The sequence below is a fragment of the Peromyscus eremicus genome, chromosome 7 (assembly GCF_949786415.1).
Source record: "Peromyscus eremicus chromosome 7, PerEre_H2_v1, whole genome shotgun sequence".
Classification (NCBI taxonomy): Eukaryota; Metazoa; Chordata; class Mammalia; order Rodentia; family Cricetidae; genus Peromyscus; species Peromyscus eremicus.
In genome coordinates this window covers 31,784,247-31,845,194 of record NC_081422.1, presented here as the reverse complement: position 1 = coordinate 31,845,194, position 60,948 = coordinate 31,784,247, and the positions used below count along the sequence as shown (strand labels likewise).

General features: G+C 45.1%; 1 protein-coding gene and 1 non-coding gene across 2 annotated transcripts; one reads left to right on the top strand and one right to left on the bottom strand.

Moving 5' to 3' along the window:
* Nucleotides 1–1,302: 1,302 nt before the first annotated feature.
* On the bottom strand, nucleotides 1,303–46,813 carry Fez1 (fasciculation and elongation protein zeta 1). Its single transcript, XM_059266754.1, has 9 exons — nucleotides 46,458–46,813; nucleotides 37,327–37,426; nucleotides 23,810–23,896; nucleotides 20,167–20,335; nucleotides 15,725–15,996; nucleotides 13,315–13,395; nucleotides 10,938–11,013; nucleotides 4,182–4,247; nucleotides 1,303–1,618 (listed from the first exon to the last, which is right to left on the bottom strand). Exons 1-9 carry the CDS (start codon nucleotides 46,766–46,768, stop codon nucleotides 1,602–1,604), a joined length of 1,179 nt encoding a protein of 392 aa, XP_059122737.1. The 5' UTR covers nucleotides 46,769–46,813; the 3' UTR covers nucleotides 1,303–1,601.
* LOC131915740 (small nucleolar RNA SNORD58) lies at nucleotides 32,777–32,848 on the top strand. Its single transcript, XR_009380396.1, has one exon. It is a non-coding gene; the product is annotated as a small nucleolar RNA SNORD58 (small nucleolar RNA).
* Nucleotides 46,814–60,948: the final 14,135 nt, after the last annotated feature.

Genomic DNA, 60,948 nt, shown 5'->3' with positions numbered 1-60,948 from the left:
GATGGTCTGGGTGTGTACTTTGTGGTCTCTTCCACCTTAGGTGGCAGCCCGCATGTTCTCTACATGGATCTCTGTATAACTTGGCACTATGAACACACACAAGACATACAGGTACTCTGACAGCTTCCTGGTAGAGTAAGGCCCTCCTCCTTTACTTCCCACCCACCCTCAAAGATGGCCTCTTGTCTGCTTCAAGGAAAGCAGAAGCCTGGGAAATGAGTGGCAGAGAACCCACTCTGTCTTCTCTTGTCACCCTTATCAGGCTTTCTACGGAGTGGCTCATGTGGTTAAGCAAGCACTATGCCCCTAAACATCAGAGAACATCTACTTGGATGAGACCTAAGTGTCCGTCCATCTCTACTATCTCCTTAGTAGCCTTGGGTGAGTTGCTGACCATCTCTGCTTCACGGCTTTCTCCTCTGGTTAATCCAGAATATATGAATACATACCTGTTTATGACTCTGAGTTGCTGGGATGTGAGACAAGGTGTAGAAAGTGATAGGGCCAGTAGCAGGCATGTAGTGACCACTCCGTAAACCTTTTTTTGTTTTTGTTTTTGTTTTTTGTTTTGTTTTGAAAGCCAGGAGTATGGGAACTGGCAGTGTGAGTATCATTCAAACTAGAAGACGAAAGGCAATGGAACTCAGGCTATGCTAGGACAGAGTCAGCATCCGGGATCCAAGGGCAGCATTCACCTGCTGTAATCGAGGCTGACAGATGCCTACTACCAAAGCCAGAGGCTGCGTGGAGGAGTTAGTGCTGCTGGGCCTCAGGGCTGCAGTAAGGACGAGCAAAGTCACAGGAGGCTGTTCCCTTCCCACAGGCCACTGAGGGCAGAGAGGGAATAGTGACAAATCTCAGGGCAGGAAAATGGTGCATCCTCCCGGGTAGCTGAGGTCAGCAGAGCTTCTTCCCTCCAGCTCCTGATCTCCGAGACCCCCCAAATCCAACCTGGCACCCCAATGGGTGGCACTGCAGACATGCCACTTATAGCTAGCTCATCCCTGGGATTCTCCACCTCCGCCTAGCTTCAGACCAGCTAGATTCTACCCCACGTAATATAGCCAAGCAACGAAAACTTAAGAGATGACGGATGGCCTCCTGTGGTGTAGGCAGCCTCATCACATGACCCCACTAGTACCCTCCATGGGGTATCAGCACCCATGGCCACAGGCCAGCAGTTGAGAACAGCCAGACATCATTTCCCTAGAGGGTTTGGAATACAGAGCCAATAGATACCACTCTCCAAACAGCATGAAGAATATTAATTAAATGAAGGTTTATTTCAAAATTAGTCTTAGAGTATAAGCTGGGTTGAGGGCTGGAGCCAGACTACATAATGAGTGGTAAGGGCACCTGCCTTCCCCAACACAGGTGGAGAGGAAGCAGCGTCATCGGCCCTGCGCCCGATCATGCATCCAAGGATTACTAGCACTAGAAGCCAACAGCAAAGGACCCCGCGCGGTGGCTCATGTTTAATCCAGGTTAAGCTATACACGTTTAAATACACGCTGGAGGTTACATGGTGTCATGCAATCCCAGTGACGGGATGACTTTCTTGCTCAGTGACCTCCCGCAGTGAGGCTGCTCCAAAGGTGAGGTTAGGTTGGACAGAGCACTGAAAGAGAGAAGAGGAGAGAGGTCATGCAGGGATCACGCTGAGCAGAGAGCCACCCGCAAGGACCTGAGTCACCTTTCCAGGAACAGGAGAGAATGACAGGTACCTGCTACCATAAACAAGCGCTGTAGTCTCCAGGACCCATGGATTTTGAACTCTGGGACTTTAAGGAAATGCCTTCCCTGGCCATGCTCATTCTTCACCCACACATTAGGATGTACCTGAGCTTCTCACAGGGTTGCTGAGAGACTTGTAAAATACGCTCCATAAATATTAACTATTTTATAAATTCACTGACATTTCAGTGGGTCACGGCCTAGCTTTCAGCTCACCAACCTCATATAACCCATCTCTACACACTTCTTTGAAAAACTTCTATCCTTGCAAAGTCTTTGAGGGTCACGAGCTCTTCCTATTGGAATTTAATATTAATCCCTCTGATCCTCATAGAAAGTGTACAGTTTGGGATTTCACAACCAGGTTCCGTAAGCCTTTTGCAACTCCTCTAGGTTTTGTGTGAATGCGGAGCAAGAACTCAAAGATGATGGGTCCAGACATACACTGTGTGGTCATCAATGGCCAATAACACACAAAAAGAAGACAACCAGACAGTGTAGGGCTCCTCACGGGGATCTGCAACCACCCGTCAGTGGTGTTCAGCAAAGGTCCTGAGCCTGGACCTCATCAAGCCCCTCGTTACACCAGTTACAATAACTAAAGGAGACAGAGAATAGATTAAAGATATTCTATAATTTATTGATTTAAATAATTAAGAAGAAGGAAAGGGTAGGCTATATATGTTTGGTTTTTTTTTTTTTTAATTTTGGTTTGGTTTTTGTCTTTCAAGACAGGGTTTCTCTGTGTAGCTTTGCGCCTTTCCTGGATCTCGCTCTGTAGACCAGGCTGGCCTTGAACTCACAAAGATATGCTTGCCTCTGCTGGGACTAAAGGCGTGCACCACCACCGCCTGGCTGGTTTTGTTTTTTAAAGATACATTATTGGCTGAGTGTGGTGGTGATCCCAGCACTTGAGAGGTGGAGGCAGGAAGATCAGGATTTCAAGGTCCTTCTCAGCTACAGAGAGGGTTAGAGGCCAACCTGGGCTACCTGAGATCCTGGGAGGAGGACAGGAAGAAGGGGTAGGAGTGGCAGAGACACAAAGACAGACAGAGATAGACTTAGGAGATAAATCATCACATTTTATGGACCTTCATCAGGTCCTGATGCAAGCAAATGAACTGAAAACACTTGATGGGGACAAGGTGATCTGAGCAGTGATTAGGTCACCAGTGACACACACAATGCTTAATTTTGTCATCGTGGCCTTCCCTCTCTCCTTTTTGCTGTTTTGGGAGTGGAGCCCAAGGCCTCATACTTGCCAGGCAAGCACGCTCCGACCGATCACCATGCCCAGCCCTAGCTCTTCAGTTGTGATAATGGTATTATGGCTATGTGTCCAATTCTCAGATTTTATAAATGGACACTGAGATATTTATGAATGAAAAAATACTAACAGAAATCTGCTTCAAAACAAAACTGCAGGATAGGAGTATAAATAAGACTGGTGTGGGCTGGAGAGATGGCTCAAGGGTTAAGAGCACTGGCTGTTCTTCCTGAAAACCCAGGTTCAATTCCCAGAGCCCACAAAAGTCAGAACTCAGGACTATCTGTAACTCCTGTCCCAAGGGACCTGATGCCCTCTTCTGGCCTCTTTGGGCACACACAAGGGGATCAAACGCATTCAGGGAAAACACCTATACACATAGAATTAAATAGAAATTAAAAAAAAAAAAAGATAGCTGTGAGTTAATCCTCTTTACTGTTGGTTGCACTGAAAACTTCCATAGTAAAATGTTCAAAAAGAAGTTACATGCCGGGCGGTGGTGGCGCACGCCTTTAATCCCAGCACTTGGGAGGCAGAGGCAGGCAGATCTCTGTGAGTTCGAGGCCAACCTGGGCTACAGAGTGAGTTCCAGGACAGGCGCAAAGCTACACAGAGAAACCCTGTCCCGAAAAACAAAACAAAAGAAGAAGAAGAAGAAGAAGAAGAAGAAGAAGAAGAAGAAGAAGAAGAAGAAGAAGAAGAAGAAGAAGATGATGATGTTACAGGATAGGAGCTGTGGCTCAATGGAAGGATGTTCGCCTAGCACGTGTGAGCCCCTGGGTCTCCAGCTTTACTCCCTTCCATGAAAGCTTATGAAAAGACAAACTTAATCATGACATTATTCATTTTTCAAGATAATACTGAAAGTATTAACTTATTTTCAGGCTTTGTTTTGCCCAACTACATATGATATGGCACAAAAGCCACAGGATTTCCATAGTAAGTCCTTCGTTGGTGTCCTGTTCCTCATGAGGACACACACTGGTGACCTGAAGTAACAGAATCTCCCCAGGCCTGCTAGTGACACCCATCAGCGTGAAGCCCTCATGATGACCACGTGGTTTATGTGACCACGGCCTGGCCGTGGTGGCGCTCTGTGGGGGCTTCAGCGTGAGCTCCGCAGCTAGCACGGGAGCCCAGAGGACCCCTCCTGTGTGGGGAGGGGGGCGGCTGCTCTCACCTTTTAAAATGTAGTCCGTTAGCAAAGTAGGCACCTTCTCATTGTCCTCCTTCATGGCGAAGAGAACTAGAGAAGGAGAGAGAGGGAGATATGGGCCAAGATACTGTCAGGGTATGGAGCTTGCTTCTAAGGCTAGACAACTTCCGCCCTAAGCGAGAAAGAAATGATTTGGTATTCATTGAGTATAAGCAGATGCAGCCCTCTACAAGCTTTCAAGAGAGCATTCTTGGGGTGAGAGAGAATACTCACAGCAAGCCACAGGGTTGTCTCTGCAGAGTGGACCTACCAGTGATTTCTTTCGAATGTCCCTTTTTGGCTCATCTATAATTTCCATACCATCTACCAAATATGTATCTTTAATAAAAATAAATGGCCGGGCGGTGGTGGTGCACACCTTTAATCCCAGCACTTGGGAGGCAGAGGCAGGTGGATCTTTGTGAGTTCAAGGCCAGCCTGGTCTACAGAGCGAGATCCAGGAAAAGGCGCAAAGCTACACAGAGAAACCCTGTCTCAAAAAACCAAAAAAAAAAAAAATAATAATAAATAAATTAAAAAAAATAAAAAATAAATGAAGCAATGGTCCAAAATGATAAAATCAATTTTTGGACATAGTCCATCTAAATGTTATATATTAACTGCTGAAACACTAATAAAACTGTGCTGTTTGTTTTGTTTTTTGACAGGGTTTCACTATGTAGCCCTGGCTGGCCTGGAACTCACCATGTAGCCCAGGATAGCCTTAAACTCACAGAGATCCACCTTTCTCAGCCTCTGGAGAGCTAGAATGAAGGACACTCTCCACCATGCCCAGTTATGAAACTGTCTTTAAAGATATTCTACGCACATAAAAAACTGTTATTGTGGGCTGGAGAGACGGCTCAGCAGTTAAGAGGACTGGCTGCTCTTCCAGAGATCCTGAGTTCAATTCCCACCATCTGTAATGAGACCTGGCGCCCTCTTCTGGCCTGCAGGCACACATGCAGACAGAACACTGTATACATAATAAATAAATAAATCTTTTAAAAAATGTTATTGCAATAATCCTCACCTCCAAGTTATTGACCACAAATGAAGTTTATCCACAAACCTTTACTCTATGTTATGTCCTGTGGGAGGAAATGAAGTCCTGAGTGAATGTGTGTTGTTGACATTTATACAGCCAGGTCAAGAATGCTGATGGCTCGGACCCAGCGAAACAGCAAAGCCTTCCTCTGGTCCAAATATGGATGCTATGAATCACTGACCCTTAGCTAAAAACAGTGTGTGCAGGAACTGTCACCCACACCGTCCCCCTTCCCTCGACTGCAACCTGAAACTGCTCCCTACAGATATCAGCTGACCCGATTCATCCGTGTTCAGCTGTGTGCAATACCCCCCCCTCTTGATTCAGTGAATAAAATTAATGTGCTGAGTTTCCAGGCTTCTGCTGGTATATCTCTGTTAGCGTACATGGCCCACCCAACCCCAGCTTTTCTGTCTCTGTGTCTGTCCTTTCTCCACTCCTCATTACTCAAGTTGACACAGGTCAACTCCAAAGCCATGCAGGTCACAACAATGTCCATTACAGTGTTAGACTATGTAGAGCTGAAGAACTGTGGACTCCAGGGACTTCACAGCTCTTGCTGAAATACCTATTTGACTTATACAAGAAACAAACAATTGGAAAACTTTTAAAGCCTGAAGGCTTTTAAGGAATATTTTCATGAAAACTTTAAAATTGCATTTTCTAGGGGTGAGACTATAACTCAATAGTAGGACACTGGTCTAGCAAATGTAAGGCCCATGTTCCATCCCCGAATAAATAAATTCTTTTCTGTTAACTAAATAACATGTTCTCATGCTCACAACTTACATTGTAGAAGTCAACTTGAGAAAATTCTGTAAGAAAGTATCTGAACCTTATTTACAACTTCAACAAAAGCATCCAACAGTAGACTCTTTCACCAATAAGGTCCTTAAATAGATGGCAGTGTATCCAGTCTGTGTATTCTTATACCACCTTATGAAAATGAGAGACCTACATCTATAAAACAGACTCATCAGCGAAGAAGGCTGAAGAACATGTATTAGCTTTATAACAAATACATCCTAACATAGAAAAACCTAGAACAATGCATGAAACCGTTAAGTAGTTCTGAGTGTGAGACCACAGAGGATGTTTCTTCTGGGACTGTTTCCACGCTGCCTAGTTCTCCTCAATGAACATATTTCACTTTTATAAGCAGAGTGAGCAATGAAGGCCAGCGGGCCCTGAGTCAGGTGGCCACCTATACAAGGGTGGGATCCCAGACCCACTTCCGGGATCCCAGATCCATGTCCATGTTCTCCAGGTTTTGAGGCTGGGTAATGAAACTTGGAACAGGGTCAGAACTAGGTGAAGAACAGGACCCAATATGATGATGATACAAATCAGCAGCTGTGGCCCGGGGAAAAGATTGAACCCATAACCTATTAGGGTTTGTTTTCTTTATGTTTTTGGATATACATCATTTCAACGGAATTAGATGCTGGGGATTCTGGTTTCTTCTGTTTGCTTTCTGCTGTGTCTAAAAATCTTTAACTACATGTACTGTGGTGTGTGGTGAGTGGGTATGCATACCATGTGGAAGTCAGAGGACAACTTGCTGGAAAACTTGGTTCTCTCCTTCTATCATGTGGTCTCAGAGATGGAACTCAGGTCCCAGGCTTGGTGGCAAGGACCTTTACCTGCTGAGCCATCTGCTGGCTCTGTGGTATATTTTTAGATGCAAATTCATGGAGAGGTACTTAGCAGTTAAGAGCACAGACTGCTTTTCCAGAGGACTCGAGTTCAATTCCCGGTACCCACATGTTGGCTCACAACCATCTGCAGCTCTAGTTTCAAGGGATCTGATGCTCTCTTCCATCTAATGCATGCAAGTGCTGCACAGCCATACAGGTAGGCAAAACACCCACACACATCAAATAATAAAATAAAACTTCTGTAGATCATGAAACTGCAACTATCTGGAAAACTTGTAAAATATAGTTAAAATACCACAGTAGTAACCATGATGATGGGGGAAACGAATGTCATGGTTTGATCTGAAATGTCCCCCAAATGTCCACGTATTGAGATTTGGTTCCTAATTCAATGATGTGCAGAGGTGGAGCTTTGGGGACGTGACTGGATCCTGAGGGCTCTGGACTCACCAATGGACTGGTATGCTCACAGTTGGATGGGCTCCTGGCAGGTGATGGAAACTTAGGAGGCGAGACCTAGTCAGAGTGTGAGTCCTTGAGGGCACGCCCATGGGGCTCTCTGGCTTCCCCAGCAGCCATGAGATGAGCAATTCTGTGTCACTGTACCCGTTCCTCCATGACGTTCTGTCTCACCATGGACCCAGAAACAATAAGCCAAGCAGATGGACTGAGACTTCTGAAGCAGTGAGTGAAACGAACCTTCCCTCTTTTAAGTGGTTTCCTCGGGCGTTTCGTCACAGTTATGTAAAACTGACGAGCACCCTGAATTTCTTTGTTCACGTTTCCATATTCCTACAGTATTCTTGTTATTTTGTCTTTTTTTTCAGAGCTGAGGACCGAACCCAGGGCCTTGCACTTGCTAGGCAAGCACTCTACCACTGAACTAAATCCCCAACCCCCGTTCCTACAGTATTTTAATGATGGATACACTCTGGTTATAATTTTAAAATAACTTTTATTGTGTGTTTGTCTCTGTGTGTGTGTGTGTGTGTGTGTGTGTGTGTGTGTGTGTGTGTGTGCATTCAGGCTGTGGGTCCTATGTGGAGGTCAGAGGACAATTCTACACAGTTGGTTCTGTCCTTCTACCTTTATGTAGGTTCTGGGGATTGAACTCAGATCTCAAGGCTTGCACAGCAAGTGCTCTACCCACTGAACAACCTCACTGGCCCTTTGCCTTTTTAATGAATTGAAAAATACACAACTATTTTACAATGGAGAGAATTGCACTAACTTTCTATCTGTGGGTCATGACGAATGAATGGTTCTTCCCTTTTTCAAGAGCATGGTTAAGAAGTTGACATACAGCAACCTTTGAAATTTGTCCAAGCTGTCTTTCAAATGTTTACTGCTGTGAAAACACAAGCATCTGTAAATGTTGGCTCTGTGTGTGTGTGTGTGGGGGGGTGTATGCGCACGTGTGTGATCCCGAACACCGAATGCGAGCCTTGTGAATGCTCGGCAAGTGCTCTACCGCTGAGCTATACCGTGGGGCTAAAAAGAGGTTGAGAGGACTTGATGTTCTTGTAGCAGACCTAGGTTAGGTTCCCAGCACCCACACAGCAACTCACAACTCCTGTAACTCAAATTTCATGGAGTGCTCTTCTGCATTGTACATATGTGGTACAGTCATGTGTGAGCAAAAACACTCATACACATGAAATAATAATTAATCTTTTAAATTACTTAAGTAAGAAAAGCTATGGCTGGGCAGATAGGCAGATCAATCTGCACTTTTTTTTTTTTTTTTTTTTTTTTGGGTTTTTTTGAGACAGGGTTTCTCGGTGTAGCTTTGGAGCCTGACTGGAACTCACTCTGTAGCCCAGGCTGTCTTCGAACTTACAGAGATCTGCCTGCCTCTACCTCTCTAGTGCTGGGATTATGGTCTGCACTTATAATCCCAACATGCAAGAGGCTCTTTTGGTCAATGGAGTTCATAGATAGCCTGGGCTATACAGTGAGCACATATCAAAAAGAAAGAAAGAAAGAAAAAAAGAAAGAAAGAAAGAAAGAAAGAAAGAAAGAAAGAAAGAAAGAAAAGAAAGAAGGGAGGGAGGGAGAGAGGGAGGAAGGGAGGAAGGAAGGAAGGAAGGAAGGAAACAAAGAAAGAAACAAAGAAACAAAGGAAAAAGAAACAGGTCTCAAAAACAAAAAGGCAGGTGAAGCATGGTATGCACACCTTTAATGCCTGCACTCAGGAGGCAGAGGCAGATGGATCTCTGTGAGCTCCAGGACAGCCTGGGCTAAGTAGAGAGACTTGGTCCCAAAACAAAAAAGGCAGTGGGTGGGAGGTAGCTGGTGGGATGGTTCAGTGGTTAAGAGTACTTACAACTTCCCAGCCTGTGGTGACACACACCTTTAATCCCAGCACTTGAGAGGCAGAGGCAGGTGGATCTCTGTGAGCTTGAGGCTGGCCCGGTCTACAGAGTGAGTTGCAGGACAGCCAGGGCTAACTTTAAGGGCTGGAGAGATGGCTCAGGATTTAAGAGCACTGACTGCTTTTTCAGAGGACCTGGGTTCAATTCCCAGCACCCACAAGGCAGCTCACAACTGTCTGTAACTCCAAGATATGACACTTTCACACAGATATACATGCAAGCAAAACACCAATGCACATAAAACTTTTTAAAAATACTGGAAAAAAAAAAAAAAGAGTACTTGCAACTCTTGCTAGGGACCCAGATTCAGTTCCCAGCACCCACATGATGGTTCATCCTATCTGTAACTCCAACTCAAGGGGATCTGATACCCTCTTCTGGCCTTCATGGGCACCAGGCACGCAAGTCCTGTACACATGCACATGTAGGCAAAACATTTGTACACATAAAATTAAAAAAATAAAAAAAATAAAAAAGCTGGGCCTGGAAGAACAAACCTGGAATCCCAGAGGCTGAGGCAGGAGGATAGCAAATTTGGAGCCTGCCTGGGTCATCACATCATGAGTCCAAGGGCAGCCTGAGCAACTTAGTGAGCTCCTATCCCAAAGGTTAAAAAGCAGATGGCATAGCTCTGGGGTAGCACGAACAAGTCCCTAGTTTCAATCCATAGTACTGAAAAATAAATCTCAGCACATATTTATGCAAACGTAGAAGTCTAACCAGAGCAGACACGTACTTTGAAGTTAAAATTCCTGATTCTCAAGGACATGATGTCTACGGATGTTGACAAGATGTGTTTGCTACACACTCCTGCTTTTTGTTCTCTAGATGGATAAAAAGGAAGAAGCATTTCTTCACCCTTAACTTGGGGATGGGGGTGCAGTAGGGAGGTAGTTGTTCCTAGGCTGAGAAAAAGTCCCTCTCCCTTCGTCTAGCATGACCGATATCCCTGCCCTGGCCCATCCCCTCCAGGGCAGCCACAGTGCACTGAGCGGCCCTATGAGCTCTCATTCAGCAAGCTCAGTTGCCTGGGGAAAAATAGGATTTCTATCTGATCCACTGAGCATGTCAACGAGTCTCAGTCTAGGATTTTCTCCTCCTATAGAGTCGAGAGGATACTGCTATCTGATGCCGGCCCTTTGGGAAGGTTGTATACACATACACACACAGGTAGATGGACTGTGCCTACGGAAAGCCTTTATTACATGTTGCTTCTCCCTCACAGCTCAGAATATTTATCAACACAGAACAAAGCAGCTTACATGAAGAAGAAGAAGCCGTCACTTCCTGGAAGGAAAACCAGACTCTATTCTTTCCCAAGCACCCTCGCTCCACCCAGACAGCCTTGCTTCACATTAACAGCACAGGACCCGCAGACAGAGTGCGCTACTCCAAGGGGCCCAGGTGTGGACAGTTGAGGTCAAGAAGACAAAGCCCCATGAGCTGCAGGGAAAACAGAAAACTCTGCCCACCCCTCGAGTTCCTCCCCACCCTTAAAACAAAACCTGGGGGCCACAACAGAGCATTTAATTTTGTCTTTTTCAAGAGGTTATGATATGCAGAGAATTTTGCCCCATGCAAAGCCATCCTAGAGAAACCTGGGAACTGAGAACAAGAGAGGGATGACCTCCTAGGCTGGGGCTCAGGAGGAGGAACTCACTGTTTGTCAACATCTGCAGGTCTTCCACGGAGGGAGGAGAGGATTTCTTCTCGTAAGGGATGACTGTGTTCAGATACTGCCAAGACAAACAGGGCAGGCAGAGCCTGAGTCACACTGGTCCCTCTTGGGTTGAGGCACAGTAGGCAACTTGCACAGAGACCACGCATTGTCACTAGCACACCGCTACTTCAGAACTTTCTTCCACCTCCTCATGTATTATCTCTAAAGTAAGGCTTTCTCCATAATCAGTGGGGAAAATGCCCCTTGCCCCTTCTACATTCTTTTTTTTTTTTTTTTTTTTGGTTTTGGTTTTTCGAGACAGGGTTTCTCTGTGTAGCTTTGCGCCTCTCCTGGAACTCACTTGGTAGCCCAGGCTGGCCTCGAACTCACAGAGATCCGCCTGGCTCTGCCTCCCGAGTGCTGGGATTAAAGGCATGCGCCACTACCACCCGGCTCCCTTCTACATTCTTAATATGCTAAAATCCTTTTGGTTCCCTGGGGAGCTTTTCTCCTCCTGGATAACAGCAGGGGCAGTGGTACAGTTTTTTTCTTCACAGTGCAATTTGAGAAGGAATTATTTCTTTTTTGTCAAATGACATTTCCACCCCACCCAAGATCTTGACTGTCAGAATTGCTCCCTCCTAGGACACAGCAAAGCCTGAGGTGCCTGTGGTCATCAAAGACCAGAAAGCCAGAGAAATCTTGTCAGGCCCAGGGGAGCCCAAGGTGGTAAGTTCAAGGCCAAGAGTCCTGGAATTGTAGTTTGGGCCCTGTCACTGGCCGTGAGGCCCTGGAAAAGCTGCCCTATAACTCTGGGCCTCAGTTCTCCCATAAACAGGAAGGGCTGGTTTTGATGTTCCTAGTCTCCTAGCTATGGTAGTACAATTATAACACTTTGGATTCAGTTTCAACCATTCAAACAGTATACATACTCCATGATCACCTATTTCACATTTTCAAAGTTGTCAGTACACACACTGCCAAGTCCACTAGCTTTCGTACTCCACTGGGTAGGGGGAGGCCCAGGACCTTTACACCTCCAGGACCTAGCAACAGATCACAGCACACAACAGGCAAAGTTGTTGAACTCCAACTTAATAGCCAGAACTGCAAGCTGCATCACAGATGCTGTCATTTGGATGTAATGTGTCTTCAAAAGGTCCATAGGCAAAGCCTTGATCCCTTGGGCCATGGTTCTGGCATGCATCATGGCCCTTTAAGGGGTAGGGCCCAGGGGAAGATCATGATGCAGGTTCTTAAAGGATAGTAAGTATTCTCTCTTGACCTCTTATGTGCCCCACCCCATTCTGTCTCTGTTTCTCTCTTCTATCTGTCAAGTTTAACCTGAGACTGTTGTTCCTACACAGTTAATATTCTGACGGGCCGCCTTGTGTCCTGACATAGAAGCCACTTCTTAAGTAAAAACTCCACCCCCCTCTTTCTCTCTCCTCACTCCCATGAGGTATGCACCCCTTGACCCCCCCTCTCTCCTTCTCTCTTCTCTCCCTCTTTCCTGTCTTCTCTTTGTCTCTCTATTGTAATAAACCATTTCCACGTGGATGTAGCATCTAGGTTGTGAATGTCCACCCGCCGCCCTACTGCCATGCCCGTATGGAGTGGGTTGCCTGCCAGCCCGCCACTGCATCTGCCCTGCATGCCAGCATGGTTCCCTGCACGAGAGGGATACTCTGGCCCGGCCAGCTGGGGGTTTCCCATGCGTACATGATTCATAACACACACCCCACAATGATGCCACTTTGGCAAATGCCAAACCAATGAATCCCCTCAATAAAAATAAATAAGCAAAACTTTGCTCTTTCTAAAGTTAATTGCCTCAGGTATTTCGTTGCAGTACTTCAAAGCTGGCTACAAGTTATCGGCAAACTGGAGGCAAGAAAGAGATGTCACAGGGTGACTTACAATCAGAGCTGGAGGTTGAAGAGGCCAGTGGCACTGTCTCAGCTAACTGTCCAATATGATAGAACTGATTAGGCTCTAAGATGGGATCTGTCACAAAACAGATGCCCCAATACACTTTATTCTTGTACTTTCGGTTGTGAGCCTCGCCTTTAACAGCTGAGCCATCTCTACAGCCTGTGTTTTATTCTTAAAGCAAACTAATTCATAGATCTACATTTGGTGTTGTTTTAACTTTCATTCATGTCCCAGAATAAAAGATCTAAAAACAACAACAACAAAAAATGACTTTTGAAAGACATTTTCTGTGTCTTCCTTAAGACTAGAAGAAAATGTTAGGATACCCCACGCTTGCCCAAATTCTGGGATAACTCTGTTGGGTCTCCATCCCCCTCATTTCTGCTGAGGAAGCTGAGCTGTTAGCTGTCGAGAATAAAAGAGTAAACGGGCTGCACATTACCTGTCTGTCAGCTCCTGAGGAGCCAAAGGTCTGGCGGATGCCACTCTGCAGGATGTTGGAGATGCCTTCCATGCTGAAGCGCTGAGGAAGAAACACACTCAAGATGGGCAAAGGCTTCCTGCCCCAATGTCACCACCACAGGGACTTCTGTGTCCTTGCTCAAATGCTATCAGCTATCACACTGCCCTAGAGCAATGGCCACAGTGATTAAAGATTGAATGTAAGTCATTGGCTTGTGAGGGGAGCCCCAAACAGCTTGACCACACAGCTTCCATGACAGGCTTAGGGGCCCAGACACAGCTTCTGTGACAAGCTTACTGGCAGGTAAGACTCAGATCCAGGAAAAGCCATAAGCTGGCACCACTCAGGGAGGGCCAGCATCTAAGGGGAAACACCTGACATCCCAAACATTCCCAGCACACATCTATACCCCTAGACAAATGTAAGCCAATCAAGGTCCTGAACGCTGGAAATCCCTCACCCTAACCTCTGCTATGATAAAAAACAAAACAAAACAAACAAAAAAACACCACCCTGCCTGGGCTTGGGGCTCTCTGCTCTCACTGCTGTGTTGGACAGACAGAGAGAACGAGCTCCAACCTTGAAATAAAGGCTCTTGTCTTTGCTTTTACATATGAGATTTGGTCTCGGTGATGGTCTTTTGGGGGTCGCTGAGATCTAAGCATAACAGCTTGTACAGTTAGGCCAGAATTTAAGCGAGAATAGTTAGCAGTCTCAAAAATTCATCTTGGTAAGTCCCTAAAGGTTAGATGACTCCTCTGTCACCCTCTAGACTTCCTCATTTCATCCTGTATCATGTAAACAAAAACAAGACAGAACAGTGCCACTCTGGAGAACCATGACACAAAGATCTTAGAGAGGAACAACAGAGAATGCAGCTATCAGGAAGGGTAGACTTCCAGAAGTGGCCCAGTCCAGGAAAATTTCAGGAATCATATGGCCCATGCTTAATTCAATAGGTCTATGATAGAGCTAGGCAAAGATGCGTTGAAAAGCAACTTAGATAATTCTATGGACTTCATCCTGTCACTAACCAATGAACCATCTGGTTATTTTCTGGCGCAGACCGCATGGTGACCATTGCTGCTGCTTGACAAAGTTCCAGCATTTCAATTTTGCGGCTCACAAATCTCCAGTACCCTTTCACTTTGCCTTTTAATGATTCTCGGTATGTGTTATGGGAGTTCCCTTACGCCTTTCCTTTTGGGAAATTTCATGTGGGCTTTGAAGGATGAAAATGTATAAAATAGCAGCCTCTATAAACAAAATAATTCTTTAGAAAAAATTCCCACCACCGTGGAACCACATAGTGTGATAACTCTGCCTACTCACATACAAGTTAACACCAAGCTGCTAGAAAATTTAGATGAATAACATATGCTTGATAAATAAGGTATATTTGATAATCAAAATTTACAAATTCCTAAGGTCTACTCAGGTTCACCATAATATTTGTCTAGCCTTGTCTTTGCTCACTTTAAGCTTTAGCTATTTGGATAAACTAAGTTATAAAAGAAACTGAGCCAAGCCGAGCAGTGGTGGCACACACCTTAAATCCCAGCACTTGAGAGGCAGAGCCAGGAGGATCTCCGTGAGTTCGAGGCCTGCCTGGTCCACAGAGTGAGATCCAGGACAAACACCAAAACTACACAGAAAAACCCTGTCTCGAAAAACCAAAAAAAAAGAAAAGAAAAAAGAAAGAAAATGAGACCTTCCTACTTCTGGCAGAAGAACTTGTGGCCCTTTCATTAACATATGACTGACTGATGTCTATTAACTTGTCAAGATCAATGCTAGCTTCCTCAACCCCTGGTCACAAGCCACATGACAGCCCACATGCTCCTTTTCTCCCATTTAATCCTGTGCACAACTATAGAATATAAAAGGTGTATTCTTTTTTCAATAAGCACACTGGCAGCCATCCTGATTCACCCCCAGATCCTGTTTGTCTGCCCCCGCCCCCACTCCATGCTGACTCCACACATCATCTTTGGGACCCGAACCCCATGGAAACAGGTCTCCAGCAGTTTTCAGCCATCCAGACAGCCCAGCAATACCCTACACGTGCCCCAAAGGGACCAGGCTGGGCAATAATCCATGACAATGGCAGAGATCCTGGGCTCCATCTCTTCGAGGACCAGCCTGGAGAACAGGTCACATCCACTTACTTTTTAATGTTTAATCAGTACGTCCTCCACTTAGACCAGAGGCCTTTGGGGAAGCTGGCAGACAGGTGGTATCCCTTCCTGACCCACACTACCTGTCACAGCGCTCTGCACACAGTTGGAACTCAGTCACTGTTTCAGGGTCCACTGCAGGATAGGTATCAGGACATGTGATGGTTAAGGCTCAAGGCTGACTGTGCCTAGTCTTCTGGTTGCTCACGTACCTTGAGAGGCATCTGGTTTCCCTTCTCTATCCGGCTGCTCTGCAGGCTCAGCCCCTTCTCTTTCCGCCTCTTTTTCATCAGTTCCCGCTGCTCCTTCTGCTTGTTCTGAACTTCAATGAGCACCGTGATGAAGGAGTTCTTCACTTCCTTCTCAAATTCCAGCTCATCTCTGCGGGCCAGCTGGTGGACTAGCTCCTCTGAGAAGTCACGGATGGCACCCTCCACCTGGTCCAGCAGCTCTGCCAGCTCAGACCCAGACATGTGTCTCAGCCCTAGAGAGGAAGATGGCTTTGGTAGGTGATACCTACAGACAGGCATGAACCTGCTGGAGATGGGACCATTCTTAGAGGAGGTCCCTCCAACTTAGAGTTTCTCTGAAAGACCATCACTATTTATGGAAAAGGCCAAGAAGAAAGGGGCATTATATCATGTATAGAAGAGAAAAACCCAACTCAAAAAGCAGAGGAGAAAGAAATAAGTGTCCACAAGGAAGCATGAGAACTCTGTATCCAGTGAAGGACATGCCTGGCCAACTTTGATACCTTACTCTGTCTTTTTATCTGTCCTCTGTCTTTGTCATATTCACATAGAATAGATTGACAGAGGAAATACTGAGGCTTTGGTATCTGTGATGAGCACTGATGTAAGAGGTAGTGTTTTCTCTCAAAGAGTCCTGGAGACAGCTGACGTCGAAATGATGAACATGACCTGAGGGTGTATGGTCCTACGCCTCGGTCTACACTCTAAACTGTGGGAGACCCAGGAAAGACATCGGAGGGGAGTGAAAAATGAAGCCTTACCAATCAGCAGGCTACTTCCAGAGACAAAGGAAAGGAACTGGAGATTACAGACATGGATACCTTTAACATCTGGGCTCTTAAGACTATGTGATGTATAATATCTTCAGATCATTGCCATGACAACTTCAAAAAGGGTAGGAGTGCCAGGCGTGGTGGCACATCCCTTTAATCCCAGCACTCGAATGGAAGAGGCAGGTCGATCTCTGTGAGTTCAAAGATAGCCTGGCTCACATAGAGAGTTCCAGGACAGCAGCCAGATCTACATAGTGAGTCACTGCCTAATAAATAATAAACAAACAAACAAATCTGGCTTACATAGAGAGCTCCAGGACAGCAGCCACATTACATAGTGAGTCACTGTCTAAAAAAAATAAATAAATAAACAAACAAATAAATAAAGCAGTAGAGAAGTTTTGTTTTGTTTTGTTTAATGTGTATGGGTGTTTTACCTGCATGTATGTATGTCTGTGCACCTTGTACGTAACTGGTACCCACAGAGGCCAGAAGAGGGCATCAGATCCCCTAGAACTGGAGTTACCGGTGGTTGTTAGCCAGCCATGTGGGTGCTGGGGAATTGAATTTGGGTCCTTTGCAAGAACAATCAGTGCTCTTAACTGCCGAGCCATCTCTCCAGCCCATGCTGTTTTGGTTTTTTGAGACAAGGACTCAATATGTAGCCAAGGATAGCCTCTAGCCCTCTCTCCTCCTGCCTCAGCCTCCTGAATGCTGGTATTGCAGGTATGTGCTACCACGTGCAGTGAGCAGAAAGGATTTTAAATCTTCCCGACCCAGGGCTGAGGACAGAGTTGGTGGCAAAATTTTTGCTTAGCATGGGAGAAGTGTAATAGAATATTATAAGGTGTGTTACTTTTGTTTATGTTGTGTTTGTTTAACTCTGTGAAGCTGTGTTACTGTGCTTGTCTGAAACACCTGGTGGTTTAATAAAGAACTGAATGGCCAATAGCGAGGCAGGAGAAAGGATAGGTGGGGCTAGCAGGCAGAGAGGATAAATAGAAGAAATTTGGGAGGAGAGATCGAAGCTTGAGGAGCCAGAGAAGGAGGAGGACTCCAGGGGCCAGCCACCCAGCTACACAGCAAGCCACGAAGTAAGAGTAAGATTTACAGAAGTAAGAGAACCGGAAAAGCCCAGAGGCTAAAGGTAGATGGGATAACTTATAGTTAAGGAAAGCTGGGTAGAAACTAAGCCAAGCTAAGGCCGGGCATTCGTAATTAAGAATCAACCTCTGTGTGTGAATTTATTTGGGAGCTGGGTGGTGGGATCCTCAAAAGAGCAAAAACCCCCAACAACTAAGAAGCCCTGGGTTCAAGCCCTAGCAACACACACACACACACACACACACACACACACACACACACACACAGAGAGAGAGAGAGAGAGAGAGAGAGAGAGAGAGAGAGAGAGAGAGAGAGAGAGAGCCCGACCAGAAAGAAATGATTATGCATTAGATGACAGAGAGGCCAGTGGCCAGTTACCTGGATATATGTATTACACGTTGTACGCAATGTATTGAAAAGTTTCAAATGACACTGTACCCCATATGCACATAAATTTGCCATATGCCAATCGGGCATATTAGTAAACTAGATATACTAGATTTAGGGAACACCTTTTGTGTCCTCAGTGCCCACCTTCCCTTCTCATTTCTGCTCAGCCTGGGTGTCTGCTCTCTCAGTTGGCTCTTCCTGCTCTGTTTTGCTCTCCTCCTCCTCCTCCTCCTGCTGCTGCTTTTTGCCATTTCACTCTGCTTTGCTGAGCGCTTCTATGTTTGGGCCCTTTGTGTGGCTGAGAATGGCCTGACTGGGCGGGTGGTGAACGCGGCAAGGCATCCAAACCCACTCCATCCGTCCGTCACCCTATGGCTTCCTGCAGTGGCCCCACTCGGCCTGCTCCATCTCCCCGGGGCCAGGCAGTTTGGCTTTCGGGATGTGGTGCCTGATTTTTGTCTCAGTTTCTGCCACCTCCCCCTGAAATTTAGACCTAGGTTCCCTGAAGAACCTGAAAGAGAAGGACATGCCTTCTCTTTCGCCCCACCACCCCTCATTCACAGTAACCTCGCTGCAAGAGCAGGCCTCCTCCTGCAGTGCGGGGGACACATAGTTATCCCTAAGAGCACTGCTGATCCTGTACTACGTTTTCATTTCACGCTTCATCCAGCCCGCTCTTTGTAGAGTCATTACTATAAATCTGTGTTGGAGAAGTAATGTGAGACCGGCACTAAAAGACTGGACTCCGGAGTTCATCTCCCTGGTTTCAAGTGCTATCTACACTGTCCCTTATAATGTACAGCAGGTGTGGGGAAAGGTGGAAACTGGAACTTCACTCTCCCCACTGAAAGAAAGGAAGAGTGCTGAGGGTGTAGCTCAGTGAGAGTGCATGCACGAGGCCCTGGGTTCAATTCCCAGCCCTAAACAACATACACACACACACACACACACACACACACACACACACACACACACACTAAAAAAAAAAAAATTAGTGGTTAACTAAGCCTCCTCCCATCCCCACAGTTCAGGAAGGCTTCCTTCAGGGGTTGAGAGCCACTGCTTTGAAATGTTATCATAAGGAAGATAAGACCTAATCTCCCACTGTCTGGAAGCACAGGGCCTAACTCAGCCACCTGACTCCAAATTGCAACACTTGCTTCAGGTAATGGGTTCCATTCACTTAGTTATAACAAGAGTACAATCTCCTTTAGTTTTTGCTGTCCTGTGGAGGACTGCTTGTAATATGCAACCTGTTCTCATTTAATGATTACTCAGTAATAAAATTGCCCCCCCCCAACCGTACTTTTGTGGGAAGGATTTTCTGAGTGGCAGGGAGCTTTTGTTTCTAATTCCAACTGTGGAGTTGGACAAGCCACTTAACCTCCAAATGATAGGTCAATCTTGAGAGGCATGGTGTAAAGTTGGTTTGAGGAGAACACTAAGACTGCTAACTCTTATTCTTTCCCCCTCTGTCTCTCTCTGTGTGTCTCTCTGTCTCTGTTTCTCTGTCTCTGTCTCTATCTCTCTCTCTCTCTCACACACACACACACATACACACACACACACACAGAATACTGGAGCTTGAACCTAGGATACTAGGGTATCATGAATAAAGGCAAATGCTCGGCCACTGAGCTACAACCTCTGTCCTACTATATATATATATATATATATATATATATATATATATATATATATATATATATATATATATTCTCCACCCCCATTGGTTTTATGGTAGAACATTGACTGCATTTGGGCAGGTTCAGAGTCCTACTTATTCTCCTTTAGTCTTGTTTGGTTAGCTTTAGCACTTCAGTTTTATTCTACTTTTTTTTTTTTTTTCCTGGAAAAATGCTGACTTTTCTCCTGATACTAAATCAGGAAGGCGTTGCAGTCTCTGCTCTAGGACAAAGATCAAGTTCTGACAACCATATGTAAACAATACCTGGGCAGGGCACAGTGGCACCGTCTTTTAATCTGAAGCAGGAAGAGCTGTGTGGGGTCAAGGCCAGTCTGGTCTACATAGCCAGGCCAGTCAAGGCCTTCTAACACAAACAAAAATCCACAGAAAACAGTAGCTCGCACCAAGGAGGTGTGTGGTCCTTACAAAGGTGGCCCAGGGGCCCTCACCTTCATAAGACCAATTGTTGTTGAAGGTCTGTGTCAAGGCCTGCATCTCCTGCAGCAGGACTGAGTCTGCTTGGGATGAGATTTCTCCTCCATCCTCCTCTTCCAGTACCTCCTCTTCCTCCTCGGGATCTGGGGAGTTCTGCATCATTTCTTCGATCTCCTCAATCACCTAAGGATAAAGCACACACTCTGCTCCCTCCTGGGGGTGTTCCAGTTCATTTGAGTACTCCACAGCATTCCTTATTTGTTCTCTGGCTTCATAAATATTGGATAATAATAAAAATAGACCCGATCAAAGGCTTGCATATATTCTGGCTTTAATGTAAAGCACTTTCATGTAAACCTCTTCCAAGTGCTCCATTTAGATGAATGCATTATTGGAAATTAGCTGCTCTTTCAGGAAATAAAGCAGGGCTGCCTGGAAGTAAACATTTACTTCAGTTTGCTAAGCATTTTGTTTCTAAGTGGGAAAATATTTTATCTCCCAACTATAACACAAAACCCAGTCCATTAATTGTCCCACTTCTTGTAATGGGGGAGTGGGCTGAGGAGCGGGAGGAATACACACATTCCCAGAACAACCCCAAATCGGGAAGAATATAGCTGTTTCCCCAGAATTCTTCTGGACAGGAACTGAAGCTGTCCAGTAAACCGTGAGGCTAAAGACCATAAAATGAAGGACGGAGCCGGGCGGTGGTGGCGCACGCCTTTAATCCCAGCACTCGGGAGGCAGAGCCAGGCAGATCTCTGTGAGTTCGAGGCCAGCCTGAGCTACCAAGTGAGTTCCAGGAAAGGCGCAAAGCTACACAGACAGAGAAACCCTGTCTCAAAAAACAAAAAAAAACAAAAACAAAAACAAAAAAAAAAAAAAAAAAAGAAGGACGGCCAATGTCTGGAAAGCAAAAATAATAGGGAAGAACCCCAGCTCTGAACTTGACGGTTAATGGGGCTCAGCCTCTACAAGTTGAGGGTCAAGACAGGTGCTACCGAAAAGGACGAATGAACTACTGTGGACATGAGCTATTGGTACATAAAGAAAGTGAGCAGGCCAGGCCCTCATGAGGAAGTGGGTCTGGGTGAGTTTGGGGGCAACAGCACATTCAGACAGGTCTGTCTTTTCCCAGTCTTGTGAGGGACTCAACCTCTGCCGCCTTTAGATAGTGATCTTGGAAGTAGGTGCTCCCTGCTGGGCTGGACCGGAAGTAATGGAGCTTAGGGTTTCTTCTTTGGAAATAATCCCTGTTTTTATACACAAACTTTCTCAAATTGAACTGCAAATTTAGGACATGCCTACCTAGTCTTTGAAGGGCATTTTATAAAATGTGACCAAGTAACACAGTCCCCGCTTTAGGGTTTTCTGGCTGAGAGTAACTTTCATTTGACTGTGATGGTTAATACTGATAGTCCACCTGACAAGTCATCTGGAAGACAAACCTCTGAGCATGTCTGGGAGGTAGTTCTAATTAGGTTAATTGAGGTGGTAAGACCCACCTTAACTATGGGCAGCAAGCACCATTCTATGAGCTGGGAGTCCTGGAGAGAGCAGAACTGAGAAAATGAGACCAGGTGTGGTGGTACACACCTTTAATCCCTACACTTGGGAGGCAGAAGCAGACGAATCTCTGAATTCAAGGCTAATTTGTTCTAAAAGATGAGTTCCGGGTCAGCCAGGACTGTAGAGTAAGACCTGGTCTTGAAAATAAAATAAAAGAGAAAAGAGAAATCCAGCTGAGCACCAGCACTTATCTTCCCACTTCCTGAACGTGCAGCTGCCTCGAGTTCCTGACACTGAGACTTCACTGTCACTGTGGACTGTACCTTCAAACTAGGAGCAAAATGAACCCTTTACCGCTTAAGCTGGCTTTTGTCCCGTATTTGGTCAAATTAATGGAAAAAAGAAGTGACTAATACAGAGCCTATCATTGAGGTATAATCCCTCTCTTCAAGTCACAATAAAAACTGCTAGCCCTGGACTGTAGAGGTAGCTCCACAGTTAAGAGCACTTGCTGTTCTTCCAGAGGACTTGGGTCCAGTTCCCAGGACCCACCTGGTAGCTCTTGTAACTTGTAACCACACTGCCAAGGGATCTGACACCCTCTTCTACCTTCTCTAGGCACCAGATACCAACATGCATAGAGATATAAAGTAAAAATAAATCGATTTTTAAAAAGACTTTTAGCCCTTGCTGGGTATGTTGAGTTTGAGGACAGCCTGGTCTACATAACAAGTTCCAGGCCAGTAAAAAACAAAGCAAAACAGAACAAAGTAACTCTTAGACATGTTCTTTTATTTTGTGTATATTTGTTTTGTTGTTTTTTTTTGAGACAGGGTCTCATTCAACAAGGCTGGTCAAGAACTCCTGACCTTCCCATACCTCCCAAGCACTGCGTTTACAAGCACGTAGACCACACCTGCTCTTGACATGATTTCCTTCTACCCTCTATTCTTTTCTCTTCTTTTTAAAGATGTATTTACTTATATATTTTATGTATATGAGTGCTCTGTCTTCATGCACACTAGAAGGGGGCATCAGATCTCATTACAGGTGGTTGTGAGCCACCATGTGGTTGCTGAGAATTGAACTCAGGACCTCTGGAAGAGCAGCCAGTGCTCTTAACCACTAAGCCATCCATCTCTCCAGCCCCAGTCCCCTGTTCTTTACCCACATTAAATCCTACTTAAAAAAAAAAAAAAAGAGATTAAAAGAAAAAACTGAATCCTACTTTTAGCCATAGGCATGAAGATGCACCTCTACTAAGATGTTCTTTTGGGCTCTGCTGTTTCCAGTAGAGCACATTCCAAACATCTCATGAAAGCTTTTATAGTGTCTAGCTCAAATAAGCACTTACAGATATTTGTTGACTGAGAAGCTGAATAAAAAGACTCAACACTTCTGAGGCGAGAAATCACTAAAACTACAGCATAGCAAACTCCATCCCCAAAGTGAAACATGGCTTTCCCCCCCGCCCCCCATAAAGACAGAAGTGTCTCTACAACTCCTTTTGGAAGGCTAAAAATTTTCAGGGTTCTGTAAAATGTGATAAAACATCTACCACACAGAAACCTCGTCTGTTACTGCTCAAAAAAAAAAAAAAACGGAAAAAAAAGGAGCATTTATGACACCCCCCTCCCCCCCACACACACACCCTCAAGCTCCAAGTATAAGAAATCCACAGAGAGCTGGGCATGATGTCACACTCCTTTAATCTCAGCACTTTCGAGGCAGAGGGAGCTCTAAGTTTGAGGCCAACCTGGTGTACAGAGCAAGTTCTAGGATAGCCAGGGCTACACAGAGAAACACCATCTCAAAAAAACAAAATTAAAAAACAAAACACATTAAAAAGAAGAAATCTACAGAGGCTTCACAGGAAGTAAAGCCAGGAAACTAAACATGGCTCCAGCACTCATCTGCTGGATATAACCAACTGCTATAACCAACCCAGGTATTAGGAATTGTGTCCATGTCTACTGTAAGCAGATAAACTGAGGCATAAGAGAAATTAAACCTCTCATCGAAGATACCGAGCTCATCAAGTCGCCCCAAGACTGCACATCTTTCTTCTGACTTGGATAGATGTGGCAGGTTTTCCCTGTTAGAACAAAAGTTTCCAGGAACATGGAGGGAGGTGGTTCTCATTCATACCTGATCAGCGGTGAGTAGAGGCTCCTCATTGATGCCGGAATCATTTTCACTCTTCTCGTTGAACTCGTCCTCTTCCTTCTCATGGATCTGAAAAAGGGGAAGTGACATTCCAACCATCAGCTGTAGATCCTCTGCCTCTAGAATAGCTGAAAGGCCGTTTTAGCCTCCTGCTGTCTGAACATTCTAACATCAGCCCCTAGACCAGCTGAAGGGCTGTTTAGCCTCCCGCTGTCTAAAGAGAAAATATGGAGAGGAGCCTGAGTCTCATCTTGTCCCAAATCTGCCCCGTCACGTCACACACCAGGCACTGCCAGCATGGCCAGAAGAATACAATAAGGTAGAAGTAAGCGACACCATTCTGACTCAAGGGGATCAGCATTGTTCTTGAACTCACAAGCAGGTTCTCCTTGGACGAAGCAAGAACCGACTTATGATGAGTGACCAGCTCATGCAGCAAATATAATTCTTTAAGTAGTGTCAGTTGGGCAGGGGAGAGGGGTGTCCAGATTTTTATTTTAGTGGGCACTTCAAGGGGTAGGTTGTTTCCATTCAAATAGTCCCAGCTTTTTGTATGTGATAAAACGCCATCCTGTCATTGGAATCCAGGTGTGGTTTTTTAGCTGATGAACCAACATGGGATATATCACATGAGATAAAAGACAAACTGAGCCATGCCATGAGAGTGCATGGCTATGATTCCAGCGTTTGGCTGGGACCTCCAGCTCACTCCTGCTTGATCTGGAAAGCCCCATTCCTCTCTCCAAACCCCACCCTCTCTGAGAATCTCCAAGAAAGAAAAGGTACCAAAAAGCCCAGTTCTGAATTCTTGGCAGCGAAGGCAGCTCCTGCCCTGAAGTTGCCAGCTATCCAAGTCCCCAGCTAAAGTGCTCAGCTTTTGGCCATACTTGGGCACATGTCCATCCAGCTTGTGGTGGATACATCATCACCCCTTGAGTACAGGCTATAGTTTGGGCATGTGACTTCTCCTGCCTGGATCTCTGGGGCTGGAGAACTTACCCAGGAGTTGCTTTGCTCAAATAAACCTGTTCTTTTACTTTTTCAATGTGTCTTGATCTGGCTGACTATGTCAGAGGAGGAACCTATTACTGCCATACAGAAAACATATTACCCAGCACTTAGGAGGTAGCCCCAGGGTGAGCAGGAATTTAAGATCCTCCTCCTACTATTCCTACCTAGCAACTTCAAAGCCAGCCTGGGTTACATGAGATACTGTTCTGAAACAAAGCAACAACAACAACAAAAAGCCAGGTATGGTTAGCACTTGTCTGTAAGCCCAGCTCTCCAGAGGCTGAGGCAGGAGAATTGCAGCAAGTCCAAGGCTAGCCAGGGTCGTAGAGTGAGACCTTGTCAAAAAAGGAAAGCAACAAAGGAGAAAAAGAAGGGAGGGATGGAGGGAAGGAAGGAGGAGGCGGAGAGGGGAGAGGAAGGGAAGGAAGGAACGAAAGGAAAGAAAAAAACAAAGCCTAAGAAAAACACTGAAAGGAGAATTCTGTTCAGCTCATTTGTCCTGTGTCCCCTAAAGTTTATAATCTTAAGATTCCAGAAGTTCACAACCTTGAGACTCTAGATGTCTAGTCCAACAAGATATTTGTAACAATTCTGGCTTCACTGGCCATATTGCAAACTGTTAACAGTCCAGAGTTTACGTTCACATCCTGCACACATTGAGTCGCCCACCCTAAGGATCTTTTCTTCCAGGAATCCCGCTGAAAATCATACAGGAGTTGGCAAGAAAGATCCAGGAAATCCATCCACAGAGCCACCTCCCATGCAGGATCCACTCTTCTTGGCCTCTAAGAGCTAACCTGTTGATTGGTCTGTCCCCCTAACCTGTTGATTGGTCTGTCCCCCAGGACCCTTCTTCCCGTTTTAACAGGAAACACTGGTGAGGTCCCAGCTCTCATGTAGTCTAGCCTCAAAACTTCCTTCTTTGAGTTCCACGTTGGCTGGGACCCCCTAACTGTGCATATCCCCTCCTATCTCTACCTAAAACCAGGACATTGTCATTATAAAAAAATTAAGCAAATATATCTTGAATGCCATCTGTTCTCAACCTGGAGAAGGAGCAAGGCGAGGAGGAGAGGGAATCACCAGAGGAGCTGGTGGACAGATGGCAGCATCTATTTCTGCGGTGAAATCCATATGCCTGTGCCTCTGCCAAGTCTACCACCTGTGGGAGCTGCTTGTTTCCACAGCTCCCCACCGGGCAGAACAAAACTCCTGGGGCCACGCTTTGTTCACAGCTACATTGACATGGCAGAACTCCCCAAGGGTCAGGTGGCCCTGGGGTAGAAGTGTGGCTCTTACTGGGAAGTGGAGGATTGTGTTTTCTGTTTGAGTTACTTGTTTTGTTTTTAAAAGAGTTCTACTTTTTTTTTTTTAAATGTCCGAGTGCTCTGTTTGCATGTATACCTTCATGCCAGAAGAGGGCATCAGATTCCACTAGAGATGGTTGTGAGCCATCATGTGGTTGCTGGGAATTGAACTCAGGATCTCAGGAAGAGCAGCCAGTGCTCTTAACTGCTGAGCCATCTCTCTAACCCCCTGAGTTACCTTTATAAGCTTCTGACAGCAACGTTAGTCCATAACTCAAATTTGGATATGAGGGGTTGAACTGAAGGCTATGAAAATCCAGTGTGTAGCTAGGTATGGTGATATATATTTGTAATTCTGAGAACCTGCCTGACTCCATTTGAAGGCAGGAGCCATTTATGTTGAATTGCTAAAAATAAGTTTCTATGTACTATAAGAGCTGAGTTGCTCCGTTTCCTGGAATCTAACCTTCTGGAATCTAACCTTCCCCAACCCATGACCTTGATTTTGTTGTTGTTGTTGTTTTTGTTGTTGTTTAGGTGGGAACTCCACCTCAACCCCTGGCACTCTGGCATCCCTATACTGGAATGTTCTGGTGGAAGATCCACCTCAACTACCCTCCCCTATCTCTTTCCCTAAACTCGCCCCTTCAAAACCCACCAAACACAGCTCCTCCCCCAGAGAGGCTCAAGACCACTCCCATAGGGTATATATGCTGCATCCCAGAAAACAGACACGTGGTTCTTCTGGTCTCTTCGTCCAGTCTCCTCTCTGAGGGACCAGAGAATCACCGGGGAATGCTTTACCCATTAAACCTGGGTTTTTCCAATTAGGTCTGATTCGGTTTAATTTGGATTGCTGCATTGGCGGAGAGGCCTTCAGGGTACAAAGACTTATCAGTTGTTGTTTTTGTTTTTCAAGAGGGGGTTTTCTGTGTAGCTTTGGAGCCTGTCCTGGAACTCACTCTGTAGACCAGGCTGGCATTGAACTCACAGAGATCTGCCTCCCAAGTGCTAGGATTAAAGGTGTGCACCACCACTGCCCAGCCCTTGATGTGTTTTTGAGAATACCTTGACCCTCCCTGACCTGATCACATGCTGGCCACAAGATGTGTTTTGAGTTTTTTTTTCCCTGTACTTCCTATTGCCCCACTGTCTGTCTTCTGTAAACCTGCTTTACAACTACTCTCGGTTTTACTCCTTAAAAGGAGCCCAAGAAATGGATTCGGGGCTGCTCTCTTTGATTTAGGAGGCAGCCGCTGGTCAGCTCTTGGGTGCACCCCAATAAAAATCAGGCTTGTTTCAAATTTGGCTCAATTTGTGGCAATGCTCTTATTCTTGCTAGTGGGATTAAGGATCCCAGCACTCAAGAGGTTAAGAGAGGCTAGCCTGAGCTAGAGAGTGCAATCATCTCTTGAAATAAACAATAAATAAACATGCAGATACAGCTCAGCAGCAAAGCCCTGGATTCCATCCCCAACAATAAAAAAAGATGATGACCTAGGACTATAGTTCAGTGGTAGAGTACCTGCCTAGCAAGTGCAAATTGATCCCAAACGCTGAAAAACAACAGGCCAAGTGTGGTGGTGCCTGCCTGCAATCCCAGCACTGGGAGGCAGAAGATCAAGAGTTCAAGGTCATCCTCATGCCATTTCTACACCAGGAGTTCAAGGCCTGAGTCCCAGGAGACCAAAACCAAATACAAGGAAAGGGAGTGCTTGCATTTTCTGAAACGTGTCCGGTTTCAGTGCATTTACTTCACTAATTCAATTTTGCACCTTTGAACTAGACCATCTCCCTCCCCAAGTTTCTCCCACGTTGGGGGGGAGGGAGGGGCGGAGTGGGGCTTGTAGGGAAGGAAGGCTCCTAATGGCTAGGCAGCAGTCAATGAACCCCAGCTGCGGCCCGAGTGAGGCACTTCTGGGGTTCAGGAACAACCACACAAGTCTGGGTCTAAATTGTTAAATAAGATAAGGAGATCTGAAAGCCGATTACAGCCTTAGAAAAGCCATGGTGAGCACCGTCACTGTTGAGTTGTTTTCTTGTTTCTCAGAAATCAGCCATGGGGGTAGGGGTGGCGGGGGAGGCTCAGCACACACAATGCACCCCAAGAGAGCCCCAGCTCCTCCCTCCTCCTGCTACCTCTGCTCAGTCACAGGCTTCACCACATCCGCCCTGTTTCAGGTCTCCCTCTTCTCTCTGGGCTCGCGCTCTATCTAACTCTCCATCCTGCCTCGCCTCGACCTGGTTCCGTCAAGACTGGTTTTTTCCCTCAACCCCGTCAGACTCTGCTTTGCAGTGACAGCTCTGTCACTTCTCCACAAACTTTTCCCTTCACGCTGGCTGTTTACAGACTCCACTCCCCACCCCGTCCCCCAAACCAAGGGAGTATCTTGAGCAACAAACTTAACGGAGCAAGAGAGGGAGGGTTCTGGAAAACAACAGCTCCGAACACAGTGGCGCCCGGATACTCTTATTCCGATTATGTGACCCGGGCACGAGAGTCACTTCCTTGGCTACTTGTGTGGCGATGAGAAAGGTACCTGCCCCAAATGATCCACAAGCCTGCCACGTGGCGTCCATTTCCTTGTGGACTAAACCGTATGGTCATTTCCACACTGTCAAAGCGAATGAGGCTCTTGTAAGGAAAAAAGTATCCACCCAAGGTCTTTCTTCCTAGAATTAAGAAGACATAGTTCCAGACTGGGAGTTGACCACAGCAAGCTCTTCATCTTGCTTTGAGGAAAAGGTGTGCATCAGGAAATATGCACACCATGCAATATAAAGCTAAAAACTAAAGTAGAACCTCTAACACTTAGACCTTGTTGGGCAGCAGTCCACCAAGGGCTTAAGAGTCTGCAGAGTTCTTGTGTCCAACACAAATAAAAGCCAGGGCCTTTTGCTAAAGCACTCCAGTTTACCCTGTTCTAGAAAAGAAGAATTTCTTCTTCATATTTAGCCCTTTACATATTTCCCATCCCTTTCTCCACTGACTCAAATATATGGTTGCTGCAATAACATTAAGAGAACAAAGATACATTTTTTTTTTTTTTTACCTCCAGACAAAAAAGTAGGATGAAGGAAAGAAACCTAACAGTATGTGCTCAGCCCAAGGAAAGGGCACTCTCTCCCTTTTGTGCCTGTGAACAACCAGGAACCATCTGTGTGGGCCAAGTCAAGGGCTCTGCATTCTCACAGCAAGATGCTCACGGTATTTGGTCAACAAACACTCATTGAAAGAATTAATGAACAAAGGACAAAGCGAGGACTTAAGGCTACATTCAGCCCTGCCTCCAGATGACGGAGCCTCTTCGCTGCCTGGAAAATAGAAAGATGGACCTTCCTGTCCTGGATGGCTGTCTCCTCTCATCTTGGAGTCAGTCCCTGTCTGTTATTAAGTAAAGGATACAAGGATCAAAAGACGGTCTTCTATGTCATAGCCAGGAACAGAAGAGAGTGAGTCATCAAAAAAAAAAAAAAAAAAAAAGAGTGGATACTTGTTAAATAATAATATCTCCATGTATAATTCAAAGATATAATTTTGACCTAACATATAAGTGCATATTTATTCACCAAGCATCATCATGTACAGCTAAGCTAGGATGATGGGTCTCTAAGTGGAGCCCCACATAGTCTTTCTTGAAGTTCCCACATTATACAATTACTTAAATCACCTCCTGTTTCTATTTATTTGCAGTAGAAAAAGGAAGGCACACAGAATATTGTTCACACAGTTACCTCTTCTTCCCCCCAGGCTCTATTAAAATGAGAGTAAAAGGATTTAAAGTAAGAATATCCCACAGGAGCAAAATGACTTAGAGAAAGACAGTAACCAAAAATGTGCTTGCTGGGAAGCAGCTGCTGGCCACACCTTCTCCAGGTAGAGCTGCGAAGGTAAATGAACTCACACAGAAGATGTTGGAAAGCTTGGGGGCTGGAGCCTCAGGTTGGCAGCATGAATGAGGTTAAAAAGATGAGTACTTGTTCGGGTGCTTCCTTGGGGGCAGCTGGACCCTAGGTCTCTTCTAGCAGCTGTGTAGAAAGGCTGCTACCATAAATCCTGTCACCCCCGGGAGAGTCGGTGGCTTCACTGGTGAAGCTGAACCAGTGAGGCTTCTGCCTCAGACACACCAGACAACTTGACAGTGCCTGGGGTGGGGGAGTCTTACAAAAACAGAGGGAGTGATAAGCTGTAGACTCATCAGAGAGACCCCAGCCTCCTTCCCCAAGGGGATCTGAGGAGCATCCAGAAAACAAAGAGAAAACCGGCCTCTTCAAGGCTTTCAGAGTAAGCAGCACTGGAACCACCCCTCCTGTAGAGCAAGTACACATCTGGACAAAATCTATGAGGCAATTGTTTCCAGGCACTGGATGCAGGCAGTGCAAGGCTTTGGACTGGAAAGAAATGAGGAAAACTCAGATCCGCTAAAAAGTATAATACCATAAGTAGCAAGTAACAATAAAAGCAGCAAGAACTTTATTTGTTTGCTTTTGAGTTTTATTTGATTGGTTGGTTTTGTTGCTGTTTTGAGATAGGGTCTACCCATCCTGGAATTCACTATGCTAGCCAGGCTGGCCTTGAATTCACAGCCTTCTCTTGCCTTTGTCTCCTGAGTGCTGGGACTGCAGTGTTAAGAGAAAATTTTTAAATGATCTTTTTTTTCTCTTCTGTCAGAAAAATCATTTTGTATTGTGGAGTATAAATACAAATCAAGATAAAATACATGACAGTGGCATAAGAATGGAGGGAAGAGCCGGGCAGTGGTGGCGCACGCCTTTAATCCCAGCACTCGGGAGGCAGAGCCAGGCGGATCTCTGTGAGTTCGAGGCCAGCCTGGGCTACCAAGTGAGTTCCAGGAAAGGTGCAAAGCTACACAGAGAAACCCTGTCTCAAAAAACCAAAAAAAAAAAAAAAAAAAAAAAAGAATGGAGGGAAGAGACAAACTTTCAAGCTTCATGTTTTATCTGAAGAGGCAAAATATTTCTTTAAATAGCCTGTGATAACTGAAAATGTACAATGCACTCTGGAAAAAACACGCTATAAGAATATCAAGAGCATGATAATACAGGCCTGTAATTCCAGAGAGCTAAGAGGCTGAGCAGGAGAATTTAAAGTTTGAAGACTACCTGACAAGTTAGTGAGATTCCCCTACTCTCTTCTCAAACAAAACAAAACAAAAGCCAGGCATGGTGTTGCTCACCTTTAATCTTAGCACTTGGGAGGCATAGGCAGGAGGATGGATCTCTGTGAGTTCGAGGCCAGTGTGGCCTACATAGTATGTTCCAGGACAGCCAGGACAATGTAGAGAGACCTTGTCTCAAAAAACAAAAACAAAGTGAAGAGGTATAGATAAAGATCCATTACAAGGAACAAGATGGAATGCCAAAGGAAACTGAAAAAGGAAACTAAGAAGGCTGGAGAGATGGCTCAGTGTTTAAGAGCACTAGCTGCTCTTCCAGAGGACCCAGGTTCAATTCCAAGCACCCACATGGCAGCTCACAGCCACCTCTCACTCCAGTTCCAGGGGATCTGATATCCTCTTTTGATCTCTGCAGGCACCAGGCATGTAAGTAGAGTATAGACAAATATACAAACAAAACAGCCATACAGATAAAATACAAATAAGTAACTCATTTTAAAAATTAAAAAAAAATGAAGAAAATGAATCAACTAAAAAATAAACAATAGAAAAAAACCAAAGAAACCAAACGTGGCTTCCTAAAAAGATTGATACACGTCATAAACCTTCAGACAGGGAGAAAGGACACAAATTTATGCTACCAGGAACAAGGATGGAAACGCATTATAGATCTCACAAACGTACTACAAGATGGAAAATCACAGAGCCTGTAAGACTCAGCAGGTAAGGGCTCAGGGGTAAAGGCACTGATGGTCAAGCTTGATGACCTCAGTTCAATCCCTGGACACCACACAGTAGAAAGAAAGAACTGATGCTCCCAAGCTGTTCTCTGGCCTCCACACATGTACCATGTTATGTCCATCCCACCCCTAACACACAAAATAAGTAAGTTAATGTAAAAAAAAAATTAAAAGATTATAGATAGATTTATGGTTAATGTATTCATTGATAGATTGAATAGATAAATTCCTTGAAATCTATGATTCAGGGGTCTGAGGAGATGGCTCAGTGGGTGATATGCTTATCTCAAAAGCATGAGGACCTGAGTTCAAATCCCCAGCATCCATGTAAAAAGCCAGGCATGGCTGTGCACCTACAATCTCAGTGATGGGGAGTGGAGACAGATGGGCCTTACCCAGCCAGCCAGTCTAACTGAATCATGAACTTCAGGCTCACTGAGAGACCTTGACTCAATAATTAATATGGGAGACAACAGAGGAAGATACCCACCATGGGCCTCTAGCCTCTGTGTGCAAATGTATGTGTGCATACACACACACACACACACACACACACACACACACACAAACGCCCTAACCTTCTACAGAAAAAGTCCATTGCAGTAGCTTACCACACATTTAAGGAGGAACCCATAGCAATCTAACATGAATTCTTTCACAAAGCAGGATAACATCCAGCTCATTTTATGACCTATGTTGTATAGTTGTTTGCTCTGAGCTGAAACATTCCCTCTGAATGAAAAATACCCTGAGCTGCGGTGATGACTTTTCTTAGGACACCTTTGGATTTACCGTGAAAAAAAAAAAAAAAAAAAAAAAAGAAAGAAAAATACCCTGAGAAATAACTATTTACAAGACTCAGAAAGTTCCCAAAAGTTACAAGAGTCACAAGGCCCCTCCCTAAGGTCATATAATCAATCGTTAAGGATTGCTGTAGAGGGGAGACTGTAGTTGTGTGAGGAGCTCCAAGGATGAAGTTTTCACAGGTCTTCCCCATGTTGGATGAGCTGTTCAAGGATGCAGTTCATTTTTGTCATCCTTTGTCATCCACGCTCCTGTGAGTAATCTCAATAAACTCATTGCTTCACTAAGCTAGACTTGGCTATAATAACTTCTTTCTTTGTCATCAATGCCCTATCAGAGGTAAATAGACATTTATTCATGTTTCCCCAGAAAAAGTCACACAATACCTTAGAACAAAAGAACATTACAAAAAAAAAGAAAGAAAGCATAGAACTGGGCACATTAGCCCAGAGCCTTTTATAATCCCTGCCCATACAGGCTGAAACGTCAAAACTGGAAGTTTGGAGGTCAGCCTAAGCTGCAAAGTGAGTTTCAGGCCAACCTAGGCTATACAGTGAGACCTGGTCTCAAGCAGGCAACAAAACTTGTCCACAATAGTTCATAACCTGGGGAACCATTTGCTAGTCCCTTAAAAGTTAAACAGATCTGCCATATGGCTGGGCCTTCCAGCCCCCCAGGTTTTCCTAACGAGAAATGGAAGCACATGTCCCTGTAATGATGTAGATAAGAATGTCTAAAGCACCGGGCAGCAGTGGCGCATGCCTTCAATCCCAGCACTCGGGAGGCAGAGACAGGTGGATCTCTGTAAGTTCGAGGCCAGCCTGGTCTACAGAGTGAGATCCAGAACAGGCACCAAAACTACACATAGAAAACCTGTCTCAAAAAACAAACAAACAGGCCGGGCGGTGGTGGCGCACGCCTTTAATCCCAGCACTCGGGAGGCAGAGCCAGGCGGATCTCTGTGAGTTCGAGGCCAGCCTGGACTACCAAGTGAGTCCCAGGAAAGGCACAAAGCTACACAGAGAAACCCTGTCTCGAAAAACAAAAAAAAACAAAACAAAACAAAAAAAAAACAAACAAACAAACAAACAAAAAAAATGTCCAAAGCAGGAGTTGGAGAGATGGCTCAGTGGTTAAGAGTACTGATTGCTCTTCCAGGTTCAATTCCCAGCACTCACATGTCAGCTCACAACTGTCTGTAATTCCAGTTCCAGGGTCCAGGGGACTTGACACCCACAGCAAAACACCAATGCATATAAAATAAAAATAAATAAATTAAAAAAGCCTTTTGCAAAAAAAAAAAAAGCATGTTCAAAGCAGCTTTACTTGAAATTTAAAAAAACTAGGAACAGACCAATATTAATCTACAGATGAGTGAATACATTAAATGTAGTGTATCCATGCAAGTGACTACTATTTAGCAATAAAATAAATGAAATAAATTTATTTATTTGTAAAAGTAGTTGCTACTATACAACAGGGAACAAGGTGAGGCCCTCCTGCTTGATCTTTTTATGTTTTCAAGACAGAGTTTTACTGTATAGCTCCGGCTGTCCTGGAATTCACTCTGTAGGTTAGGCTGGCCTTGAACTCATAGAGATCTGCCTGCCTCTGCCTCCTGAGTGTTGGGATTAAAGGTGTGCGCCATCACCCCTGGGTGGCTGATCCTTTAGAACTGTATAAATGTGTCACTTTGATTTTAACAAAGCCCAAATCATTCTCATTGCAGTCAGGATTGAACAGTGTCTATGATATTTAATTCAATTACTTATTTTAGTCACAAAGACAAGCATGAGCAGATAGAGAAACAAACAACTGATTCTTGGCAATATCCACAAAGTAGAAGATTATAAGGGTTCATGAAATTGAGACTGCGCTGTGCATATACCATACTATGAGTGCTTGGTTGGCCAGGCTAGCAGAAGGAATTCAGAGTACTGGTCAACCTGTCAACCCATTTAAACTGGGGTTAAAGTCCTTCACTGTAATAAAGCCAGGTGATAAAGAAGGATGAGATAAAGCAGACTTTCTCCATCTGCTTTCATCATCTGTCCTGTGCCAGACTTAGATAAGAACAACCCCATTGAGCAGAGCTCAAGGCTACCCTTCCCAGAGTCTCTCAGCTCTCCGAGAACTACCAGCCCCCTTGAGGGGGGTGTACAAGTGAAGATGAAGTAGGGCAGCCTGTCTTATATATCCATCAGCATAATTCACAACATAAGCTGGAAAAGTGGCCTCTTATATCTTGATGACCTGATCTGATTTTGGTAACTAGATTCATTGCATTATTGTGACTTTCTCTCTTTTGTTTTAGGTGACTATGAGGTACTGTGCATATGTGTGCAGCAAGAGAAAATGCACAGGCAGGAGTTCAAAGAGGACCTGAGACCCAGGCTCCAGGGTCAGTGTTGTGTGCTCGCAGTAAGTCAATCATAGCCTCACTGTCTTGCCTGCCAGTGAGGCCTCAATGTCCTAAGTATTCTCTATTGTTCATGATTAGGAGATGCAGCCACTCTTTCAACAAATGCTGATCCCTCCCCTGTGCTATTTTGAGCAGTGATCTGCAGATACAGTGCCCAGTCAGGGAAATCTGCTTCCTGCTCTTTTACTTGGGACCAATTCTTGAGCTCCCAGGAAGATGTGATCCACCATTATACCAAATTCCTGAAATTCATCATTTGCTGAGTCCCCAGGGCTGGGCCAGCACTTCCTGAATACAAAATTGTCAAATTTTCTTCAAGGCTGAAACTAGAAAGCCAAACAATTGTCTTTTAACATGGATAGAACCATTAAATGATTTCATCTTTTGCTATGAGAATGCCTCTTGACCATTGTGTAGCCATTTCACCTGGGCATTAGCTCAGTGTTTGTGTGTGTCTCCTCCCACCCACCACCCCTCAATTTTTGCTAAGACTCTGACCTCCAAAATTAAAATGGGAGGGAGCACCTTGGGGGAGGTGATTAGATATCACACACAGGTAGAGCCCTCATGAATGGTATTAATTCCTTATAAAAATTAGTCCAAACTGAGTTCAAGGAACTTCATTTGTCCTTTCTACCATGTGTGGACCTCACAAGAAAGTGTCACCTAGAACAGAAATTGGGCCCACCCCACAATCTGAATCTGCTGGCAACTTGATCTTAGACTTCCAGTCTCTAGAACTATGAGAAATAAATGTCTATTGCTTATAAACCATTCAGAGATACTCTGCTCTGCTGACTAAAATACCACTACATATACAGTACATATATAGTCAGCCACCAGGGGCAATCTGGGTTTTCTGAGAGACTATACAATCAACTCAAAAGAAGAATTCAGCCTCCTTTAAAAAATAAAGTTTTCCTTTTTAAGTGTGTGTGTGTGTGTGTGTGTGTGTGTGTGTGTGTGTGTGTGTGTGTCTATATGAGTGAATGCCATTTGTATGAGGGTGCCCACAGAGGCTGAAGGGGCTATCAGATCTCTTGGAGCTGGACTTGCAGGCAGCTGTAAACCATCTGACATGGGTGCTAGGAACTGACCTTGGGTCCTCTGCAAGAGCAGCCAGTGCTCTTGACCACTGAGCCATTTCTCCAGCCCCACTGAAACCCTCAGTTATCCTCTGCACTTGGAAAGGAACAAACAAAAGAAAACAACACCACACCTCCCTACCCATTGTTACCTGATTTACCTGAGCCCTAGCTCTAACCAGCAGGCTATAAGGTCGACTGGCGCTTGCTCAAAGCATTGCTTCTGATGAGACTGTGCTATTCACTTTAGACAGCAAACCCTGATCCTTAAATATATATATGAAGAGAAGCCTGAGATAGTCACTCTTTTCCAACTTGCTATGAAGATCACGATACGCAGATCAGCAGTGGAAGTAATTTGGGGTTCTGGGAGTGCAGTCACTGGCAGTGTGTTTAATATGTACAAAGTCCTACTCTCCAGCCCCAGCACCACAAAGATGGAGCAGGAAGAAGGGGAGGAGCCTGAGGAAGTGGGTAACCATTTGTGGCAGTGTGAATAAAAATGGCCCCCACAGGTCCATAGGGAGTGGCACTGTCAGGAGGCGTGGCCTTGTTGGAGGAAGTGTGTTTCAATTCTTTTGCTGCTGCCTGCAGATCCAGATGTAGAACTCTCAGCTCCTTCTCCAGCACCATGTCTGCTTGCTCGCTGCCATGCTTCCTGCCATGACGATAATGGACTAAATCTCTGAACTGTAAGCCAGCCCAATTAAATGTTTTTCTTTATAATAGTTGCTGTGTTCATGGTGTCTCGTCGCAGCAATCGGAACCCTAACTAAGACACCATTCTTACTCTTTTTATACATAACCGCCCCAATTTCCTCAGACACACCCAGGCTCCTTCCTACCTATGTTTTATCTTCCTCAACAGCATGTGAAGTCCCAACAATGACTCTGAACTATTGCTTTAGAAGGCTATTGAGTTGTTGGACATTTTTCTATCTGGATTCCATATCTTCCCAACCCTGACTAAATACGGGGGGCCCGAGAGGTACCTCAGTGTCAGAGTTGTTGCCATTCAGAGCCTCAATGTTTGGGTCCCTCCAGTCTTCTGAGAGTGAAGGGATGTAATTGTCTGTCAGAGCATCCCAAACCCTGTAAACAAAGAAAAGCTCTCATTAGCACACATCTGCTGCCTGACCCCGCCTGGAGGAAGGAAGAGCCGGGCCAGGCAAGAGAGAGGCTGCTGTGTGTGCCAGGCTGAGGTCATCTGCCTTCTAGCACACAGAGGCAGCAGCTGAAACACAGAATTCAAGGCATGTCCAGAGGAGAAAACCGTGAGCTTGGGGCCCTGTCCAGAGGCTTCAGAGGGAAAGCAGTTTGCTTAGAAATTAATCTGTACCCCAACTGTATAGTTTATTCCTAAACCTCAGAAGTATCAGTGTGCCTTTCCCATAGTCTGAGAGAACCAGAGGGCAGAGGAAGGGACTGGGCAGATACTCTGACTCAGAGTCTTGTTAAAACTGGGTAACACATTTCAACTTCAGAGGCTTCCAATCTTCTCTCAGGAATCAGCTCCTCAATATCTAATGTAAGCAAGAGGAAAACATCAATATTGTAACTGCTCACTTCTTTTCCAAAATGCTCCAGGGAGTCCACAACAACACAACCCTGTAGAGTTTATGTAGAGTTTAAAGGTGCTGTGTTTTCATTATGGATACTAAGGCAAATGTACAAAACAGAAAAAAAAAAAAAAAGCCAAGCATGGTGACACTTACCTCTCACCCCAGCACTTGGGAGGCACAGACAGTGGATCTCTATGGGTTTGAGGCTAGTCTGGTTTACATATTAAGTTCCAGGCCAGCTGGGACTACTCACACAATTGGTTTTCAGAAGGGAAAGATGAGGTTATATTTCTTCTTGATTCCGATATATATATATATGTATGTTTTCCTATAGTTCTTATCACTTGATTCACTTATTTCCCAACTCTTCTTTGGACAAAAGGGAGGGTGGGGGGCCAAGGTTGTAGCTTAGTAGTAGAGCATTTGCCTAGCAGGTACAAGGCCTTAGGTTTGATCCTCAGCATGGGGTGGGGTGGGGTGGGGTGGAGATGATTTGAAAAAAATTCTGAAGTCACAAACATATCATGAAAATGAGTGAATTAGTAGGTACCCAAGGACAGACATTTGATATCAAATATATAACAATAAGGTAACTCATAAAATTAGGAATGGAACAAAATAGATGGGTATATATGAAAGGTTTTCCTGGAAAAATAATGTATGTAACTGGTAATTAAATAAAAGAAACCCATGAAAACAATTTATTGACAGGAGAGGCATCTGCTTGCTATTTTTCCACCATATAAGAAAGCACTTTGGCCGGCGGTGGTAGCGCACGCCTTTAATCCCAGCACTCGGGAGGCAGAGCCAGGCGGATCGCTGTGAGTTCGAGGCCAGCCTGGTCTCCAAAGCGAGTTCCAGGAAAGGCACAAAGCTACACAGAGAAACCCTGTCTTGAAAAACAAATAAACAAACAAACAAACAAACAAACAAACAAACAAAAAAGCACTTTGAGAGAACAAAGCCATCAAGTGTTCCTGAGACAGTCACTCAGCAAGACTTTAGAGCCTGCTTCCCATGTGTGTACATGTGGTGTGTGTGTGTGTGTGTGTGTGTGTGTGTGTGTGTGTGTGTGAATTCATCTTGTATGTATGTGTGTAGGACAACTTTGGGTATCTTCTATTGCTCTTTATCATATGATTTGAGACAAAGTCTCTTGCTGAACCTATCATTTTTGGGTAGGCTGGCAGGTCAGGGAGTCCCCATGATCTATCTGTTTCTGTCCCGTCAACACTAAGGTTCCTCATGAGCTCTGCTGGTGCAGCCAACTTTTAACATGGGTGCTGGGGATGCAAACGCAGGTCCTTGTGCTTGTCAGGCAAAGCACTTCCTCCACTAGGCCATCTCCCCAGAGCCTGCAGCTCAAACCATGGGTAAGATCCCAATTACTGTCAGGCACTATTAAAGCTGTATAAAGCCAAGTCCTACTGGCATTGTAGAACCAAGAAGAAAATATGACTTGCTAACTCTAAGAAAATGCTCCAACCACCACACCCACTGGAAAGGTCATGAGCCCGCTTTTAAATCACTGTGGTACATTAGTGCTTTGGGAATGAATACGCCTGCAGCTGTGTCCCTACAGGAAATGCTGGAGAAGTGAGATTCAGCAAAGTCCAAATGAGGTTGTGTCTTTTGTTCCTGAAGGGAAGCTGGGATCTTAAGGGATTGACTGCACACCTTCTATTGACCTTCAGACTGTTTAAGTCCTCAGCCCGACAGTTAGGAGCTTTCTCCCCTGTGCCTTTACTGAATGCTCTGTTGTTTAGTTTTATTTTGATGACAGAGTTTCACTAAGCACCCCTGGCTGGCCTGAAACTTGCTATGTAGACCAGGCTGGCTTGAAACTCAGAGATCCAATTGCCTCTAGGATTAAAGGTGTGCCCCACCACTCCCAGCAACAAATGAATCTTTAGGCTAATTTCGGTTTCTAGGCAACTTCCCAACCCTATAGATCCCAAAGATTTCAAACCATCTTCTTTTTCCTTTCCTTTTCATTTATTCTTCCTTTTTATCCTTCCAAGTGAATGACCTTCAAGTTAAACCTCCTCCTACCTCTTGCATACCTTCTCATAGTCACTCAGAGGCCCTGTATCAACAACCACAGCCCACTCTTAAGCAGTTCCTGAGCCTAGCCCTCTTCTAAGCTCTATGTGAAGATGGATGCATTCATTATTCACAATTCTCCAGGCTGTTGCTTATGAGAACCTAGAATGCAGTGTCGACAATTACACCACCCAGATTTACACATTCACTGATGGCAGAGGTGGTCTTTGAACATAGGCCACACAGCAGCAAGCCTGTACTCCTATCCACCCTTTCAACTCTTCATGATTCAGTATATGGCTGACATTGGTGTGGGCATCAGAATAATAAACCAAGTTTCAAATCACAAGCTGGAGCAGCAATTTAGACACCAATTCTAAGTGCAAAGTCCCCGACTGACATTATGACCATTATGACTGACATTATTCTGGCTGGGGAACAGGGTCTGCCAGGATTTCTTTGGGGGTCTCAGCCCACAGCTGGAGGTCTCACTACATAGCCCTGGCTATCCAAGAATGAGTTTTATAGACCAGGCTGGCCTCAACCCACAGTGATCTTCCTGCTTCTGCCTCCTGAGTGCTGAGATTAAGGCCACTACCCCTGGCTACTTTGAGATTTAAAACCTTACTTCTCGGGGACGAGGATGTAACTCAGTAGCAAAGCATTTGTCTTGTGTGTGCAAGGGCCTGGGCGCCCTCTCCAGAACAATAAACAAACCAATAAATGCCACTTTCTAGGAAGCATCCTGTCATTGGCTCTCACCATGGAGAAGGGAGACTTTGCCTGTTTGGAGGTTTTAACAGGAGAGTGCAGCTACTTGTACATCCTTGACCAAAGAACAGCTTCCTCAGGACTTCTCTATCTGAGAAGGTCCTCCTTGACTGGTTGATTCATACAGTTTCTGGAGGGATTCATGGGTGGTGAAGGAGGAAGGGGACACTCACCTAGCTAGCCAGATCAGCCTAGTTAACACTGGTGATCTGTGGGGTGCCAGATAATACAGACAGACTGCTTTCCCATCCAAGTAGAGAGATTTTGCAAGGACTCTTCACTTTCATTTATCAAATAAGCAAGATTAATCAGGTTGTCTCTGTTCTTACCATGAGGCAACCATGACACCTGAGCTTTAATGTGGTCCCCATGGTCAGAGAAAAGGTTCATGGTCTGCAGACTTCTTTTCTTTTGGTTCTTTGAAACAAAGTCTCACTTGTAGCCCAAACTGACCTAGAACTAGTAGCAATCCTCCTGAAACCTCCCCGAGTGCTGGGATCATAAACATGAGTTACCATGGTTGGCTTTCATATGCATATTTTATAGTTGGTCTTGGGTATCAGTGGAATCATTTAAACTATCTTTTACTGAAGTGGGCCAGGCATTTGGAAAAGAATGCTGTCTGAGTGTGAGGAACCCCAATGGAGTGGATTTGTCCAAAGACATGTATACAAGTTGCAAGCCTAAAACTGGCAACATACCATCAGGGCTACATGAGTCCTAATAACACACACACACACACACACACACACACACACACACACACACACACACATATGTAGACTAACAATATAATAGACAGCTCAAAGGGCTAATTTAGCTTTAAGTTTGTGACAAATCCCGTAACTGTCTTTCAGTCAGCCACTTCCCAGTTCCAATACTACAAAGCCCACACTTACACATGTGTTAATATGAGTACACTTTTGTAGTTCATACCTTTGCACAACATATTTAATTCTCTCACATATGTGAATAGAATAAACAATATTTCTCCCTTGTACATAGGGAAACTGAACCTCTAAGAAGAGACCTGGTTTCTTTTCTTTTCTTTCTCTTTATGCGGGGAGGGGAGGAGGTTGAGACAGTTGTAGCCCTGGCTGTTCTGGAACTCCATCTGTAGACTAGGTTAGCCTTGAACTCACAGAGATTTTCCTGCCTCTGCCTCCTGAGTGCTGGGATTAAAGGTGTGCACCACCATCACCACCACCAAACTAGAGAGAACAGAATTTTCTCAAAGATAGTTATCTACCAGACTTCCCCATTTGATTATAAAGCATTTACTTATCTTCCATTTAAAGTATGTCTAGTGATAGTTTATTTACTGTGTGAACTTTGGTTTTAACATTATCTTTAGCTTATAAATCCTATCCAGGGAATGGGGAGCAGCTATTGCTCCCAACCGTTTAGACTTCTGTAGCTATTGCCAGGGCTGAGAACAAGCCTGGTGAGACAGGAGATGGGTGGGAGCTGTCCATTCCTATTTTCCGCTTACTTTGGCTGGTTCGCCACCCTCAGACGGTAGTTGCTTCAAAGAGGTTCTAAGTTCCAGGCTCATCTTTTACAAGGGAAAAGAGTGATTGCATAGATTTGAGGAAGAGGTTCTGAGTCAGTGGTGGTGGTGGAAACCTGTGATCTCAGTACTCAGGAGGCCAAGACAGAAGGATTCAAGGCCAATGTGATCTACATAGCAAGATCCTGTTTCAAAAGCTAGAAGGGTAAAGAAATGTGGGGGAGGGGAAGAAGAGGAGCAAATGAAGGAGATGAGGGAAAGGGGGAACAGTGAGCGGGAGGAGGAGAGAGGATGATTCTGAAACAGTTTCTTTCTTTCTTTCTTTTTTCTTTCTTTCTAAACACAACTTTATTTTGTCTTTTTTTTTTTTTTTTTCCAGAGCTGAGGACCGAACCCAGGGCCTTGCACTTGCTAGGCAAGCGCTCTACCACTGAGCTAAATCCCCAACCCCCTGAAACAGTTTCTGAATTCAAAACCAGATAGATAGATAGATAGATAGATAGATAGATAGATAGATTGACAGATAGATGGATGGATGGGTGGATAGATAGAAACAGAGAGACAGAGAGACAGACAGATAGATATAAATATAATATATATTATTTAAATCTGGCTCTCCCTTTACATTTTTTTTATTTTTTTATTTTTTTCCCTTTACATTTTTTAAAAGATGGTCTAATACAAACAAGACTGCCCTAGAACTGATTATGTGGCCTTGAATTTGTCATCTGCTGTGGGATGTCTTTCTGTATGCTGTGAATATGTGTTGCTCTGGTTGGTTGATAAATAAAGCTTCATTGGCCTATGGCAGGGCAGGATAAGGTTAGGTGGTACATTCCAACTGAAGACGAGAGGAAGAAGGGTGGAGTTGGGAGAGATACCAGCCCACCACCCAAGGAGCAACAAGATGCCAGCAGACCAGTAATGCCACGGCCACATGGCAACATATAGAGGAATAGAAATGGGTTGAGTTTAGTTGTAAGAGCTAGCTAGAAAGAAGCCTGGCCCATAGGCCATACAGTTTGTAAGTAATATAAGCCTCTGTGTGTTCACTTGGGACCAAGCGGCTGTGGGAAAGATTTGTGCCGACCACAGGGCTGGGAGGGACCGGAGAAACTTCCGGCTACAGTCATCCTGCTGCCTCTTCCTCCAGAGTGCTGCCATTACAGGTGTGTGCCACCATACCTAGGCAGCTCTCCTTTGATACCAGAGTCTCTAGGCCTTGAATCAGAGATAATGTTGAAAAATCAATCAATTCCCTATTGGCCAAATAGTTCCAAACTACAAAAAAATGAAGACTTGTAGGCAATTACTGCATTTCCTCTGTTTCTTAAGGAATTTCACTTGACCATGAATTCCCTTGTTTTTGCTTTGGGCTTCTACTCTTTATCTCTAATTCCACTCAAAACACTTACGTTTATTTGTGGATGAGACATCCCTCCAAATACTAAACCAGAGCAGATTACTGCAAAAACACTAGAGGACACTTAGGACCAGGTTACCCTTTGAATCATCCTTTTCCTTTGCTTAGTCACAGTTCCACAACTGAAAGATGTGGATAGCTGCCTGCAAAACAAAGTATGCAATGTGATTCTGATTTTTGTTTTGTATTTTACAAAGGTTCTATATGCACTAAATGCCTAGAAAGTGCAGTGTTCATCTCTTCCTTCCTCCCCTTCTCCTCCCCACATCTTCCTCTACCTCTAGCTCAGCAATTATCCAACTCTAGCCTCTTAGCTGAGGCATCAACAAGGCAGTCAAGGCAGAAAACCATTGCTGAGAAGCCCAATCATCCCATGTGATGGTAATTAGCATTGAGCGGCCTCTGCTAATGTGCCAGGAGGGATTTCGAGAAGCTGCTCACTGGGCTTTCGCCTTTAATAGGCAGAGGAAGGGCTCAGATGCAAAGAGATGATTAGCTGGAAGCAATACGGTAGGAACTGGACTCCTAAGATGTCATTTTCAGAGCGTGTCCTGAGCGAGGGAAGAAATCAGGTCCTTAGCCCTGCTTCATCAAGATTGAGCTCTGGGGTTTCAAAAACAAGGACCCATGCAATCTACTACAGTTAAGTGACTTGACCAAGGTCACACAGAGAGTATGAAAATTAGGATTCATAGCCTCTGTGTTCCTGGTGCACTAAAAAAGAAAAAAAAAATCTAATAAAGCCCATTAGCCTTTTTTATTTTTTTCCCCCAGCAAACTATAACTGGCCCAGAATTTTGAAATAATCAATTGTAAACATTGAAACTCAATTGAAACATATCACCCACAGTTATAACTCTGGTCACCAGAGTGAAATGTATGCTCATGAAGTAGCATAAATTAAAGAGAAAAGGGTGGCCTAGAAATACAATGCATGGACCTACAAGGTTACTTATTTCTACTCATCCAGCACATTCACTGGTATAATATTTCATTTAAAGACGCTATTTGATCGCTTCCTGCACTCAAAGCCCTGTGTGGGGGTGGGTGGGGGGGAGTATATAACAGTGAATAATACAGACCATGTACAGCTCCTGTATTTTCAAGAGGGGCAGCCCTATCTATTTTCAAATAATCAAGCAAGCCTCTCCCCATCAGGATCCTCAATGTATTTCTTACCCGATTATTATGGATGGTTCTTTCGATTCAAGTCCACAAATGAAAAAGGGGGCCTGGGAAGTAGATCAGAGATAGCACAGTTGTCTAGAATGTACAAAGCCCTGGCTTAGAGACTCCACATGGCTGGGGAGGAACGAGGCACAGTTGGTCCTAACAAGCCAACTACTTGACATTTTTTGCGTTATTTCTAAAGAAGAATTGATGCATATTTTATCCGTACAGGAATTCGTGCATTTTCTTCTAAATCTCTAAAACCCTTTAAACACCTCTTTTCTTTTTCTGAAACTAGATCTCATGTATTCAAGTTGGCCTCATATGGTACATCTAGCTGAGGATAGCCCGGAGCTTCTGATCCCCCTGCTTCTACCTTCTGAGTGCCAGGGTTACAGCCATGAGCCACTGACACCCAGTTTTTTGGTGCTGGGGATGGAACCCGGGGCTTCTGGGGACTAGGCAAGCGCTCCACCAACAGAGTCAAGTTTCCAGCTGTGAAACAGTCTTCTTTATGTAATAGATTGCTTCTCTTCCTCACTTCTCCTAAGGTAATGCTCCCCTCAGATTCCTTTGCTGGGAAGCTGGGAAGGCCCTGGAAGATGGCTAATAAGCAGCAGAGGAAATCTGCTCTAGGACTCCAAAGTCACATCCCCTAGTTCCAAGTTCCTTTTGTCCAGGGCTCTCAATTCAGATGCTGTCTTACTTGGGCATATCTCAATATTTGTGAACTTTCCAGGTCTGAGAGTTATAAACACTTTGGAGATCTCTAATTCTGTAATGTAGGTGTTTCTTGAGGCCAACTGTCCAGTTTATGATTAGACCATCACCGTTAATTAATTCCCTTCTGGATTTTATTTTTAATGTCTGGGGAGGTTACCGAAGGGAAAAGAGAGAGCCTGAAAGATGGCTCAGCAGGTAAAAGCACCTCTCACCAATCCCGAGGGCCTGAGTTCAGTCCCAGGGACCCACATGGTAGAAGTAGACAGTTGTCCTCTGACCTCCACACCTGCATGATAACATGTGGGTCCCACACACAAACACAAATACATATAAAATAAGTAAATATGTAAAGAGAAAAAGAGAGGGGCTAGAGAGATGCCTCAGCAGTCAAAAGAGCTGGCTGATCTTCAGAGGAGCATTGTTCGACTCCCAGCATCCACACGGCAGCCCACAACTGTCAGTAATTCCAGTTTCAGGGGATCCCACACCCTACTCTGGCCTCTGTGGGACTAGGCACATCTGTGGTACACATATATGCATGCAGACCAAACACCCACACTCAAAAATAAAAATAAATAAATCTTTAAAAAAGAAAAAAAGAGAGGTGGAAAGGGAGGGCAGGATGGGGGAAGGGAGGGAAGAGAGGAAGCTAGATTCCCCACATTTCTTGTTCTTAAAATTCTGTTTTGTGTTTAGGAAAACCTGACTCCCTCATTCCTCTAACATTTCAATCCAAGAATGCTTTCTCCAGGTGACTCTAGAAAGACATCTAGAGAATAATGTCAGCTGTCACCGACAGCTTACGGTATGTAAGAATCTAAGTCCTGCCCACGAAGACTTGTAGGTACAAGCTAGCTCTGGGTCAGGAAGCCCAACTCTGGGCTTTGTCTGGTGCAGGAGAGGGGCGCTAAAGCTTCTTACTCTTCATCCTGAAGAGTCTCCTCCTCCTCCTGGATCTGTAACTGATTCTTCACCGGAGCCAGGTTCTCTGTCTTGGCGTTGTAGTTCCGAAAGCAGACATTGAGCTTTTCATCAAACTCATTCACCAGGTCCTCCATGGACTTGAAGCTGATGATTTCGGAAGAAAAATTCTCGAGCTCAGAGAGGGAAGGGTCCTCCAGGTGGTGAGGTGATGAGCCATAGAGACACTGCGGCTTTTCCTCTGGGTCCTCGGAGCAACAGGGCCTCAGATCCTCAAACTCTTCGTCTAGACTCACCAGTGGGGCCTCCATCCTGGCACCACAGTACAAGGCCAGCCGCCGCCGTCAGGCTCCGCTTCCCTGGAAGAAATACACAGGGCAGTGTGAGTTTGGACCCGGCTTTTGTGCCAGTTCTGCCGAGGAACCAGATCACATCTTCCATTACACTCTGCATCCCCTGGAAAACAAAGGCTCCTTCTCTCCAGTGCAAAACCTAGATTTCAAAAAAAAAAAAAAAAAAAAAATGCTTATGAAAGTAGAAGGGAACTGTTTGATAAGAGCTTGAAAGGGCCAGTGGAAGAGTGACTGGGGACATGGAAGGTAAAGGAAGGAGAGGAGATCAAAGCACATTATATAAATGTGTGAAAAGATCATAATGAAACACATTTTGTCTAATTAATATAAGCTAATAAAATATGTCTAACAAAACAAGAAACATATCCTGGGTCTGGAGAGATGGTTCAGAGGGTAAAGTGCCTGCTGCATAAGCATACGGAGCTGAGTTCAGATCCCCAACAACCCCCTCACCCCCCAGTTCCCCCACCCCCACCCCCACCCCTGTATAAAATTGGGGTAGAGCACTGTGTGTCTTTAGCCCCAGTGCCATAGGGTGGTGATAGGCAGATGACTCACAGGCCAGACAGTTCAGCTGAAATGGCAAGTTTCCGGTTCAGTGAGAGATCCTGTTCTACAAAATAAGGTGGGTGCCCTGAGTACCTTCAATGCTGTGGCCACTGTCAGTCTTGACAGGGTATTTCTCGTCTATACTATTGCTCTGCCTTGGACAAAGTTTCCTCCATTCTTGGGGGGGGGAGGGACAATAAGGTGAGAAGCAATTGGGGAAACCCTCTGGCATCAACCTCTGGCCTCCACATGCACCCACATTGGTGAGCACAGCTACACACACACACACGCACACACACACACACACACACACAGAGATAAGCCACACATCCATACACACACCATCACCACTACCTCCTCCTCCTCCAACAACAACAACAAGGGTAGATTATACTTATACTTTACTGGAGTATCTATGGCTTCTGAAGTTGCGTACTGCAATGCTCTTAAGTAGTTCACATATCTTTGCATATCTTCCTAATATGAGCAACCAAACAGAGCGAACTCTGGGGCTGCCCCAAAGCACAGTGATGAAGTATGCAGTTCCCAGGCCAGGATGCTCAGGTTTGCACTCTTCTATCTCTACCAGCTATGACCTTAAGCACATCGCTTAACTTCTCTGTGCTTCCTTTTATTCTTTTTCAAGTCGGCAAAAACATCAGTTTTTTTTATAAGATTTTTTTTTATAAGATTCAGAGGTTTGAAAAAAAGATTCAGAGGTTTGTTATAAGATTAAAGGAGTAAACACAGCTGAAAAAAATGCCTGGGCTAGGGTGGTGGTGGTGGTTTTCTCTCTCTCTCTCTCTCTCTCTCTCTCTCTCTCTCTCTCTCTCTCTCTTTTTACTGGGAATTGAACCTGAGACCTTGCACATATGATAAAGCTGAGACCTTGCTCTAGCGATGAACTACATCACCAGCCCTATTTTTAATTTTTCTTTTGAGACAGGCTCTCCTTAAATTGTCCAGATTGGCTTTGAACTCACTCTTTAGCCCACACAGGTCCTTCTGCCTCAGCCTCCTGAGTAGCTGGGATTATAAACTCTTGCCATTATGCTACCAGACCTAGTTTAGATGTTTTTTTATTGTTTGTTTTTCACAACTTCTTGTATCAAAATCCAACATGACCTAAATTTCTTTGTCAATGAAACCTAACATGAATATAAAGCTGCTTGTGGTCTGAATTTGTCCCACTGAGAGTGCTGTGTGAAGAAATATTTTTTTAATTATATAGGGAATGAGAGTGTAACTTAGTGGCAGAGCACAAGGTCACAATACTTGAGGCCCTGGGTTTCATTCTTAGCACCAAAAAATAATTATGAAAATGAACAGCGGAGTTCACTACCTCAGACCACAGTGTTATGATAAGATGCCGAATATGCAGTTACTCCCATCCAAAATCTGAAATCATCTAAAGTTTGAATCATGCCTCAGCCCACGGGTCAGGAAAAGGGATCCTGGATCTAGACATTACTCCCCTCGTTAATAAATTCTAGAAATGCATAGAACACTAACAGACACTTTGCAGCCCAACACTGGTGCTTGCACCTGGAGTCACGGCTGCTCAAGAGGCAGGAGAGCTTGAACCCAGGAACTTGGGGCTAGCCTTCTGTCTATTGTCGTCTAAGAAATAAAACCCCAGGGATATAGATCAGTGGTAGAGCACTTACCTTACATGTGAAGATCCCTATCACAGGTCTACCCACTTAAAAAAATCTGCACAGAATATAACTAAGCTTTTAGCCAGGAATGGCAGCTCACAAATATAATTCTAGCACTTGGAAACGGGGGTAGGAAACCTGCCTCAAGTTCCAGGCCAACCTGAGTGATAGAGTGAGTTCCAGGTCAGCCTGGAATACAGAGTGAGAGATACCCTGTTTAGAAGGAGTGAGAAGGCCGAGAGAGAGAGAGAGAGAGAGAGAGAGAGAGAGAGAGAGAGAGAGAGAGAGAGAGAGAGATTCAACCTATGTGCTCTAAAGGCCGAATTCACATCCATCCTGGGTATTGCATGACAGTACACAGCTAGGCCTCCTTCTAAATCCCGGCAGCTGTGACTCACACCCCTCATCCCGCCCTCTCCATACACTATCTTCAACCGTGATTTATTCTTCCGTTTCCACATCCAGGGCCCTTCCCAATTTTAATCAAAATTCCTTGAAGGCACAGATGTCCTTTGGATATCTTCCATGGCTTTAGCACACTGGCTGCCCTAGGGCCAGGCAACCAATCAATGTGTACCCATTGAGACATGCTCTTCTGCCCCATATACTGTTTCCAACAGCATTATCATCTGTCACCCTTCTACACGTGCCCAACTTCCTGGTAATGCAGAAAGGTAGCCCAGCTTTTCTCTTCTGGTCTGTATGATTCCTGGTCAGTTAGATGTGTAAGCCGGGAACCACACCCAACATCTACCCAAAGTCACGGGGTTTGCCCAGTGAGTGCTCACTCCCTACCTCTACCTACAAAACTAAACTCTACCCAAGGCAGAGGGCATGCTGGGTGAGACTGGCCCTTACTGTGATTTTGCTGAGATCAAGCCAGTTACCATGGCATCAAAATACATTCTGAGCATTTCTAGTTTGCAAAGGCAACATGGTAGGATAATTATGTGAAAGGCCTACCAGCCAGAAATGGTGGAGCCTGTCTGTATCCCCAAAACTCTGGGGGCATAAGCAAGTAGATTGCCCCTGACCTCAATGCTATCCTGGTCTATGGATGCATTCCAGGCCAACCAGGACTACATAGTAAGACTGCATCTCAAAAACAAAAACAAAAAAATAGGAAGAAAAGGATAAAAGAAAGAAGCAAAGAAAATGCTGGGGGAAAAAAATACACTGAAAACCAGATAGAGCGAGGCTGGAGTGTCATTCAGTGGTAGAGGCCCTGGTTTCCATCCTGTCCTGACTAGTTTGTTGCCAACTTGATCCATTAATACCCAAGATGGATGTGGATTTGGCCTTTAGAGCACACATGTTAAAGTTATTTGGGAAAGGGAACTCTCAATTGAGAAAATACTTCCATAAGATTTGCTTGTAGGCAAGTCTACAGTGTATTTTCTTAATTAGTGATTGATGTGAAAGGGTCCTGCCCATCGTGGGCAGTGCTACACGCCCCCTCAGGCATGTGGAGGTCACATAAACAAGCAGGCTGAGCAACCATGGATAGCAAGACAGTAAGCAATGTTCCTACGTGGCCTCGGCTCCAGTTCCTGCCTCCAGGTTTCTGCCTTGAGTTCCTCTCCTAACTTCCTTGATGATGGATTGTGATGTGGAAGCATCAGCAAAATAAACCCTTTCCTCCCTAAATTGCTTTGGTTATTGTGTTTCATCCAAGCAATAGGAACCCTAAGACCATTCTCAACACAGAAAAATGAGATGCTGCCAAGATTCAGTGGCTCATTGAGTGGCATGTATCCCGGGATCTGATTTCCTCATGAATTACTATAAAAATCCTGGCATTGAGCTAACACCTTTAGAAGCTCATTTTAATAGCTTTACATTTTATTATAGAAACATTTTTGCTTAATCCAATATATCCAAAGTATGACCATATTAATATATAATTCATATTAAAATATGGAGATTGTATTTTATACTAAGGCATTTGAAATGCAATGTGCATTTTATAGTTGCAGTCTGTCTTTGGACTAGCCTCCTTACAAGTACTCAGCGACCACCACAGTACCCCAACACAACCTTAAAGCAATGCTCAACCAACTGTCAATCAGAAGTTCTTTTTGGCTATACCTATATTTCAGTAAAATTGGTTTCCCCTTTAAGACACAGCATTTTGTTCTGTGGACTTAAAAGCATCATGTGCTGGAGCATGGTGAAGCATAACTATAATACTAGCAGCAGAAGGGAGGGGCAGGAGGATCAGGTCAAGGCCAATCTTACTATAGCCTAGGCTACCTAAGACCCTGTCTCAGATAAATGAACAAACAAAAAATAAGCCGAGTATGTTGGCACATGCATTCTGAGTTCTAGGCCAGCCTTGTTGACACAGTGAGTTCTGGGGCAGCTAGAGCTACATAGAGAGACCCTGTCTCGAATAGACAAACAAACAAATGTCCAATAAAAAATAATTCTTGGTTTTTGTTTGTATGTTTGTTTTTTGAGATAGGGTTTCCCTGTGTAGCCTTGGCTGTCCTAGAACTTGCTCTGTAGACCAGGCTGTCCTGGAATTTACAGAGATCCTCCTGCCTTTAAAGGCATGAGCCACCACTGCCCAAATACAAACACATTATTTAGAGGAGAACCTCATAAGTTTCTCCAAACCACTAAGGTGTTTCACAGCGTGCGTGGATCTCTGTGAGTTCGAGGCCAGCCTGGTCTACAGAGTGAGTTCCAGGACAGGCTCCAAAGCTACACAGACAAACCCTGTCTCAAAAAACCAAAAAGAAAAAAAAAAGAAAGAAAGAAAGAAGGAAAGGAAAGGAAAGGAAAGGAAAGGAAAGGAAAGGAAAGGAAAGGAAAGGAAAGGAAAGGAAAGGAAGTTCCGAGCTGCCTGGGCTACACAAGTTCAATGCTAGCCTGGCAACTTAGTGAGATGCTGTATTAAAAAGCCAAAATCTGTCTTCAGATGTGAGTATATAACTTGGAGTGCTTGGAGTAACCATTAAAAACCAGGAAAGCAAGAATGTGCTAGGGGGCATCGGGAAGGAGTGCTTTCTAGGGCAATAGCAGGTCACAGGTGATACAAAGGGGCAATGGGAAGAAAGGGGTGGCCTAATGGGGGTGGAGGAGAGCCTTCAATCCAGAAGAGGAAAGGAGGAGAGAAAATAACACTAAGGATGTTTGAAAAGAACATAAGGAATCATTATTTTTTATTTACCTAAAATTAATATAATGCATATAAGTGTATGAGTATGTATATACATATATGGTTTAAATAAAATTATGCTACTTGGGTTGACAATGATCGTCCCAAAAGCCACAGACTATTTAACAAAAAAGCTTCAGTACCAGGCATATGAAATTCCCTTTTGAGTTGTTGGTCAAAAGAGTCCAGTAGATTTCCAAACAATGTAAGCTATCACTGCTGCCCTTGGTGGCCCATTGGAGGTTGAAGGTAAGTCCCTATGCTGAAGACAGTGTGTAGTACTTCAGCAACTTTGGGTTTATGAGCTGGATCTGACCCGAAAGCCTCCTCTCTGAGGGCTAGCTTTCACAGTACCGAAAGGTGCTACGCAAACTGCCGAGGGAGGGAGGCAACCAATAGTCCTTCCTGCCTATGAACGGCAACAATGACGAGCATGTGAAGAGATCCCTAAGGGTGCAGCGGTGGCATTCGTGTCTTGGTGGGAACCAACACTGTCTAACTGGACCCAGGGCCTGCTCAGTGGAAGGGAAATCGTGCCTGGCACTGAGAATCTAGCCGACTAGCTAAGGAGGTTAAGGATCTTAGAGATGAACCTACTACTGCTGCTTTACTAAGCCAGCAGGGGGATCAAGGTCATCCTCAACTATATATCAAGTTTGGGGCCAGCCTGGGTTATATGAGACCCTGTTGAAAGACAGAAAAAGAAAGAGAAGAAAGGAATAGAAAAGAAAAAAGGACAGTGACAGAGAGAAAAATCACTGTTTGAAGGACAAAGTGAGATCACCCAGCCTCATGCCCTGGAGGAGGAAAAAAAAAGTGAGAAAAGTGTGGCAATCCCAATGATGGGTCAGAAAGAGAAAGGAGTCACTAAAAATTCTGATGTTAGGTGTCTGGGATCTAGAATGACCAAAATGCAGCCTGGAGGAACATTTTAGACAGTGAATGTGAGCCAAGAGTAACTCAAGGTACCAAGAAAGGTGTAGAAAACCCCAGGTTGAAGATACTGTGTACACCAATAAACTAAGAACAAGTCACTGGGGCAGTGAAGATATTTAGTTAAGACATTTAAAAATGAAAAAAAAAAAACCAGTTCAATTATAAAAATTTTCACCATCAGTTTAAAAGTAAGTTATGTAAATAATGGTATCAGAGTTTTCCAGGATCACAAAGGAGGGTGCCAGGCATCTCAGAGAAATAACAATTTAAAAGTCTGTGAGTAGAGGTGCTAGAGAGATGGCTTGGTGGTTAAGAGAGCTTGACTTGATCCCCAGTACCCACATGGCTGCTCACAACAATCTGTTAACATCAGTCCCTGGGATCCAACACCCTTTTCTGGCCCTCCTGGACACTGCATGAACACAGTGCACATACACACAAGCAGGGAAAACACCCACACATAAAATAAAAAATGGGGAGAAAAAGTTTGGGAGTTGTCTTAGAGTTTTTATTGCTGTGAAGAGACACCATGACCACGACAAATCTTATAGAGAAAACACTTAATTGGGGTGGCTTGATTACGGTTTCAGAGGTGCAGTCCATTATCATCATGACAGAGAGCATGGCAGCAGGCAGGCAGACATAGTGCTGGAGTAGCTGAAAGTCCTACATCCTGTAGGCTACAGGAAGTCGACTGAGACACTGGGTGGTATCCTGATCATAGGAAACCTCAAAGCCCACCCCCACAGTGACACACTTCCTCTAACAAGGTCATACCCACCCCGACAAAGCCACATCTCCTAATAGTGCCACTCCCTATGAGATTATGGGGGTCAATTACATTCAAACTACCATAGGAGTAGTCAGAAAAAGGTGCTTCAAAATAAAGCCGCAGGCCCACATCAAAAAAGTAGAAAGATTAGTGTCAATTGAGACTATGGTCTGTGATATCTAAGAAACTAGAGCCTGACTTCCTGTACGGGCCTTACGAACCTTAGCTGTGAGAATTTGGGCAAATTATCTGCTCTTTGTGCCTCAGTTTCCTTATCTACAAATGTGATTTAAAATATTATTTATGAGGCTAGAAGATGGCTCAGTGGTTAAGAGAACTTGCTTTTGTAGAGGACCTCAATCTGGTGGTTCTCAGCACTCACATCGGGCAGCTCACAACTGTCTGCCTGTACTCCATTTCCAGGGAATGTGATGCTCTCTTCTGGCCTCCAAGGTTCCCCACACACGTGTGCATACCGCCATGCACATACACACATAAGTAAGACACTTAAAAACAATAGTAAATAGTGGCTGAAGGGATGACTCAGTGGTTAGGAGCACTTATTTTTCTTGCCCAACCCAGGTGTGATTCCCAGCACCCACATGGCAGCTCACAATCTTCCATATCCCCACTTCTAGGGGACCCAACTCCCTCTTCTGACCTCCAAGGACACCAGGCATGCATGTGGTACACAGACATATATGTAAGAAAAATACTCACACATACAAAATAAATAAATCTAAATTTTTTAAAATAATAATAAGTAAAGTTACAACTGAAGGTGGTTTCACTTTCCTAAGAAAATCAGGAATTACTTGCATGAATGTGTGGTTGCCCAGAGCGGTGGCTTCTGGCTTTAATCCCAGCACTCAGGAGGTAGAGGCAGGCGGATCTCTCTGAGTTCGAGACCAGCCTGGTCTACATAGTGAGACCTTGTCTCAAACAAACAAACAAAAACAACAAACAAAAATCATGGATAAGCATGTGTCAAACAAAAAATTGTCCTTGCCATGATGCTCTGTGTGCGCTGCTTCAAAATGTCTATCAGATGAGAGGGGGAAGTGCTGGAAGAATTTGGGCATCTTTTTCATCCAGGACTCTTCCCCCCCCCCCCCCCCCCCCCCCCCGCCCTGGAACTTGCTTTGGAGACCAGGCTGGCCTCAAACTCACAGAGATCTGCCTGCCTCTGCCTCCCGAGTGCTGGGATTAAAGGCGTGTGCCACCACTGCCAGGCAAGGACTCTTTTTAATTCATTTGTTGTAGTTTTTCTGGTTCACGGGTCCCAATTTAGAGAGTTACAAAAGCTGGCCAGTTGACTACAGATATTTAGTCTTCCTTGTAACGTGTGTTTCTCTCTGGGAGTGACAGAAGATCTAGGACAAGAAGGTGATGCTAGTCGGGGGTGCCGATTCCATACTGCACAATTCATACCATCAACCAGCAACAAAAGTCAGTCCCGCCAGAATCCAGGACAAGTTTCAGCTATTTGTGGCGATGACACACACTTGAAATCCTGGCACTGGCTTGATGGTGGTAGAACGATGAGGAATCGATGGTCCTCCTTGGTTACAGAGCAAGTTCCTTGATAGCTTAGGCTACAAGAAAGCCGGCTTCAAGCAAGCAAGCACCGAACATACTAAGCTTTGAATGTTGGAAGATCATATAGATCTTAGGTGTGCTTAGGAGTTGGAGAGAGGGCTCAGTGGTTAAGAGCACATACTAACTTCAATTCCCAACACCCATGTAGAGTGACTCACAATTCTTCTAACTCCAGCCCCCACCCCCGGGGGGGGGGGGGAGGATCCAATGCCTCTTGCTTTAAGGGTACCTGCACTCATATGCACAGGCACATACACATAATTAAAAATAATCAAAATAAATCTAAAAAGTGGGTGTCTATATTTGACTCAGACAAATCTTAGAGAAAAAAGATTCATCTACAAAATTATAAAAGAAGTAGGCTATCTAGATGGCTGGGTGGGTTAAAAGTGCCCACTCTGCAAACCTAAGTTTGATCCCTGGATCCCACACAGGAGCTAAGGAAAGTTGACCTTTGCCCTCCAAATTGTGCTGTGGTACATTCATGTCTACACTCACACACATCGCATATACACAGCATATAATAAAACATTATAAAAGAAGACATGAATATCAAGGTTTAGAGTTCAGAAACAAGGCTAGTTGAAACAATCCATAGTATATATCCTGACTGGTTTTCATCAAGTCGCTGCCCAGGAGCCATGAAGTACAACGTAAACAATCAGACAGAAGATGCTAAATCTGAGAGCATGATCGATCAGGAATCTGTATCAATACAGGACGCAACCTGGACATTTGTATCTCAGGCTGTGGTAGAGGAAATGAGAGTCAAGCCTCGAGAAGGGGTTCACTGGCTTGGAGTGTTGGCACATCCCTTTTATTAGGGCCCCCTACCTTCCTTCTTTAATTTGTTTCTTTTGTACTCCTCTAGGTAAGCTGCTTTTATTTCCCAACCGAAATGTCGGAAGTCACCCTCCATCCTTCCATCCCGGCAAGCATGCTGGGTCCTCAGCCTCAGCTTCTCTCCCAGCTTAACCCTCCTCCCTTCAAAGCTAGTGTTAAGGCTAGAGAACAACTCAGCCGCAGAGCACTTGCTTAGCATGCGTGACACCTGGCGCTCTGTTTTCACCACACACACACACACACACACACACACACACACACACAAGTTAATGTTAATACACATAATAGCCATCTTCCTTGTGCCTCCAAAATAAACAGATATACAAAAATGGCAAGAGAGGGAATCACGGGAAAGTCGTCTTTTCCTTTTTATTATAGAACAAAGTACAGGACTATAGTTTAAGCGTTTCATACAATCTATTCCATCTATTCTGTCTCCAAATACATGATGTAATTTGGAAGAGAAATGCACACACACAGAGAGCTCAACGGACACGACACTGGGTAGGGAGCGCACAAGCCTCTCCCTGCAGCCTAACGGTACAGAAGCTGCAGCTTGGGTCTGCAGTACAAATCACCAGTCCCTGCTTCACCGAGCTGAGTGAATGGTGGATGGAGCGAGATTTCACCGTGCCTCCCCTGCTGGGCCTCTCTGCACCTCCACACATGCCCTCTCCATCTCCCTGTTCTTTCCATCTCTTGCTCTATACTTGACTCTGTGCTTCCTATCCCCTCCTCTCCCCGTATAGATCCTTAAAATGTCCTCGCTTATCTCCTTCCAGACTCTGACTGCTCTTCTGCAAAACCTGGCTAGTGTTAGCTGTCCATTTTGCCAGAACGAATAAATACTCATTTGCACATGCCTCAGCAACCCCTTCACTGGACTCTGTACCCTTCCCCCTTCTCTTCTGTTCCATTCACCTCCATTTCAGACCTCCTCTCCCTCTTCTGTCAGAGTAAAGAAAGGCTCTTCCAGGCAGCACAATGGCTGGCACTCCGAAGAAGCCCAGCTCATCCCACGCAGCCCCTGTACATACTCCACTGTCCTTTTGCCAAATAAGACCTGGAAGCCTGGAATGGTGAGTGTGCCAGGAGACAAGATGCGAAGGGAAAGGCAAGAGGGCAGAAGAGCGGATTGTGTAACACCCCTTGAGCTGAGCCCCCAATCTGCAGAGCTCTGGGCCCTGAGGACGACAGCCGCTCTGCACACACCACTCCTCTCTGCCATACTCGTCCTTTCTCCGACCTGCTCTGTGTAGTAAAACAATCGCTCCCCCAGGACTGCAGCCAGAGGTTCTGACACTGCGAGAATGCACCATCGGGGGAAGGCTCCACACCCCGCGGAGGGGCACAAGTAGATGCAGGGTCAGGTTCTTAGGGACAAAGATGATTTTGAGACGCCTAAGATAACCGGACCAGATAACGGTCCTGGAATGATATATGGGATCCACATTGCTCCAGCACGATCAGGCAGGGTTTCCCAGCAGTGTGCTGCACATCACACACACACACACACACAATGCTGAGATGATGCTACCAGTACTCAGCAACACACACACACACACACACACACACACACACACACACACACACACACACACACACACACACTGCTCTGAGATGATGCTACCTACCAGTACCCAGTATCTCACTCCGGGGCCCTGGTGCTGAGCTCCCGCAAAACTGGGTACAGCCAGGGCGACAGCCCTCGGGCCCTTCTTCTTTAGTCTGTGGATGGGACTAGTGGGGATGAGAGTCGCGCATACCCCAGGAATCAGGAATCTTATGGGAGAATCTGGAGTCCTCTGGCCTCCTTCATCACTCGAATTCGACCACCACCACCTCCCGCGCGCGCTCGCCCCTAGTACTGGGTCCAGTGCAGACTAAGGTCATTGTCCCCCACTCCTTAACCCTAAGACCTCACCTGTTTGGGTCCTGGCGGAGGGACGCGGATCCCGGTGCTCAGCCGGACACCCCCATCCACCGGCTAGCGGTAGCCCGGCGCAGCGCAGCGGCAGCCGCAAGCCAGCCAGCGAGCGAGCGCTCCCCCGCTGCTCCGGCGGCGCCCGGTCCCCGCGCTCGTGCCCGGGCTCCCGGAGGCGCGCCCGCACTCGGGCACCCGCCCAACGGGCGCGCCCAGGGCCTGAACGTCATCCTCTTGTGAACATTCATAGCTTTCCTTGGAGCACGTGGACCTGCCTTTATTAATATTTATGAATTGCCGTTTCTCCCTTCTTTGATAACGGCCCTTCTGCTTCCCACATGAATATTCAGAAGCTCCGAGATGGGGGCGTGCAATCGCTACCAATGTGGATTCTTCAGAGGGCCTAACACTAGGTTTTGTATAAAAATGCAGGCAGATGGAGAGTAGATGGGCAGGCAGATGCTGACAGTTACACTCAAAGAGCCTCTGGCACCTTCTGGACTCCCCTTTCTATTCTACTAGGGGTTGAAGTGGACAAGCCAAGGAATGCACCCTACCCCAAAGTGGTTCAGAGCTCAAGGTCAAGGTGAGGGGCTGGATGGCGGGAATGATTTTGTCACCTAAAACGGTGGGATACGGGTGAGAGATTTGAGTGAGAGAGTTCCAGGAATAGAAAGACTTCAGATAATAGGGGAAACTTCAAGATATAGAAACACGGAAGACCCCCTTGAGCCTGGTGAAAAATATGTATCACACTCATTGACGTGCTGTGTATAAATCTGTGCTTATAGATGCTATCCATATGAAATCTAATAAGAAAGATGGCATAAAGGGGGGGGGAGAGCACAAGAGAGGCACGTCTGCCTGGAGGCCCCTCCTACTTTGGTTTGATGGTAAGTACTTCCAGGCCAAACAAGGATGGCAGCCGAGAGGTGAAGGGTCTTTCTTCTGTTATTTATGCACTCTTACCAACAGTTCAATCACCAGGAGGAGGTAAGGCAGGGGGACATTATCTCCAATGAAGTAAGAAGAGGTGTTAGCCATTCTGCCCTTCTGGTGTTAGAAACATGAGAATATTTTTCTTATTAGAAGGGGGGGGGGTAAAAGATTCTAAATTGAGAGCCAGTGAAATGGTTCAGCAGGTGGAAGGTTCTTGATGTATGAGCCTTGGAGCTGTGATCTGGGTTCAATCCTGGGCCCCCACAGGAAGGTGGAAGGAGAGAACTGAGTCCACAAAGCTGTCCTCTGAACTCCACAAGGGCACGCCCTGTAGAACGTGCACCCGTACACATGATACAAAAATAATAAATAGATTTTCAGTTCTATTGTTCTGGTACCAAAAGTGGTTTTGTGACCTTGGAAAAATCATCCTCACTGCGGCTCGTGTCCTCATCTACAATGAGATAACCAGAGCTCCCATTCCTGAGGCCTGCTGTGAAATTAAGGGAGTAGATTCATGCAAAGCACTGCTAGGCAGATGGGAAGGAACTGTGAGATCTGGCTCCTTTTTCTCCTCGGCAGAGGCTTTAGTGTACCCTTTTACGCTGGTTTTGTTTGTTTGTTTGGTGGTATTCAGCACATCATATAGGGTAGGGTGGCCTCAAGCTCTGTGTAGACAAGGGGTGACCTTGAACTTCCAATACTCCTGTCTTCACTTCCCGAGTGCTGGAATTACAGATGTGTGCCATCATGCCTGGTGCCTGGATTTTTATGTGGTGCTGGGGATTGAACCCAGGGCTTTGTGCATGCTAGACAAGCACTCTAGCAACTGAGCCACATTCTGAACCCCTAGAAATTCCTTCTTGGAGCTGGAGAGATGGTTCAGCAGTTAAGAGCACTAACTGCTCTTGCAGAGGTCAATTAACTGACCCTACATCAGGCAGCTCAACAGCCTGTAATTCTAGTTCCAGGAGCTCCAACACCCCGTTTTGGCTTCCAAGTGCCCCTCCAACTCAAGTGCTGTGAATATATACACTCAGGCACAAACAGTTATTACACAAACAAATAAATACATCTTTAAAAAAAAAGACTATGTATCCGATCTTTAGAGTATGAGAGAGGCTTGTGAGAAAGTCCTGGAACTAACAAACGGTTTGATCTTTGAGAATACTCAGGGTTTTTTGTTGTTTGTTTGTGCTTTGTTTTTTGTGACAGGATTTCTCTGTGTTGCCCTACTTACTGTACTAGAACTCTCTCTGTAAACCAGGCTGGCCTCAAACTCACAGAGATCCGCCTGCCTCTGCCTCCTGAGTGCTGGGATTAAAGGCGTGGGTCTCCACTGCCCAGCTGAGAATACTCAGTTTCAAACCCTAGTGTTCAAGCTGAGCATGGTAGCACACACAGGTCTGTGATCCCAGCAGTCTGGATGCTATGGCGGGAGGATTGTGACTTCAAGGCTAGCCTAGATCAAATGATGTAAAACAATGTACAATGCTTAGGAAATAACAAATATTTAATAAGTTCATTATTTTGTTACTGGTTTTGTGAGGATTTGAAAGAACTACATGAGGACTAGTGGTCTAGACACCTGGGTGAGAATGCTCTGAATGTGAACCCAGTTAGTCTTTCAGCATTATTTTATATGACAAACAGTATAACATCAAAGCTTACCACTGTAACAATTTAACTGTACAATTCAGGGGTATTAAGGACTTTAACACCATTCTCCATCTGTACAATATTGTCATCATCCCC

Excerpts from the sequence above, each read along its gene's own strand:
- Fez1 (XM_059266754.1), bottom strand. The coding sequence starts at position 46,768 with ATGGAGGCCCCACTGGTGAGTCTAGACGAAGAGTTTGAGGATCTGAGG. Across the intron at positions 15,997-20,166 it reads CAACAATTGGTCTTATGAAG|GGCTGAGACACATGTCTGGG; the intron begins GTGAGGGCCCCT and ends CTTCCTCTCTAG. Across the intron at positions 11,014-13,314 it reads CCTCAGGAGCTGACAGACAG|TATCTGAACACAGTCATCCC; the intron begins GTAATGTGCAGC and ends TTGTCTTGGCAG.